Genomic DNA, 72,089 nt, shown 5'->3' with positions numbered 1-72,089 from the left:
TTGCTCCTGGAATTAAGTCGATTCGAAACTCGATTGTCGGACGGGAGGTATTCCAGGTAGATCTTTAGGAAACACGTCAGGGAAATCACATACTTGAGGTATGTCCTTGATTTCTTTTGTCTTTCTCTTCCTATCTACAATGTGGGCTAGGAATGCGCTATATTTCTTATGTAGATATTTCTGGGTCTTAGTACAAGAGATGACTTTGAGGTTCTTCCCAGATTTATCACCATAGATAATCAGGGCTTCGCCGTTTGGTAAGGGTAGTTGTATGGCTTTCTCATGACATAGAATTTCGGCACGGTGTGAAGATAACCAAGCCATGCCAATTATGACATCAAAACTACCGATAGGCATTGGCATGAGGTTGACGTGAAAAAGGTAGTTATTAAGAGTTAACAGACAGTTTTCTAGGATTTCATGTGTTTTCTCAGTTTGACCGTTAGCGATTTCTACTTCATAGATTTCTTTTAATCTGCTAGACTTATGACTTAACAATTTTCTAAATGTTGGAGTTATAAAACTTCGATCTACTGCAGAGTCGAAGAGTATAGAAGCATATAAATTATCTATAAGAAACGTACCAGATACGACCGAAGGGTCCTGGATAGCCTCTCTGCTTCCAATCACAAACGCCCTGCCACGTCCTATGCCTCCCTGACTCCTTAACTTTGGACATTCTTTCTTGATATGTCCAACCTCCCCACACTCGTAGCATTTTCTTCCTTCACCACGGCCTGTCCCATTATTGGTTTTTTGATCGACTGTTGCAGGTGTTGTGCTCCTGCAGTAACTAGCAGTATGCCCCTTTTTCTTGCACTTCTTGCAGACAAAACAGTCACCTGGATGATGACGGTTGCACTGATTGCACCATGAAGATTTTGGTTGTGTAGGTACTGCTGTTGTGGCTGCATAATTGGTTACCACTTCTTGTCTTTTCTCAGATGATTGTTTGGGATTCTTCCTATTAAACTTGCGCTTGTTTGTTCTAGATTTGGGAGACTCGGCCTTTGAGACCACTTTTGTTCCTTGGATCTCTGTGAGGGTTAGCTGATGAGTTATCCTCTTGGTGCTGTCATAAGTCGTAGGCTTTGATGCGATCACAATGCCTTTAATTTGTGATGCTAAACCCCAGATATATCGCTCAATCTTTTTATATTCAGGGGTTACAAGTGCTGGACACATTACAGCAAGATCATTAAATCTAGCGGTATAAGCTTTTATCTCTGAACCCTTCATGGTTAGGGTCCACAGTTCTTGTTCCAGTTTATGTATCTCCTCCCTAGGACAATACTCCTCTACTAGCATCATTTTTAGCTCCTCCCATTTCATGGAATTTGCAGTATCAATTCCCATGGTATTCACATGGTTGTTCCACTAGGTGAGTTCTGCATCAGCGAAAGTACATGCTGCAAATCGTACTTTACAATCATCTGGACAGAAGCTTATTTGAAAGACGGACTCTGTCTTTTCTATCCACCTCGTCAAATTAACTACCCCTTCATTTCCATGAAAGCTTTTTGGCCTGCAATTCATAAAATCTTTGTAGGTACATGTTCTAGTGGTCCCTACATGGCTTTCATTTCTAACTCCATCTCTTGTGACATTAGATAGAGCCGCAGCAATTCTTTGAGCTATGATTTCTTCAAGTTGTACTGTACTTATTGAGGGGTTTATTTCTGGTGGTGGTTGCGGTTGTTGTTGTTGTGGTGCTGATGGTCGGTTAGGGTTTAGCCGATTACTCCTTCTAGGCATTTTGTTTTAGTTCCTATTATAAATAATAAGAATTTTATGAGTTTTGTTAATCATTTAATACACGAGTACTAAATACTCCATTTATTATTCACAGTGTAAAATGTAATAGACAACACAATGATTATTGTAACATATGCTTCATATTATTACCAGTGGTTACATCAGTTTATTTAGGTTATAAGAGAAACGTTTCTATAAACATTGCAAAATTTGCAAGGTTTTCTACATCCTTGCTATAAACTTTCCTCTTTTCGCCTTAACTAGTCTGATTTTCTCTATTTACATAACCACTAGTTGGAGCTTATCTACCAGAAACCTAAGTGATGACCCAGCACGTCAATGACATTAACCACTTGCTCTTCAAGTGCTTGAGTTCTCTGCTCAAGACTTCCCGTGCGTTCTTCATTTCTTGAGCTTTGATTGTAGAGCTCTAACTCTGCAATCCTGGCATCGTGAGTAATCATGTCATTATAAGCAAAATTTATACGATGATGGACATCCATCACCGATTCCTGATCTCGTGTCCTTTGTCCTTCTAGCCTTCGCACTCTTCCAGAGAGATGAGTAGCCCTCCCTTCGACAATTTCCATTTTTTCTTCAATTTTGACACTTTTCTCAAACAATTGAGATAAAGTGTTATCTTCAGAAGAATGTGGGAGATGTGGTCGAGATGATTAACCAGTCTCATACATCTTGGCAGCTCTTTCTTCCGCCACCCACATATCAACGGTTTGTGCGATCCGTGCAGGTTCATCTTGAACTCTATGACTTCCTGAAGATGTCGCCTTCTGACTCTTCTTAATCTTTTGCCATATCGGTATGGATTTACGTGTCGTGCGTTTCATTTTTACTCCTCCTGGAACTTTACGGTAAAGAGTGTTCAGTGGTGGTAAAGATGATGTCACCGACTCTGTCTCCTCCATGGATTCACTTCCTTCCATTGGTTCACTCTCTTCCCATTCGTTGGAGGGTAAAGGTGCTCCATCGTCAGAAGGTATTGGATGAAAGGTGGTTGGATTTATAGGGTAGTAAGGATCGCCTACCATCATGGGGAATGAAACTTCCTCTTCTTCATCCGTGTCCTCGATGATTATCCATTCTCTTGAATGTGCCATGCCGAATTCCTATACGTTTTGGATCACCAAAAAGTTTTAGTCTATCAAATATTACTCCCAAATTAAATAGTTCATATGATCTGATCATAATAAAATGTAGTTGCGCACATACACCTAGTTGTGATAGGATATATGCACATATAAACTTTAGTTGGAATATTTGATCTAAATCCTTGAGATCAAAAACATTTCGGGTATTAAGGTGTATTCTCATCGCGGGTCTGAGTCTTTACATATGACTCTATATTCTTATTTATTGTATTCATGCTTTAACTATTGTTTGTTACTTCAGGTCTATCTGATAAGGCTCCGGCCAGTCAGGACAGTCGAAAGGGCAGGATCATTTTAGCATATAGCCGTTCTGAAATCCAGCAACCCAAATCGACATGTCTATCCTTGTCACCGCTCCCGTAAGTAGTCCTTTAGTAGAATAATTAATAATACTTTTTACTTATAGGCTAAGGGATATACCTAAACCTAATAGAGTAAGTCCTAAACTATAGACGTGCTTTCCTAAGAAAGTACTAGTTCACTATAGTTAATAACACTGATACCAATTTCTGTCACACCCCCAGCCATCGGCGGAAACACCGGGTAGTGTAACGTTATTCTTCGTATCACAGTTATATAACATACATTGAACAGTACTAAAGAAAATACATACCTTTATTGATAACTGAAATTTACATAATTGTTTTTCTAGAACCTATTACATAATATCCGACTATGGCATACTTCTTAATGAACATAAAGGTAATAGTAAAACTTCTTCTGTTCAAATACATACCAGCTTTTCAAGTTCCTGAAAACACATGCATTTTAAAATACGTCAACATAAAGTTGGTGAGTCCACAGGTTTTGACTCCATAAAATAATACATTTTCCACATTCAAAAGTATAGTTTTTGAAAGTATCATTTTGACTCTGCAACATTTAGTATGTATATTAGGTATAATAGTTTACTTATCAATTAAGTGTTATACCTAAACATTCCTTAATCCTAAGGTATAAGTAGGGGAAACTTATACTTAACATTAATACTTGTATATGACAAAGTATAATGTTTCTAACAATTTGCTACCATGAGCCTATAACCGCTGCTATGACATAATACCTCTGATAGAACATACTCATGATTTACCATGAGAAACAAACACACTCATGATTTACCATGAGAAACAAACACACTCATGATTTACCATGAGAAACAACACCATACGCTTCATCGACGCCGGAACAATAACAAATAAAAGGATAGTTCATCACTTGCTTTTGGTTGACTGTAGCTAACAGTCACAAGTGGGGTGGTCAACCCGTATACTAATTATACACGACTTCCTCGCTCACACGGGATTAACGGTTACAGTTCAGAGGATTTCCACTAAGATCCCCAATCTTAGTTGATGAATACAATTACTCATGTAGACTTTGACGGCTTCCTATAGCTCTAACAACAAAAGCATCTTTATGTCTAAAACCCTAAGTTACTAGACTATGCTTTTAAACATTACTCCTAACTTCATAATATTTAGGCAGTATAACAGCTATATCTTGAAGTAAAACCAGGTTTTATCTTGACCTAAAACCAATAATAACAACATATAACGTTCCTAGTTTTATCTTGACATAAAACTATCAATAACAATACCAAGTTTTATCTTAACATAAAACTAACAATAACAACGTATAACATATCCAGTTTTATCTTGACATAAAACTATTAATAGCAACATACTTTATAACTTAACATATAAATCTTCCGAATATAACTTCGGAACTATATCGCACACAACATATATATAGAATCTTAAGTATAACTCAAGATCTACATTAGTAAATTAACATACTGACAAGTTGATAATAGTTGTATATATTCAAAATATTCTATTTAGAACAACTATACCCCGGCTATTATAACTATATACTATCATATAGACATAATAATAACATATATATAATATCTAGCATGTGTTTTCCCCCGAAATATTAGAAAGTGGGGCCGTGAAACTCACCCTAGTAGCGTGATTTTATGTTATCTAAGCAAAAACGGTCAGCGTACGAGGTCGTCGGGGCTCGGGATGCAAGAGGGCCTCAGCAAAGGAGAGAAAGGGAAGAAGTTTAGGTGTAAGAATGGCTGAAGTCGGACCTGCTATTTATAGTAATGATTTTAGAACCTCACGTCGTGAGTTTTATAAGGCTCACGTCGTGAGTCCTGCATGTTCATCCCGTAGACTTGCCATTTGCGTCCCTAGCTTCGGAAGGTGGCCATGTGACTCCTCACGTCGTGAAAAACTCCTTGTTCACGTCGTGAGTTTGGATCTTATCCCCTTGCAGCCTCGTCACACCTTCTAGATCCGAAATGTGGCGGTTTGAGTCCTCACGTCATGAGTTTTTATGCTCACGTCGTGAGTTCAGTCAAATTAGGGTTTCTGACAGCGATATCTTCGGAAGGCCATAACTTTTGCATACGAACTCCGTTTTTTACGTTCTTTATATCCACGCGTAGGTATTTACGAGTGCTACAACTCTCTTTTTGACTTAAATAGCTAATTCTAAGTCTATTTTAAATTCCTCTTATTATAGAGATTTATAGTGTTCGGTTTATCATAACTTCTTCATGCGAAGTCAAATTCAAACATTCTCTATATTTTTGGAATCGTATTTACGTATACTTTGAGTTGTATCATAAAGAATGTTCATATTTGTATTAGAATTTATCATGAACTACATAACACTCTTACCACATTACTAGTTTAACATAATCACATTACATGATTGGCATAATCACATGTGATTGTCTATTGACCTATTTTGACTAGTGTTACAGTGCTGGAAACCTTAAGGACGGAGAAGCTGTACGCAAAATTCTCCAAGTGCGAATTCTGGATTCGAAAATTAACCTTCTTAGGTCACGTGGTAAGCGAGGAAGGCATACACGTGGACCCCTCCAAAATTAAAGCGATAGAGAACTGGTCAACACCGAAGACGCCCACAAAAATCCGTCAATTCTTGGGTCTCGCTGGCTGCTATCGCAGATTTATCCAGAATTTCTCCAGAATTGCCAAACTCTTAACCACTCTGACTCAGAAAGGCGTACCCTTTTGTTGGAGTGAGAAGCAAGAAACTGCGTTCCAAACGTTGAAGCGGGCCCTATGCAGCGCACCTATCTTGTCTCTGCCCAAAGGGACGGAGGACTTCGTTGTCTACTGTGATGCATCCAATCAGGGCCTAGGTTGTGGGCTCATGCAACGGGGCAAAGTCATTGCTTATGCCTCAAGACAGCTGAAAGCACACGAAGTCAACTACACAACGCACGACTTGGAATTGGGAGCAGTGGTCTTCGCATTGAAGATATGGAGACATTATCTCTACGGAACCAAGTGCACTATCTTCACTGACCATAAAAGTCTGCATCATATCTTCGACCAGATGGAGTTGAACATGAGACAACGGCGATGGGTTGAGCTACTCAACGATTACGAGTGCGAAATCTGCTACCATCCCGGCAAGGCCAATGTGGTGGCAGATGCCCTCAGCCGGAAAGAGTACTCAGGTCGTAGAGTGAAGGCACTGACCATGACTATCCATTCCTATTTATCCGCGCAAATCAAGGAGGCTCAGCTGGAAGCCTTGAAACCAGAGAACATGCCGGGTGAAATCCTGAGAGGAATGGAAAAGAACCTAGAGATCAAGGGAGACGGAGTCTATTATTTCATGGACCGGAGCTGGACCCCAAAGTTCGGTGGGTACAGAGAGGTTGTAATGAACGAAGCTCACAAGACTAGATACTCCGTTCATCCAGGTTCGGACAAGATGTATCTCGATCTCAAGAAACTATATTGGTGGCCAAACATGAAAGCAGAGATCGCTACCTTCGTGGGCAAGTGCCTGACTTGTGCCAAGGTGAAGGTCGAATATCAGAAGCCCTCAGGTCTACTCCACCATCCGGAGATACCTGAGTGGAAGTGGGAGAGAATTACTATGGATTTTATCACCAAATTACCCAAGTCTCCGAGTGGGCACGACGCCATTTGGGTAATTGTCGACCGGCTGACTAAATCCGCCCACTTCCTGCCAATCAAGGAAAACTTCAAAATGGAGAGACTCACGAGAATCTACATCCAAGAGATAGTTCGACTGCATGGTGTGCCTGTGTCCATTATCTCCGACCGAGATAGCAGGTTCACTTCGAGGTTCTGGCAGTCACTACAAAAGGCTCTTGGAACTAAGCTGGATATGAGCACAGCTTACCATCCTCAGACAGATGGGCAGAGTGAGAGAACCATCCAGACCTTGGAAGACATGTTGAGAGCATGTTTCATCGACTTCGGCATGTCGTGGGACACCCATTTGCCCTTGGTCGAGTTTTCCTACAACAACAGTTACCACACCAGCATCAAGGTTGCGCCTTTCGAAGCCCTCTATGGCCGCAAGTGCAGATCCCCTCTGTGCTGGGCTGAGGTGGGCGACACGCAGCTAGTCAAGGGGCAAGTCCCTGACAGCACTCTCACTGGTCCAGAAATCATTCGCGAAACCACAGAAAAGATTGTACAAATCCGAGAACGACTTAAGGCCTCACGAGATAGACAAAAGAGCTACGCTGATAAACGACGAAAACCCTTGGAGTTCCAGGTTGGAGACCGTGTTCTGCTAAAAGTCTCACCCTGGAAAGGCATGATACGCTTTGGTAAGCGTGGAAAGCTAAATCCAAGATACATAGGACCATTCGAGATCCTCGCTAGGATCGGTCCCGTAGCCTACAAACTTCGTTTACCGCAAGAACTTAGCAACATTCATCCTGTCTTCCATGTCTCGAACCTTAAAAAGTGTTTATCTGACGAAACCCTTACGATTCCTCTCGACGAGATTGAGATCAACAAGAACCTGAACTTTGTGGAAGAACCAGTCGAAATCATGGACAGAGAGATCAAACGAACAAAACAAAGTCGCATCCCGATAGTGAAGGTTCGCTGGAATGCCAAGCGGGGACCTGAATTCACTTGGGAGCGCGAAGATCAGATGAAACAGAAACATCCACATCTCTTTTCTATTCCATGATTTGTATTCTATGTTCGAATTTCGGGACGAAATTCCCTCTAACGGGGGGATGATGTGACAACCCGAAACTTTTATTCGGTACACTTGGTCAACTTTATCAACAATTAACTTGATTTCCGTCACCTTTTAACGCCGTTTAAGAGTTAGTTTAAGTGTTTTAAGCTTTAGTACAGCCAGGAATGAGTTTACAAATGAGTCAACGAGTCGTATAGAGACAAAACCGGGCCATACACCCTCTTGAGAGGTGTGTACGGCCGCACACATGGGTGTGCGGCCGCATACCCACCCTCCAGCCGCACACTCACCCTTATATATATAAGGTGACCCCCTTCACTCATTCCCTTCATTTGGTTGCACTTTACTTTCTCTCTCTAAAAACTTCATCCAAGAACACTCTAAAGGCCTCAAGAACGTGAACTACTTCATCATTCAGCTTGTTATATTGGTAAGACACCTGAATCTAAGCCTAAAACTCATAGTGTTCTTCGTGTTCTTCATCCTTTGAAGGTGTACGGCCGCACACCTTCATAAGGTAGCCGTACACACCTTAAAGCTCTCCAAAGTGAAGAGTTTGGCCTTCATTCACTAGTAGGACTTGGTATTAGCACTAGAACACCTAAAAATCGACATTTCGAGCACAAATGAGGAGTGTACGGTCGCACACTCCTGTGTACGGCCGCACACACCCACTGTACGGCCGCACACTCCCGTGTGCAACCGCACACACAGCCTGGCCGCACACCCTGGCCGCACATACACTCGAATGACCATACACCTCCCTTATTCGATCGTTTATGGCTCCGACACTTAGTTCCAAACATTTCCAAGTCCTTAGGGTGGTTTCCCGTCATGTTTTGTCATGGAATACCTAAATCTAATACATATATGTGTTATTATATGTTAATAGGATCCACTTGCGTACGAAACATCAGTTGACACTCGGTACTTGTAACCGATCGTACATCTGAATCCTACGTTAAACTGTGAGTTCATACCCCTACACTTTTTCCGGGTTTTTCATGATTTCAGGGGGGGAATACAAGCAAAAGTACAAGGAAACTTGTGATCAAGTATATTATTTTGTTTAAAATAATTATATGTTCAGTATGCTTTTAACACAGAAAACAGTTTTACCAAACGATTAAGAAATCAAATCGTAGAAATAGTTTTCAAAACTAAAGCAAGGAACTTGTGAATCTTATCATAAAATGTGATATTTTCCAAATGATTCATACAAAACATAAACAGGACTTTCAGTATTATTACTTGTAAATTTGTTAGGCTAGGTTTTGAGACACGTCCTTGGTAACACTCCACCGGATACGCGAGTGTAGGACTACCCCTTGTAACCAGAATCTCTTGGAGGGAGAGCGTGACTATTGTGTATTGATCTATATGGGACTGACTATCCCGCACCTTCGCTGCTAGCTACAGCGGGACCGTTAGGTTCAGGGGTGACAAAGTCATAAAAAGATACTGGCCCCGTTACGTGCCTTATCCAGTCTAAGTATGGTTATGACACTCACACACTTAGGTAGCGAAAATTTACTTTTGTAATAATGAAACAAGTGAACTAACCTCAAAGTGATAACCGATTTGATTACTAGAGGGTATTGATAATACCCTTAGGATCTAGTTCACTACTTATTTTATTAGTTTTATTTATGTAATAAGGCTAATACATCTCATTGGGAGTAAACAGGGTTCTTCAAGGAAACTACATCTAACGATACAAGTATGGTAGATACTTGTACACTTCATTCCAGAACCGATAACCAACTATCAACTTTTAAGGAAAATATAGGATTTTCCTGGGACAACTCAACTTTTCATAAATAGGCTGTTAAACAAATAACGATTGGATAATCAAACATCTTTTCATAAGAAAATATAGGATTTTCTTGGGAAATACTTTTCAAAGGATCAAAGAAACATTTCTTTCACCAGAACTAAACGCTTATGAACTCACCAGCTTTATGCTGATATTTTAAAACTGCTTGTATTCTCAGGGCAACATTAGACAGGTACTCTTGTCAACTTTTGGAGAAGACGGAGCATTTTGGAGTCACGTCTTTTACTTTTGTTATATACGGTTATGTATAAACCATGTTTTGAACAATGTAAATACTCATATTATAATGTAATGGTTGTGTTTACTTCGCTTACTATGATACAACTGTTGTGATACTACACATGATGTCCTCCGCCCCGGAACGTTTCCGCCATCGGTTTCGGGGTGTGATACAACCCAAATGGACCATGCCGGGTCGGGTCAAGTACATACCAAATATAGTTACGGACATAGACACCTTATCCAACATAGTGAACCACCCATAACTCTTATCCAACAAATCACCAACAAATACAAAGCCAAAATCATACGGGTTAGCCTTGTCTGTCGGCTTTTGTCAAGATATCTCTCTGATGTGTCAGTATGTGTAGGTGGCAACTATCATGTGGGATGAAGTTCTTATTCCGGATCATGTCAAGCGATGCAAGGCGGGAAGACCTTGGTCGGGTTAGGTTGGAAGTCTTGTGTAGCATGAGTGTCAGCGAGGAAGTTCAGTTGCTTGAGGGTCGTTCGTGATTTCAGGACAAGGAGGTCCTGCTCTAAAAAGTGAGTTCTTCTCTTGTGAATTAACGATGATTGTGGGGAATTGTCATCGTCAGGTTGCTTCTTCCTTGTAAGATTTGTTGATGTATAGGAAGGTGATCGATTGTGTTGAGGTGTTGTAGTAGTTTTGCCTCTGGCCATTGGAGTCTGCTAAATTTAGCTTATGAGCCTGGCTTTGGATTTTAAATGTTATGGGTGCGAGTCTTGGCTTTCAGGCAATACCAGACTGCGTTAGAGAAGTCGGGTGGGAAGGACCCCACAGGGTAATTTCTAGACTGGGAGCAAGAAGAGATTTCGAGGACGAAATCGAATTTAAGTGGGGGGTAATTGTAACACCCCGTTTCTAGATCGGATCGAATTATGGCTTCAAGAAGTCAAAGGCATGGTTTTTGGGAAAAATCAAGGCTCACGACGTGACCATAGGAGGGTCACGACGTGAGGAATGATCAAATGAAGACTTTGATTTAAACTGAGCTCACGACATGAGCAATAAGAGCTCACGACGTGAGATGCGTTGCAACCCAAGCCCACGATCTTTTAGGGTTTCCATCATATTTAAACCCCATAAACTTCATTTTAGGGTTCCAAAATAGCCTCCTTTGTCTCTAAACTCAGTAAAACCCTAACCCTAGCCTCTCTTGGTGTTTCTTGAGCTTTTGGTGGAGTTTTGGTGGTTTGATCTTAGCCAAAAGGCCGAGAAAGGTATGAGTTTTGGTGGTTTGAAGAGGAAGAGATCACCATGGAAGCATAGTTTCAGCTTGGAAGTTTCATTTGCAACCCTTAGCTACCCTTCTGGACCAATGTGAGTAATCAAGATCCAATCTTTATTTTTCCTTATTGCTAGATCTAAGTTTTTATGAATATTTATCCAAGATCTTAAGAGTTGGGATGTTGGGACTCCATAAAATTGGAAACTTTATGGGTCCTTAGGGTCCCTTGGTGCTTATATGTTATAGATCTGGAGTTTTAATGATGTTGGAGTTCATGCATGAAAATTTATATTCTTTTTCTCCATGAGTGACCTAGTTTGGTCCAAGTCTTGTATTAGACATACAAGACCTTAAAGCATTTATTTTTATGATCCTTGGAGTGTTAGGAAGCCTCCTAGAAATGATGGATTAGTGGCTTAATGGATTAAGAAGTTTTTTGATCAAAATGGCTTCCAGACTGATCTCACAACGTAAGGATATGCATGTCACGTCATGAGGGTCGTGAGACTCGATTATTTCGTCATGTAGTGGCTCACGACGTCAGCCATAGATGGTCACGTCATGAGGGTCTGTTGACTGTTGACTTTCGTTGACCGTGATCGTTGACTTTTCGACCAAGTTTGACTTTGGGTCAAACTTGAGGGTTTTGGGATATTGATTGAGATTCTATCTGGTTTTGGTGTTAGTGGATTCATGGGATCGAGCAACGCTGGAAAAAGGGATTGTATCGCAGTGTCCAGAGTTCTTTGATTCAAGTGAGTTTCGCCTCATTGTACCGTGGGTCGAAGGCACTAATGACATCCCATTAGTTTTGGTTATATGTTAGTAGAGGGATGCCTTAGGGATTGTATATAATCATGTAGGATAGACTGAGGAGTCTTGATTGTTAGTAATTAGTATGTTGCTATGTTGTAGTGACATGTTAGGTATGTATCCTGATAGTTGGTATATTGCTATGTTGTAGTGATCTGTTAGATCTGTATCATGGTAGTTAGTATGTTGCTATGTTGTAGTGTTCTGTTATATCTGTATCCTTGTATTTAGGATGTTGCTATATGTTATTGATCTGTAGATCTGTATGTCGATCTATACTTGCTGTTTATCATGTAGTGGAGTACCCTAGGGACTGTCTGTGGTCATGTAGGATAGCATGAGAACTCTTGATCTAGTCTTTCTTGCATGTTCCTTATTTGGTTGTGGCTCTAGAGTAGGATCATCTGTCCGGGTGGCTATCTCACCTCTGGCTACTTATGGTTACACATTTCATGGAGGTTAGCTGGTAGTGGGACTGTATGCTATGAGAGGACTAGTAGGCGGTAATGAGTTGTATGATTGATGTTTGCATGTGTTATGTGCCTACTTGATCCTGGATTGTTTATATGTCGACATATGGTAGTGGTGGGTTGAGGCGGTCATGCATTGTAATGTAGGCCAAGATACCCGGTGCAGGCCGGCTATAAGCCGAAGGCACGAAGGCTCAGGAAGAGCGATGGGTTGAGTTGGTAGACCAACAAACCCTGGGTATTCCAGCCCGATGGCTGAATGGACCCAATGCATGCTTGTATGATTATCTTATGGGATATTTTTGGGGAAACTCACTAAGCTTTGTGCTTACCCAGTTGTTTTATTGTTTCAGGTATCATCTGTCATCATGGGAAGGCGAAGGCGCGAATGTACACATTCATCAGCAACAATGAAGATTCCCGCACTCTACTACTACTCTGATTTTTAATAAATGTATCTGAAATAAACGTTTTTCTTCATAATGGATTTATAATTGGGAAGTTTTACTTAAATAAAAATGAAATTTTGTTGTTGTGAAAATGAGACGTTACATGGCGACCGTTTTCTTACCCACCATCGTCAGCTACCATGACTTCATTTACAGGAGGAAAGAGATCTGAAAATAGAATGCAGGTGTGTCTTGAACTCCTGATTTCCAATGAAGCACTTCATCTTCTCTAGCAAGGCTGCAAAAAGAGATCTGAAAAATGATTTCTCGTCTTCAAATCAATCGGTGGGTGTTGGTCGGTACCGGAGGAAAGATGAACTATATAACAGGTGGAAGGGAAGGGAGTCGATGACGATTCCAGCCATCTCTTTTTTCTGACGAGGCATAGATGAAAAGATGAGAGGGGAAAATTATGTCTGGTGGGTTTTAACTTTTAACTTTACCGAAGATGAAGGTAAAAGGGTAAAGGGGAAGAGATAAAGGGTGTGGGTCTCTCATATTTAGTAATCAATTTTTTTTAATAATATTTACATGTATTATAACAAAAATATAAAAAATTAAAAAGGGAAAAATAGTCTTTTAAAGAGTGGTAGGGACCAAACGTGTAATAAAAATATAAAATAGGGACGGTCCGACTTAAAAAAAAGTTGTTAGAGACCAAACACATAAATTACCTTAAACCACATGGATCATCCGTATAATTTACCCTTTAGAAAACGAAACATAGAAATTTAAATAACAAAACTAGATATCATATTTTTTAGCAATCTCCTCTTTGGCCTTCAACGTCAATTTTTTTTCGCGTCCGGTAAGATTGCTAGTGTTTTTTGTTAAGATCGCCATGGCATTGTTTTTATCTTCTCTTGATCACCTAAGTATTTCTCCAACGTCGACTTCAAGTTGTCCATTTTGGTTGTTAGATGCTGGATGTCACCTGAACCACTTGTCATCGTTTTTCCCTTTCTCTTAGCTTGGTCTCTTCCTATGGGACGAGTGACTCTTAGAACCTCAATAGGCTAATCTTCATTGAGGTCAATCCTGACATGCGTATCAGACGATTCACTATGAGTTGTTTTGGAAGTTTTGGTTCTTTTAGAAGAACCACTCATGAACATTTCCGAACTTTCAATATCTTTCCACATTTTAGACAAATTCATAATATTCCACACATGAAAAAAATTTGAAAATTGTCCCTTTCTGAATCCGGTAAAGTGCAAGAGATTTTTGCAATATTGACTCATCATTTGCACCACTTTTCCATTGTCGTTTCACAGTCGAAAACTGTTGGGTTTTCTACGTATCAAATACACTCTAAACTAGGTAGTGGAAAAATCGAAACTACGATATACCTAAGTGTACATGCAACCTATGGATCTATGGTTTCATGCTAATTACATCTACCCTAGAAAACAATAATACAAAGAAGAAAAACATACCTCTTATGTAGCCCTTGATCTCCATGCTTGAGATCTTGATCCTCCATGAAGTTGTTTGGATGAGAGGATCCAAACCAGAATCCCTCTAATGGTATCACACCCAATGACACCAAAGAGTAGAATAAAAATAACTAGAAGAAGGTTCAATTTCGCAAACCTTGAGAGGGTTAGAAATCGTCCCTAAGAGGGGGGGAAGAAGAGTTGGCGAAACTTCAAGCCAATGTGCAAGGAAGAATGAAATCCCTAAGGCCCTATTTATAGCATTGGATCCCTTCCTAGGTTTTGTACTCCTTCCCATGTGGGATAGGAGGCCAATAACGAAATTCACTCATTTTCCCATGTGGGATGGAGTGGTTTTCATCCAACCCTAATTCCATAAGGGTTCTGGAACATTGCTGATTAACCAACTATCGATTAATGAATATTCAACCATTTAAATTAATTAAACTGTTAATTAATTCCCAAAATATATTTCCAATTAGTTTCTAATTAATTATTAACCATAATAATTAATAAAGCAATTTCTCTTTTATTTATTCTACTCAATTTGGGTCTTGAGGGCCACCCAAAAGGACCTTGTTTTTATTAGAAATATTACCAATAGTTAATGACCTTGGACACACTTTCCAACAGTCTCCCATTTCGACAAGTCATCAACTATATGAGGACCAATACTTCCCCAATAATCAACAGAGAGTTAGCCATCCAATGCAACTACCGAACTATTGATCTAATCAAGATTCATCCCTTAGATAAGTGATCAACTATCCATTCGTTCTATGATATCTGTATGAACTCGAGACATGGATAATGGTCAATCTCAGAATTCAAGATTATGTTTTCAGATATAGATTTGTGACGACTGTATCTGACAACTAAATTGAGCAGGTCAATTTTAGTCAGTGCTCGACCAATCACTTTAGATGTCAGCACCAAATCATCGATGGGCCCATAGATATCGTTTCTCGTCTTAAGGCAGAAGGAACAAATAAACTTTGACTACATAGTTTTTTTCTACTTCATGTCACACGTGGACATAACCTTTATAACTACCAGTTACGGATAACATTAGAGTAAACCAATGCATAACAGAATCATAGAGCGAAACTCCACATGTATCTAGGTTTGAAGAATAGAAGATATTATCGTCTTAGAATTACTCGTGATTGTATCCATGAAGTAATCTCTAAGCGTGGGTTGGTCCAATAATCAAATCTCTATTAAGTACTCATGAATGTTAGCGCAATCTCTATGCTATGTCCAATCATTATGGACAATCTACTAATACTCATGACAGTCTTGAATCACTACTTACTTCTAAGAGTATGTCCAACTATGGACGTTTGAGTAAATTAATACTCGGGAAATGGGTTCCAAACATGCAAAAGGAGAACACAATGATAAGTTAATTGAAATGACTGATCTCCATAATATATTAATATCTCCACTAAATAATGTTGGATTAGGTGTCTAAACCCATAACTATAATTGGTATATACTTGAACTGATAGTAGCACAGTCATATTGGGTTACCCTCAAAACTAACAACTGGACAAATGATTTTGGAGAAAGAGGTTGATTTATTATTTGATTAATAAATTGAAATAAGTAATTTGTTAATATATTATGAAAATAATATATTAATTAGAAATAGTAATATTTAATCAGAAATTAATTGGAATTAATTTTGGGATTAAAAGAATTAATTAAAAGTGCAGGGACTGAAGTGCAATTGTTCAATAGTTGAGCAAGAGGCAATCTAGAAACCTCCATAGGCTATGGACAGTTTTCATATGCCTTAGGGTTTCTAGAATAGTCTTTGGTAGATAAACGGGAAAGTGTATAACTGCCCGATTTACGATTATCTTGGATTAGGGTTTATTTAACATTTCCTGACTGCACTATAAATAGGGCATAACCCTATGATTTTCGGCCAACCTTTTCTTTGGAAGACTTAGCCGAAAAATCTAGCTTCTCTCCTTCTTCTCAATCATCTTCCTTTGCTAGTGTTGGGTGTAAACTAGAGGCGTGGCATTTGTGACGCTTGCTCTCAAGGCTTCAACAACACAAGGATTTGCATTGTTATTACTATATAAGAATCAAGGTATGATTCTCCTAACCCTTATTGTGAATTTTGATTATACACTAGTATTCTAGGGTTTTCTATTTTTTTGTTCAAGTTGTATGTTCAATTAGAGAAAACATAAATCAAAATTATTTAGGGTTGCATGCACACATAGGTTTATATGTTTTGCATAATACTCATCAGTGGTATCAGAGCGTACATTTAGTTTTTTATTGAATTGATACAATCGTTGAACTTGAACAAGGAGAAGAAAACAGAATCGTCATTCTTTTCCAACACCACGATGTGGTGACCTTCACCACGATGTGGCGACCTTCGATTTTGCTCTACCACGACGTGGTAATTGTTTACCACGACGTGGTGGGCTGTCAGATCCATAAAATTTGGCTTTATTGGTTATATCATGAATTAATTAGGATAATTACCTTTAATAATGTTTTAATAGTATAAAACTGAAAAATTATCTAAGTAATTGGATATCCTTATCTTGAATTCATGATTGGTTTATTTTTAAATTTAATTTAATTTCTTAATTTTCAAAATTTAAATATAAACCTTAGTATTTTGAAAAGTTTAAAATACATCTTTATGGATCGTATTATTAATTTAATTGATTAATTAAAAGACAATTAATAAATCCATAAATGGTTTAATTTTAATTAAATTAAAATTTTAATTTATTAAAAGATTAAACCCTTGGAATTTTAACATGTTTTAAAATACACCTTATACTATGTATAATTAAAGGTTTAATATATATTATATGTATAAGAATAGTCAGTCAAATCTCTAGTACGCCTCATTCACGAAGCCATACTATAAGGGGAGTTTAAGAAAGTGGCCTATAAAATGATCGACATTGGGTATCCATTCTTACCCACCGCTCTCTTGTATGGTGGAGGGTCGTTAGCCGAACGGTTTGGATTGGACAAATTAATTCTCATTAATAAGTATAATGCGATTAAAAAGTAACTAAACTATTTTCTTAAATCTCACTCTTAGTTACTTTAGAAAAAATGTGAATTTGTATGCTAATCCATGAAATTACGCATTACACTTTATACGTCGTTAGTGGAGCGTGTGTGGTTAACCGGAACACTAATGGGGGACTAATAAAGAGTGGTAATGGGTGTCTCGAAAATTATCGTTGATTAATGGAGCACCTGTGGTTAACCGGCACATTAAACCGAGATGATAAATGACATCGAGAGTACCAAGCTAATTTGCATGTTTATTCACATTTCATTTGTGATCTTCGGCATCCTAGTCACAAAAGTGAGAGCATAATCGAGATTAAACATGCCATTGATTAGATTCAATGAATCTCAAAAGATCTAGAAGTTTCATAGGATTGAAATTGATAAAAGTCTTACCCACCTAAAATAGATTCGAATTTGATTACGGCAACCCTCTTCAAAGTTCAAATCGAAAATATGGATCTTAGCCTTAATTCAGATTTATGTGTTAATAATTAAGGATTAAAATCAACTAACTTGAATTCTCTTTTCTCCTATTATAGATGTCAAGTCAAGGCAACAATGGTTTTCTTCATTCTTTGGGAAGTGGTTTTCCTCTTCCTTATGAAGATGATCTTCTACATTCTGATCAAGGTGAAGGTATGTTCCCTTCTTCGAGCAATGGTGGAAATCATACTTCTCCAACTCTTCCTCCTCCTCCTCCTCCAGTAACTCTCCCCATGTCTCAAGTTGAAAGATACATAACTACTCAAGCGATATTGGCATGTAGACATCAAGATGGAAAATTTGTGTGTGCGCATGTTCTGGAAATGAAATTGCACATTGAAAATTTGGATAGAATAGGTGTCGTTTTCCTAAGGGATCAGACCATTGATTTGGTTCTACTTTTGCTTCCTAAGTTGTATGAACAGTTCATTGAAAACTTTTATATGTGGAACCTCGATGTGACCCTAATTGATCTGAAACATATTTTGATTGTTATTGAAGCAGAAATGCTTAAGAGCACAAGTGAAGTAAAAGTATTTAAAGGATCTAAGTCCAAAATTTCCATGGACATTGACAATGGTGGTCCAGAACAGATTTCTCTTCCCAATGGAAAGGGATCGACCAAGGTCAAATCGTTTGATCGTATGGTAAAGAGAAAGGTTAGTTCTGAGATAGTTCCATGTGCTAATCCTAAAAGGTCCATATGTTTCTATTGCCAAGTGAAGATACATTGGTTGTGAAGCTGCCCAGACTACCTGAAAGATCTTAGAGATGGTAAAGTCAAGTCGTCTGACTCTACTTCAGGATTTGAGAGAAATAAGGAAGCTTAAAGAAGAGTTAGCTAATTTTGATCGTGAAAGATGGATTTTGGTCGCATGGTTCGATGATCAGATTTTGGAAGCTACTACTTAGGAGTTATGATAATTTAATAGATTGCTTAAGAAATGTATAGAAACATTGTTTTCATTTATGCATTGTAAGGACAAGTTCCAAATCTTCGTTTATTATCAATAAAAGTGAAATTTTGGTTTATATAGTTGGTTTACTTTATAATTCCTTGCAATGGCATGTATGAAAGTTTTGGTTACATTTCTATTATTATCAATATTAATTGTGGATTTGATTCTTATTATTTCACTTGTGGTAAATGTCATAACTGACTAATTGATAAAGAATTCTCATCACCCAAGTTCCAATTGGATAGAAACTTGGAGTCATACAATTCGAATTGTGTGATGTATGAGAATCTTGATCTTTGGAAGATTATGACTAATTCATTGATCGCATGTTTTATGTGAGTCAAAGTGAACGACTAATGAATCTAGTCCATTGATATGGATGATTCAAATCTACCACAAAGGATGAAAATTCTATTCATGATGCTTTACTGATGATTCAGTAAGTGTGGTTGTGTTTATATGATTAAACATAATTCTGATACTTTGAAAAATTTCAAAGAGTAGCAGAACGAATATGAAGAATCTATTTGGCAGAAAGATAAAAGTATCTCCAATCTGAAAGGGAATAAGAGTACTTTAGTATCCTGTTTTATGATCATCTTAATGATTATGGAACTATATCACAATTGATCCTCAAAGAACATCTTAGTAGAGGAATCGGATATTGTTGAAATGGTTTATTCAAGAGATGAGTCATACTCCATTTCTAATCAAGTTTTAGAGTCATGCTCTAGTTACTAAAGATCGTATCTTGAAAACTTATTTTATACTAAGTAGGTTTATAACATCTCATGAAATGTGGAGTAATAATGTTTTCTTACTCTAGCACATTTGGAATTGGTGGTTGTGATGTTTTGGTTAAAACAAAGGATGAACTAAGGCCAATTCCATTAAGTGTTTCTTGTTGAGAATCCACACTAACTTTTGAATATTTGTTTTAGCTCCTCTAGGAATGTTCCTTGATAGAGAAACTTATATGTCAAGAAGTTAGTGGGAATCTTATTCATCTTGAAGAGTTTAAGGAGTCAATCAAGAATAAACCTTTTAGTTTTCACTAGCACACGACCTGAGGTTGATAACCCATCGTGTTAAGTTGACATATTCTTGTTTCTGTGCACCTTATAGTTAGGTTGGCAATGCTTATGAGTTCTATGGTTCTCATTTGACTACAAAAGGTAGAGCACGTTGGTCAGTAAAAGTACATTGATCAATATGGGTAAACAGCTTAACTTGGAAGCACTAGTAGGCCCTTGTGCTAGCAGATGGAAAGAAATTAAGAATAAGCAAAGTTCAGCCCATGGAAGCTAAATTTGAATTTGGTTTTTTCATAAACCTTGACTTATGATTGTAGGTTGGAAATGATAGATTCACATGGATGGGAACATGTACACCATAAAGATCTAGGTGGCAAAAGGTTTCGCTCTAATTCATGAGAATGATTATGAGGAAACACTTTTGCTAGTAGATTTTACAGATCTGATAAATATCTTTATGGTTATTAGTTGTGATAATTGCATTCTCAAATTCGCAAAATGATTACAGCATCCCTTTTCATAGTTCGAATTGTGAGAAATGGCAAGGAATTGTTTGAACTTTCAGGACATATGGTTATAAGTTCTGGAAGGGTTTGGACACATACACATATGATATTTAATGAAAGGTGTATAAGCTTGAGACTTATCAAAGCATCACGTATCATAAATCTGTACTTTAGTAAGAAAGTGAAAGAGCATTGATTTCTAGAAGTCCGGTTGATTTCTGGGTACATGTCAAAGCTAGTGAGAGCATAATTTTTATGCAAGTAGGATCATAATTGTTATGCTAGTGGGAACATAATTGTTATGCTAAGTGTTGCAAGTTGGAAATACTATTTGTAGGAAACAAAGTCTACAAATTTGCAAGTTGCAAAGTTTAGAAATTGTTTCGCTATAGTAATACTTAAGGGAGAGGGTACTCATACTTCTTTTCAAATCTAAAAGTTTAGATTGAAGGGTTTAATAGAACTTGGTCTTGGACATATACAAATATCATGTTGAAATTATTCAACATAGCAAAATTCGATATATGGAAATATTATAGCAAGAGACTGAACAGATATCAGGACCTTATGTAAGACATAATGAATCGAGTCCCATATGCTTAGGATATAGGATCGTGTTCATAATATTCACTTGTTCTGATTTTTCCATATTCATTGGGCATTGAGAGGGAAAAAGGACTAGAACTTGGTGTGACTAAAGTTGTGTAACACCCATGACTTGAGGTAATGCTAATTATTTAATCTTTGTAATTAATTGTTGGACTATGAGATTAATGTTGGATTATTGAGTTGGGCCTTTATTGAGTGGGCCGTTATATTTTTGGGCTGACTGAAGACGTACGTTGGGCGTAAGCTTGGCGTACATGGGGCGTAGTGGCAGCATTGGATGCGGGGGGTTGAAGCATGTACGCACAACGTACGCGAGCTGACTCAAAACCCTAATTTTTAGGCTTTATGCCATATAAATACATCATTATGTCCCAAACCCCAGCCTCCTTACCATCCTCCTTGACTCAGAAACCCTAGAAACCTAACCTTCTTCATTTTTGTGTGATCTTGATCTTATGAAGTCCATTTTAGTGGCTTGGAGCTTGGAAGGAGAAAGAAGAAGTTAGTGAAGAAGAACTTGTGTAGCTTGAGCTTAAGGATCTGAGACATCATCATCATTTCGCACTCATTTGAGGTAAAAAGCTTAAAACTTGCCTCATGAATGCTTAGATCTCTTGTAATGGGGTTTTGGACCTTTTTGGTCCCAAGAATGGAACTTTATGATTCCAAATATGTTTTTAGGCTTAGGGTTGCCACCCTTAGTGCTATTTGAGTCCCAAAGACAGAAAAGTTACCATCTTGAAGGTCATAATGTCGCCATGCATGAGTATTAGTCATTTCTATGGAAGTAGGTTGCCATATTTCAAGTTTGGGTCCATTTGGGGGTTTGCAAGCCACCAAGTAATCGACTTTATTGGTTAAGACAATTTATTGGACTCAGATCTGTGTTTGGAGCTTAATGTCTTAAGGGATTAAGACTTTTTAGATATTATGGATTAACAAGGAAGTACGTTGGGCGTACAAGCCCGTACGCGCAACGTACAAGCCATGCAGCCTGTACACTTAGCGTACAGAGTAGTACGCCCCGCGTATTCACTGGATTTGGGTTTTCTTCATTTGGGCCTCGGGTTGGGCCATTCCATGGAGTTTTCTATTTTGGGCCATAGTGGGCCATCAGAAATCGATTATTGTGGGCTAAGAATATGTTGGGCTTAAGAGAAGGCCCATTTGAGGAGTTGGGCCCAATTTACAAAATTGGGCCATTGGTGGGCCACTAGTGGGCTTGGGAAGGCTATCTAGATTTGGACCTTTCATGTTATGGTTTTGGGCCTTAGGCATGGGCCAAATCAGATCAGGGGTAAAATGGTAATTCTACCCTAAAGAAGGATTATTAGTTTTTGACAAAGTGTTATTGTGGTAATGATAGCTCGGGGAGTCGTCAGAGCAGCCGTTAGAGATTCCATACCTTGAGATTCTGCATTTAGCTTTGCGAGGTGAGTTTCCTCCTATAGGAATGGGTTGAAGGCACCAATTTCGGCTCGTATGTATGATTACATGTTTCTGGATTTCGATCTGATGTCGGGCGGTGCCCGATGAATGTTTATATGCTTTCTGGACTACGGTCCGATGTCGGGCAATGCACGAGGAATGTTTGTATGTTTGTTGTCTTCATGATTCTTGCATGTGTCTGTATTTGTATGTTCTGGATTACGGCCCGATGTCGGGCAAAGCCCGAGGAACGTTAGCATGCTTCCGGATTTCGGTCCTATGTCGGGAGGGGCCCGAGGAATGTTTATATCTTTATGTTATGTGAATATTTTATGTGTATTTGTTGATATGTTATTATATATACTGAGCTTTGCTCGATGCCGGGCGGGGCCCAATGCCGAACTATGTCTGATGTTGGGCGGGACCCGTTGTCGGACATAGTCTGATGTCGGGCGGGGCCCGATGAAGGGGCGGGGCCCACGATATGTTTATATGTGATTATGTGCTTATGTGTATGGTATGTCGTAGTTTCAGGAGACTCACTAAGCTTCGTGCTTATAGTTTTCAGTTTTGGTTTCAGGTACTTCTGGTAGAAAAGGGAAGAGCTCGGGATGACTGTAGTGCACACACCATTATGTTTAGCCTGTGATGATTACTCTAATGTTTTGATTGGAAACTATGATAATAATGTTTTTGAGATAGTTTGACTTATGTTTTCGATGAAGAGTTTTGATAACTATGGTTTTCTTTAATGATTTAAAACGAAAATTTTGGTCACGATTTTTGGGATGTTTCAAGTTGTTAAACAGTTGTCAGGAAGATTCTGAGGTTTACCAAAGGATCAGTTACTTGTGGACAGTTGGAAGTATGGTATGGTTTGGAATAACCATGTTTTAGATTGGGATGATTCTTCGTCAAAACCGATGGTCATATGGGAATATGGAAATGTCTCCATAAAGGGAGTTGATGATTAAAATCTACATGTGAGTTAAAACTTTAATGCAAGGAAGGTGTTCAAGGAGTGTACCTTGAATTTGAGACTTGATTTCCATGGAATTGTTTTTAGTAACAAAGTTCTAATGGAACGTTTTGTAATATTGTTGGCTAAGTCTCTGTGACTTTGACGCCTCAACATTATAGAAAGGACAATGCATGTAAGGTTGGAATTCTAGCATATTTTTGGTAATGACAAGAATTTGGAATTGTGAAATGAGCATCATTGGAATGGTGTCCAGTCGATATGTTCACAAAAGGAATGACAATAGAGAGACATGGTATGCATGTTTATAACATGGCATGACTGATGTTTAATTCAAGTGTTTAGTTGATTATTTGAAACATTATACAATGAATAAAGTCTAATTAATATGGTGATTAAGTAATAAGAGTTTTATTTATATTCAATAGTTTTGAAACCATGGCTAATTAGGTTATTATTATGTTTCACTTTGCATGTTTTACTTTCAGAATAATTTGATCATTCGAAATTCCACAGTCGCTTGTACTTTTGGAAGTAAGTAGCGAATTAAGACTGTCATGAATTGAATTGTAGATTGTCTATGGAGATTAGACATAGCAATAGTTTTGTTGCAATGTTCATGAGTACTTAGAAAATAGGGATTTTGAGTATTGGATAAACCCACGCTCAGAGAATTACTTCATGGATTTTATCATGAGTAATTTTGAGAAGATAATATCTTATATTCTTGAAACGAAGATATATGAGTTGTTGTTTACGAGTCAATTGTGCATTGATAATACGTAAACGCATCAGTAACTTGATATTATAAAACGTATTGTTGTGCATGATTTGGTGAGTAAATAGTTCAAGCACAGAAGTAAAGTTTATTTGTTCCTTTTGCCCTAACGGGAAAAGTGATATCTTTGGGCCCCTCGATGATTTGATGATGACATCTAAAGTGCTTGGCCAAGCCTGGACTGAATTGATGTGTTCAATTGGTAGTCTGATTTCATTCGTCATAAATCAAAAATCGGGAAATAAAACTTAGACAATGAGATTGATTATAATCCATGTCTCATGTCCTTCCGATATCTTGTAGAACGAAGGAATATATGATCTCTTATCTTAGGACACATAACTGAATAGGTCAGAGTTCGACAACAGCTTTGAGAGCTACAACTTGTTGATCAGTTTTTGAAGAATATACTGGAAGTTATAGTTATTAGACTTATCCAAGTGAGAGACTGTTGAATTAGGTGTCTAAGCGCGTAACTATAATTGGTATATAATTGAATTGATAGTAGCACAGTCCTTTTGGTTGCCCTCAAAACTAGCACCTGGACAGATGATTTTAGAGAAAGAGGTTGATTTATTATTTGATTGATAAATTGAAATAAATAATTTGTTAATATATTATGCAAATTATATATTACTTAGAAATAGTAATATTTAATTAATATTTAATCAGAAATTAATTGGAATTAATTTTAGGATTAAAAGAATTAATTAAAAGTGCAGGGACTGAGGTGCAATTGTTCAATAGTTGAGTAAGAGGCAATCTAGAACCCTCCATAGGCTATGGGCGGTTTTCATATGCCTTAGGGTTTCTAGAATAGTCTTTGGTAGATAAATAGCAAAAGGGATAACTGTCCGGTTTAAGATTATCTTGGATTAAGGTTTATCTAGGGTTTCCTGACTGCACTATAAATAGGGCATAACCCAATGATTTTTGGCCAACCTTTTCTTTGGAAGACTTAGCCGAAAATTCTAGCTTCTATCCTTCTTCTCAATCATCTTCCTTTGCTAGTGTTGGGTGTGAAGCATCAGAGGCGTGACATTTGTGACGCTTGCTCTCAAGGCTTCAACAACACAAGGATTTGCATTGTTATTTCTATATAACACTCAAGGTATGATTCTCCTAACCCTTATTGTGAATTTAGATTATACACTAGTATTCTAGGGTTTTCTATTTTGTTGTTCAAGTTGTATGTTCAATTAGAGAAAACATATATCAAAATTATTTAGGGTTGCATGCACACATAGGTTTATATGTTTTGCATAATACCCGTCAAATAATCGCCAAATCGAATTAACACTTATATTGCTTAAGTTCTCAAGTTTAAAACAAACTAAACTAAGAGTGTTTAAGCAAATTCATTTGCAAATCTAATGCCTCTTGACTTTGTCTGACTGTCAGACTTGGTCAGTGACATTGGCTTACGGAATGGATCGACAATATTATCTTTCGATATGACTCATTGACTATGATGTCTTTACATTTGACTCACTATCAAATGTGTTGGAACTTACTGAGTATGTATCTTGTGAGCTTGTGTGACTTGGGATCCATACTCAAGGTAAGTTCACCCTTAAAGTCACAAGAACCTTCACAAGGACCATCAATGATTGAATCTCAACAAGGATGTCACTAATGAATCACTTTTAGTCACATTTTCTTCTTTGCAATTTGACCAACTACAACATACATTAATTGTATTAAATCCGATATGGCGTATTACTTGGTACTCTTACAAGCTAATATCTCACCATTCAGTAAAAGCATGAATTCTGACTGCAAACATAATCGTCTTTATCAGTATGGAACATAGCATCAATGTAACCTTTACAATGATCTATTCCATATTGTCAAGATCATTTCCTCTGTCCTCCTAGGACACTTAAGAATGTTCTTGATCATTATTCATTGATTCTCGTAAAATTGATCTAATCCAACTTGTCATGCTCAAGGCATACGAGTCATTAGATCTGGTACATGTCATGGCATATATGATCGATCCCATAGCAGAAGCATGTGGGACACGACTCCTTTTCTTTAGATCAATAGCAGAATTAGGACATTAGCATCACTCAATGTCATTCCATATTAGCATGAACTCCTTTTTAAGTTCTGTATGTCGAGTTTCCTCAAGATTCTATGTACTTTGGCTTAATCCAACGAATCACTTTGATATATCTCTGTAAGTCCCAAAACTCGGATCTTCTCAAGGTATCAATGCAATTGTTTGAGTTAATGAGGAATCTTAGTCAAACAACTATACGAAACAAACAACTAGATGAATCTATGAACACGTTTCAATGAATGCACATAATTGTATTGATCAATTATCAGGTGCATCCAATAGCTTGTCAACAGTGAATCACTTAAATACTCCAAAAACGCATTATCCTGGAAGAGCTATACATAGACCATATATATACTACACCAATAACCTAAAGCCCAAATATAACAAGCCCACTGAAAATACTAAGCCCACTAGTGACTTCGGTCCAAAACCGAGAACACATATTACATAAAAAAACAAAGCATAAACCACAAAATATACCCCAACAATATCCCCTTGGTTTATTGCTTTTAGTTCTCTTCAAGGCTTCTCCACGAGATGCACGTCCGCCTGATCAAATGCCCCTTCCCACAGCTTATTGTCAATTATTGTAGCTACCTTTCCAGTGAAGGCTTTTGCGGCAGCTTCAAAGAATTCATTCTCAACAATTATTTGAAAGTTTGACAAAGTTCGGATATCACATTCACTAAACTTCAACAAGTCTTTTGGATCAACAATGTGATACTGGTTCTTCTTCAGCTTGATCACTGCTGATGCAGTAGCCTCATCATAAACCCAGAATTGCATTGAATCCAAATTGCCTTCTGGTAAACGTTTGGGAAGCGGAATCCTTTTAGCTTGCTTTGTAGGCGGCCACATAACGTTCACCATGGTTTTATTAGTGTGAGGATCAATGACATTCTTGGCCTTTTTCGTAAACGATGAAGCAGTCTTCATGCCTTCAAAGTTATTTTTAGCTTTATCCTCAAGAAACCTCTTAAAAGACCAGGCCATGGGATCATTGGTTGGATTGTAGAAATGAGTGTGGATGAGTTCAGAAAGATCAACTTTTGTCCAGGACAAGAAGTCGACTTTCTTCTCATAATATTCAATTCATCTGCTCATTCGCTTTACGATCCACATTTTATTATTAGCATCATATCCCCACATCAAATTGCCAGAGCAGTCCCCATATTTATCTGTAAATTTCTTCCCAGTCTCCTAGAAAAACATCTCAGGGTGATCACCTTGAGCATTTTGGTCTGAATGCTTCATCACTAGCATCTTCCCTTTCAGCTGCTCAATCCTGATTTGCTTCACTCTTCTTTCTTGAGCAGAAGTAGGACCAGAAGATAAAAATGTGTCAAGATTAGCGTCCGGAGCAGGTCTTACAACTCTTTCACTTTTAGGTTGAGAAATTGGATTGGTTGGACCAGAACTAGAAGCATAAATCTTTTCTCCTTCAGCGCATAAAGGTTGAAAATCATCACCAAACTTTTGATGTAAGCGTTGTTTCAGGTCAAAGAATAAAGCAGTTAGACCACCAAGATTTGCTTGAAGTTTTGAAATCTTTGCATCTTTAATGGAGTTCTCCTTTTCAAGATCACTGATTCTAATGTCTTGCTTTCCAATAATCAAATCCTGTTCAGCTGAGCTCTATTCCAAATCAAAAACTTTGTTCTGAAGCAGAGCGACGTCCACAAATTCAGACTCATGCAGCTTGCTTTTTCCTTTTGAAATATCCAACTCAGGGGCTTCAAAGAAGCTTCCAGAAGCTTGAGTCCCTTCTGAAGGAAAGACTTCTTGTTCAACAATAGGGCTTTCAAAATCTTGATCCATGGGAGTGGATTCAGGTAACGAGCTTGAAATCTCTTGCATCACTGGAGAGGACTCAGTGAATGTGCTTTCAATGTTTTAGGCCACAGAACGAGGTTCAATCGGAGTAGATAAATTTTGAACAGAATATGTGATAAGCAATCCAGGACTTGGATCTCTTCTTTTTCTTTTCCTCGGGAGTAGTACGTGAGCTGAATCTTCTTGATCATTCTCAGATGGAGGTTCAGTTGTAACAAGAACTGTTTGGGGAGGCTTTCTCGCAGTTCGCTGAAGTTCAGTAATAAGAGCATCCATCTGTTCAGGGGTAGGTGAATAAGATTGCATAGTTAAGTCATGATCTCTTTCAGTCACAGCAGAAGGTATGACAGCCACATCCTCTTTAGGGATGGAGATACTTTGTAGAAAATCTCCAAACTCATTCTCTGTCAAATCCTTTTCTTGATCCTCTTCTTCTTCATCATTAGATACTTCAATCTCTTCAAATGCAAATTTAAATTTTTGTTTAGGTGTCACGTGTTCCTCGGCAACCTCAGCATTAATGGAACTAGCAACAGGAGTGTTTTCAACTTCAGCAAACTTTCCAAACTTAACCAACTCCTTCAATCCTTGATAGGCGACTTTGGCAGCTTTTCTTGATTGCTTCATGAGTCCAAAGGTGTTGGGACCCAAAGCTTTCATGTCCAAAGTATCAGACGACCTCTCAATTTGAGGGTATTTTTTTATTCAGGATCATTTGAAGGAACCTGGGATACATCAAGAACAGGTCCTTCTTCTTCCCCTGGAGGTTGTTTTTCATTTCTTAAAAAACAAACTTTCAAAAGTTATAATCACAGTTCATTGCTAAAGCGACAATAGCTGAGGTCGCAGTCTGACTGATTTCATCAGATCCTCCCTTCCTTCTAGAAATACAACCCACAAAATAGTGTGCCAGAAACCTCCAGTAAGGTGGCAACAGCTTCCTGATGGTGGGAGGATAATTTCTTTCATAACACATCTTCTCAAGAACTTCCTTCACTTGATCAGCGGAGTATTCAACTGGAAATGCAGATGCATCACCAAATTCAAGTATCTCTCGGATTACTTGCTCAGAAATAATTATTTGAGTTCCCTTCACCACCAATTCAACAGTACCAGCTCCTTCAGCTCCCTGCTTGTTGATTGAGGCATTTTTCCAGAACTCAGTAATCAGGTCTTTGTGGATGACTGGATTAGCACGGAGAGCATGAGAAATCTTGCAGTTGTTCAAACCCACCATCATGGATTTGAATTCTTGATGAGCAGCAGGTGGATCCATAGGATATCCAGCAACATTGTGAGAGTCTACAAATTTAATCTGCTCTGCAATTTATCTGCACCAACTAGCCAAGTGAGAATTGATTTAAAATTAATTAAATTAAGTTTAAAATTTGATATCGGTTGAAGTCAAAGATTTAATCGATTTCGGTCAAAGTCAAAACTTCAGGCGTTTTCGGTTAAAGTCAAAGTTTCCATCAATTTCGGTCAAAACTGATCGATTTCGGTCAAAACACTTTTGACCAGACGTTTTCGGTCAACGTTGGGTGATTTCGGCCGAGAACCCCGATTTTGGTCAGATTGGGTCGGATCTTCATCGATTTCGGTTGAATCCGGGTCGTTGAACCGAAAACCCAAACTCTCACCGAAACAAGATTCAACACTGTTCGTCGGAAAAACTCATCAAAACCAATCGTAACCTGCAAATCTGTGAAAGACAAGTGCACCAAAAACAATTAAAACGCTATTGATGTGATCGAAAAACGATAATCTAGCTGATTTACCAACGAATTTGCAACACAAACACCGGAAAAAGACAGATTTTTCAGGAAAACGGGAAAAAGCTTGTAGAGAAGACAACAATGGCGGATTAGGGGTTTTCCGGTGGTAAACCCTAATCAGCTGAAAAGAGGGAATATATATACCTTAAAAGATTTCGGCCCATATGGCCCACCCCAACGATTTCGGCCCAAAATAACCCAAATTTTAATAAAAATTTTCTTTGATTTTACGTTTCAAAAACCAAAATGAGAATTAAAAATTAAACACACCAAGAAAATTTTAAAATTATTATTTTTTTATTTTTATAATTTTTTTATATATATTTTTATTTTTTTATTTTTTTATTTTTTTATGTTATTATTTCTCCCCCTAAATTTGTGCATAACAAAGAAAATATGTACACATTTAAATAAAAATAAAAAATGTAATCCAGAACAAAAAATTTTGGGATCAAACATTATAGAGCAAATTAATGAGGTTTATCAGCACATACGTTCATGAAAAACTCTTGTCAATCATTGATATTGTAATCCACTTAAACACAAAGAACTTTTTTAGGACATATCATGAGTGACAATATTTAGCTACCATATTCCTAGATAAGACCATTTTGTTTGACGACGACCAGAGATACTGTTGTCCACTTAAATTTAGCCAGTAATATCTACCAGCCAGCCTTTTAGTTATGGGTGTAGTTAATGTTAGTACACTAGAACATGTTTCCCACTTCATGACATACCCCCGTAATCAAGGAAATTTCTTCAGAATCCTTTACTTCAGGTGAGTGTATAATCATTATGGAATGTATACGTTGTGTCCCAGGTCGGATCTACCGATCACGCAGAGGGGACAACATATGACTAAGACAGAGAGTAGAATATTTGATATTTATAGGGGTCAATATGCTGACTTAGGAGCAGCGAACATCATCTGAGTGCATATGTTGTGTCCCAGGTCGGATCTTCCGATCACGCAAAGGGGACAACATATGGCTGACTAAGAAAGAAAGAAAAAAAATGATTTTAAACAGACCCAACTTATCAGAACCCCTCATTCACCCCCTATCAATACCAAAATTAAGGACACTAGTCCATACGCTAATGAAGTGTTGAGCCACATATCTAGATGATAGTTAGCTTCAATTTATGCCAGAGGCTTCCTTGTCTATTTTACTGTTAAACCTATCCAAGCATCGTATTGTCAGTCCAAATGAAGTTTTCTAAGTTCAAATGAGTCCATATTGTCTAGTCCATTAATTTTAGTCCTTTATGCCTACTAACACATTGAACACAGAGTTTATACAATTCAGCTTCAGTGTTTTACACGTATTTCTTTTACCCTTTATCACTAACTCATATCACTTCCCAAAAGATTGTCACAAATTTTTTTTTAAATAAAACAAAATGGAAGAAAATAAGAAACACTAAATAAAATTGAAAAGAAATTTCAGTCTTCGAAACGTATCATCTTAAGAAATCTCACAAGCACGAGCTTGGTTTTTAAGAAAAACTAGGCTTTTGGACAGTTGAAGATCAGCTTATTATCATAGAGAAGAGAAGAGTCAGAAAATTCAAACCGTAATTCAGCAATTGAAGAAATCCCCATTTGTGATATTTCCTTTTCCTTTCCCGCAAAGGACACATGCTCTCCATAAAATTTCTAAATGTCATACATAAGAGAGATGTCCCATATCATGTGCCTGGAACAACCACTATCAACATACTAAGTCTGATGATACTCCTCCATAGCCGCTCCGGCACAAAATGCGGAATCAATTGGCCTTGGGAACCCAGTCCATTTTGAAATTGGGTTGACCTTTACCATCAACACATGATACTCTTTCCCAAGTCATATCCTGTTTATCAAACACAGAAAATGGAGAGACGTTAGAATTTTTAGGTGATTTGGGAATTGAAACCTTTGGTACCCATCTGTAGTCGGGTTTAACCATTTTCCTGTTTAATTTGATGGATGTTTCAGCACTTGCTTTGGAGCTTGAGACCGATTGTTGAGATGAATTTGACCTTACCGATCTTGATTTGACGGAACTATTTCTCAGACAAGGCTTCTTTTCCGATATGCCCTTTTTGGCCTTGGAAGTTTGATTCTTAGCCTTTTTAGCATTCCAATCACCACTGCTTGAACATGACCTCGCAGAATTTCTTGTGGAAGATCTCCCTCTTGGCACGTTCTTCCAACCTTGTTTATAGTAGGGAACATATGAACGATGTGGGAAATTTCTAGCAATGTGACCGGGAGTCCCACGGTTGAAACAAGTTTGTATTTTCAAATAACTAGGATTGTGACTTGGTCCTTGTCCAAATAAAGTTTGTCTCAAAGACCTTCCATAATCACAAGCACATTTATTAAACTTTTTAACAAATTTTTGTGGCTTGAAATTTTCAACAGTGGGATTATTATTATCACAAGTTTTTAAAGCAGTTTCAGCAGAACTAGAATTATTTTTGTTCTGCTCGAACCCATCTTGCACGGTTACTTTATCTGCACATGAAGTAGAAGCATTAGAATCATTCACATCAATACTCTCAGTTGAGCCAGATTGTTCAGTCTTGATTGGGGCAGTTACAGGGGGCTGACCATACTGTGCAGGTGTCTCTATCTCTTTGGTTTCAAGGGGTGGAGTATAGTTATCATTAAAAGGAGGTGGAACATTATGATACCCTAGACTCGTACCATGTTTGTCTTTCCACCTTAATTGTTTTTCTATCATAGACTCAACTTTTTCACTTGACACATCAAATTTCTTAAAATTAAAGTCAACATCTTTAAATTTAGCCTTCAATGCATCAAGTTCAGCAGTTAAGTTTGCAATTTTCTCCTTGGCAAACCGATAGTGAACACATTTGGTGTTGTACTCTTCTTTAATCCTGCTTAAATCTTTTGTTTGTGCTTCTAGTTTTTCTTTAAGCGGTTTATTTATTTTCTTGATTTCATATATTTCGTTTTTAAGGTCAAAAACCTCTCTAACCAACAATTCATTATGTTCACGATATTTATCTATTTTTTCTTCACAAGATTGAGAACATGAGGTTTCACTTACCTTTTTGGTGATTGAAGAATTCATTATTCACCAAAAAAAAATCAGACCAATAGTCAACACCCTGTTGACTGAGAACCTTAAAGGTCAATTTTTTTATTTTTTACCAAAATCCCTGAAAGTCCAATGCTTGACCGAAAACAGTTAGCCGAGAACTAAATGTTTTGGCCGAAAACTCTTCCAAACCGAAAGCCCAAGTCTTTTCACCGAAAATGTTACTCAGTCGCCGAAAACACTGAGATCAAGCCGAAATCGTGGTTTTTGATTGAGTTTCCTTATCCAATGATTCCCGATATTTGGTAAATTACCAAAAACAATTTCTAATGCAATATCCTCCAAAATCAGTGACGAATCACCAAGAAAATGATGAACATGAAGAACAGCAACACGATGAACAACTATTTTTTTAATACAACCCAAAAACACCACAAACTAATTAAAGTTTCGAATGGAAATTGATACCAAAACAACCTTAATTCGTTTTTTAAGGCTCTGATACCACTTGTAAGTCCCAAAACTCGGATCTTCTCAAAGTATCAATGCAATTGTTTGAGTTAATGTGGAATCTTAATCAAACAACTATATGAAACAAACAAATAGATGAATCTATGAACACGTTTCAATGAATGCACACAATTTTATTGATCAATTGTCAGGTACATCCAATAGCTTGTCAACAGTGAATCACTTGAATACTCCAAAAAACGCATTAGCCTGGAATAGCTATACATAGACCATATATATACTACACCAATAACCTAAAGCCCAAATATAACATGCCCACCGAAAACACTAAGCCCACTAGTGACTTCGGTCCAAAACCGAGAACACATATTACATACAAAAACAAAGCATAAACCATAAAATATAGCCCAACAATCTCCATACATACTTATTATGTACATGTTTTGTATCTCCCATGTATATCATAGAGAAACAATTCTCATACCAAGCCAAGTTTTTACACTTGCTAAGTTAGAACACAGTTTCCTATGAATCGTACATTATCTATGTACAATACGAGGATGACTATAATGCTCCCACTAGCATTGACATATATATGGTTTATCTATGTTTATCGAAATTCAAACTCCTTGAAATTTATCATTAAAACAAAGATTCCAATTACTCCCACTAGCTTTGACATGTATATGGTTCATCTTTATTTCTCGAAATTCAAACCCCTTGAACTTTTCTCATTGAAACAAAGATTCCAATTACGAGATGCTTGTTTCATTCATAAATTAACTTCTTAATCTTACACATCCTTTACAACCTAACTTGGTTTGAATATGTTTGTTGATATCCATGCTTGTCTCTTCTTGAAGATCCACTTATACCTAATGTTTAAGGCCAGGTGCTTGATCTACCAAGTTTTCACATACACGGATTGAATCTCGCTCTCCATGTCCTCTTCCATGTCGTAGCCTATAGGGCCTACCATAACTTCCGATAGCTGGTACACTCTGATTTCTCCATACCAGTGACTCATTTACCTCAGTAATATAAACTCTTATATAACTAGGCATATGACGTCCTCTATCATGTCTATAAGGAATAGGTGGAAATATATCAGTTTCCTCAATAGCTCTTTCAATCTCGAATTGAATGCTAGGTCCAACTTTAGGCTCTCTGTTGGTTGACTCTCGAATCTTATCAAGATCAATGTGGCTACCAGTTCCCGTTCTTGGAAGACTGCCCTTCGAGCAATATACGCTTTGTTCTTAAAAGGATTGTTGAATAATTATCCAAAATGATTAGTGGGTTCTTCAACGAGATAACACATCTCTATTCTAAGTTCTAGATTATCGAGGGCTTCACGATGATCCGAAGCCTCATAATCGTAGACTTTCATATGTGTAAGTGAGGACTGAATCCCACTTCACATATCATAGAGTGTTTCATGAACCTACTAAGTTGGTACAAGACCAAAGGACTTCTCGTAACACTATTCATGGTACAATCCACGAATTATTAGAAAGCATAGTGTGACTCATCTAGTATGACACCAATCAATGATTTGTATCTCTACCTAACTAACACTTCCTAGTGGTAGTGTTCTGGGTGGAGATAGATCGTGAAACTCTTTCATAATGGTATAATGAGTGTTTCATAATGATTTGGACTGAGATGCTCACTATGCGTGTCTCATCCTATTGCCCAATTGATTCTTAACTTCGCTTTATGAGAGCTCTGAACACCTGAAAGGTTCCAGACTCACGTTCATATAAAGTTGGTATTACCATGTTTAGTGGTTAGTCTGAACGGTCCATTAGTGAAAACTAATTCCAACAGATATTCTCATCACCCAGTGATGTATTCATCATCTATCTTGATAAACAAGATTGCATTTATCATGAGACTTGAGGTGAAATGATATCCAAAATCCGATCCAACTGGATACTTGGTAATGTGTTTCTCATTTATCTATCCAAGACTATGATTCCACAAATACATTTCACCCAAAAGTTTTGGATGTATTTTAATCAGTATGTATTGTGGTCAATCTGGACGATCTATTAGGTAAACTAATTTCAATAGATATTTCCACAATAATACACCTTATCCAAATATTCGAATCAATTTTGAACTATTGCTATTAAACTAGCTTCATAGATTTCATGATTTTTTTTAACATGTTAGAATGCTCTACATTTAAATAAGTCATAACTATCTCATGAAACAAAATACAAGCAATTTCAATTATAAGACCATAGACTAAACATTTGGGAAAAGAGTTGTCTTTTGATCCTATGAATAGTAGCAAGGGCTCGACATTCACGATCAAATTTACATTCTCCATGTTTCAGTCTTCTTACTTCATTTTATTCATTGCACATTCTTGTAAATGTCAGAACATAATCCTTAGTAAAACACTCAAGTATTGGATGTAATGTTCCAATGACATTATAAATCCATATATTTGATTGAACACCAAACATAGGAGAACTAGTTATCTTTTGATCCTATGGAAATTAGCAAGGGCTCGTAATCCATTATCAAGTTCAACTTCTTCATGTTTTAGTATTTTCACTTTAGATATATATTGGGCATGTATACTTTCTTAGTCCTTTCTTGTTATGGAAACGAATTGCTATCAAAACATGTCTCAGAATAAGCCTTCCTTTGTCCTTGGTATTTGGGCCTAGATTAGGTATACCAACACTAATCATCTTTTAACCCATAGACAATTGGCTTTTTTCTTCTTGACACTTCTATTCATGATAGTAAAAATATGGGAGTGTTTTGAAGTTTGAGTTTCTATGATTGGCCATGTTAGTTTCAAAAGGAAACCTCAACATGATACACAACTCTTTCATGGGCATTCCAAGTTGTTCATATCAAAATTAGAATGAACTGGTTATATGTACATGTCAACTAGTTAACTAACCCTAGTGAACTCCTAACTCAAGTAAATTCCACTTTACTTCAATATGTCAGTTTACAATGTACATTTGATAACTGCTCTTTCTGATTGATTAGAATGCGGTGAATGGATGAACCTCCGGAAGAGCTTTGTCAAAGGCATGATCTTTCCTTTCATTTATGAGAACTATTCCCAAACTACGAATTTAGACAATATTGATTATCCTCATAGCTAGTCCTTTTAAAGGTTTTGAAGCAGTAGATTTTAGTGGATAAGGTTATAGACATCATTCAATATCAATTTCCATTATAGTTTGCTTCATTAATCCTTAGAAAATAATCACCCTAAATAAAATTATTTTAGAAGGATAGGATCCATATTTGGCTCCATGATGTGTAAAGGGATGTCGTAAACACACTATAAAGTTATGTAGGTAGGCAAAGCCCTTTGCCAATTTCGATCACCACGAAATTCCTAGATCTTTGAGATTCATTGGCTATCAATGGCACGTTAATCTTGGATTATGTTCATCTCAGATTCAATGACGGGGTCGTCGCGGATCACTGAACAGATGGTGAATCGACCATACAAAATCGCTTGGTCCCCGGCTCAAGTTACGCTTGAGATTCGTGAGTTCCACATCATTCTCTACATATACTCTCAAATTGACGTGTTGGTGAACCACACGAGCTCCATCAACAAATTATAAAGAGAATGTGCAACTTTTCTGGATAACATAAGATTCACATTAAATAGATTGTGAATTAAACATGCAAAATTGCATGGTCCCCGGCTCAAGTTACGCATGAGATTCGCGGGTTCCATATCATTCTCAATTATACTCTAGATTGTTGTGTCGGCCAACCACACGAGCTCCACCAATAGAATATAAAGAGAATGTGCAATTTTCATGGATAATATGAGACTCATATTCTATTAATAAAACATGATTTTGTTTTGTACTTGTATTTAGAATACTTTTAGATTGAACATTATCACTATCAAACCCTTTTGGGAACTCCATTCTCAAAATGCAATAGGGCGCTAAGGGTGGTAAGCGCGAAGCATATTAAAAACTGACCTCATCAAGAATCATAAAGACCTCCTTAAACCCATATATCATAATGGGTGAGGCTAGTCATGGTAAGACTGACAATGTCAATATTTAAACACGCGAGGGCACATGTTGTAACTTTCTTATACATATAGTAGATACAATTCTAACATGTATAAATACAAGGGGTAAATTTAAAACTCTTTAAATTTGGTTGTCAATTATTAATTCTAATTAACTGCGATGACACAATGTAACAATTAATAAATCATGAGGGATTAATATTCAAATTTATAAATCTCTATTATTAATAATATTAAATATTTAAATTCACTATTTAAATAATAAATAAATATTCAAATTCAAATAATCATATTTAAATAATATTTACCAATTTTCCAGATTTAAAACATTTTAAATTTGGTATTTATCCATATTTAACAAACCTTCAAATTTGAAAAATGAAAAAAAATATATGGAAACCCTAATCTGCCAAGCTCACGTCATGAGCATCAAGCTCTCACGTCGTGAGCTGCGATTGAAGGTTTTATCAATTACGAAATTTTCAATCTTCTTTCTTTCATTCAATTTCAAACAAGTATTTTCAAAAATATGGATCTAGGGTGAATGTAATCATGAACCAATGTCTCTGATACCACTGTTGGGTTTTCTACGCATCAAATACAAGAAAATTGAAACTACGATATACCTAAGTGTACATGTAACCGATGGATCTATGGTTTCATGCTAATTACATCTACCCTAGAAAAATAAAATACAAGGAAGAAAAACATACCTCTTATGTAGCCCTTGATCTCCATGCTTGAGATATTGATCCTCCGTGAGTTGTTTGGATGAGAGGACCCAAACAAGAATCCCTCTAATGGTGTCACACCCAATGAAACCAAAGAGTGGAATAAGAATAACTAGGAGAATGGTCAATTTCACAAACCCTAGGAGGGTTAGAAATCGTCCCTAGGAGGGGGAGGAAGAAGAGTTGGCAAAACTTCAAGCCAAGGTGCAAGGAAGAATGAAATCCTTAAGGCCCTATTTATAGCCTTGGATCCCTTCCTAGGTTTTGTACTCCTTCCCATATGGGATAGGAGGCCAACAATGAAATTCACTCATTTTCCCATGTGGGATTGAGTTATTTTCATCCAACCCTAATTCCATAAGGGTTTTGGAACATTCTGATTAACCAACTATCGATTAATGAATATTCAACCCTTTGAATTAATTAAACTGTTAATTAATTCTCAAAATATATTTCCAATTAGTTTCTAATTAATTATTAACCATAATAATTAATAAACCAATTTCTCCTTTATTTATTCTACTCAATTTGGGTCTTGAGGGCAACCCAAAAGGACCATGTTATTATTAGAAATATTACAAATAGTTAATGACTTTGGACACTCTTTCCAACAAAAACATCGCAATAAACTCCATCACAACTTTGTTGATGTTCTCCGGTTCGAGTAAATTTGGTATTTTTCTATAGTCCCCACGATTCATTTCCGCGAGAAAACGTCGAGTAATTTTCTGGAGAAAAGTTGGCGCGTCTTGGTTTTTCCCAACCTTCAAATCTTCCAAAACATCTACCCGCGCACGAGCCAACTGATGGGTATTAGGTAAAACAAATAAACTAGAAAACAATTCCTAAGTTCACATGCAACCTACTTTGGATCTATGTTTTAACTATTGAACATATAACTTTGAATTGCAAAACAAGAACCCTAGAGGAGAGAGGCTAATTTCAAAATTAACAAACTAGGGTTTAGGAGTTACATACCTTTCAGTTGTTATAGCAAACAATTGATAATCCTCTTGATCTTGATCTTGATCGTCTTGGAAGCTTAGCACCACAAATGTAATGCCTCTAATGGAATCACACCCAAGAACTAGCAAGAAGGAAACTTGGAGGAGAGAGGATGGAGAGAGTATGCAATTTCGGCCTTAGGGTTTCTTCCAAAGAAATCAGTGACCTCAAATGTGAGCCAGGAGGCTCCTTAAATAGCTGAGGGATCTAGGGTTTAGGGAAAAACCCTAGTTATCCTTTGCTTAGGGCCTAAGCAAGATCCAAAGGCCTTATTTGGACCCCTTGGACGAAATCTCTAGGGTTTCCCCTAAGAATTTCGTCCACCTCCTTCCAAGGGGATTCTGGAACCTTCCACTCAACTATTAGTTAATTGCAAACTAGTCCCTGCACTTTATAATTAATTCTTTTAACCCCAAAATTAATTCTGATTAATTTCTGGCTAACTATTAATTAAACATAATGATTTCTAATTAATATATTAATCTTTTAACATATTAATAAATCATTTATATTAATTCATTAATCTTATAAATTAATATCTCTCCTTTCATAATTTCCTTGTCCAGTTGCTAGGTTGAGGGCAACCCAAAAGGACTGTGCTGCTATCAATTCAAGTACATACCAATTATAGTTATGGGCTTAGACACCTAATCCAACAGTCTCCCACTTGGATAAGTCTGTAACTATAATTGCTAGTATGCCTTCTAAATTTGACCAGCAAATTGTAGCTTCCAAAAGTTGCTGCCGAACTCTGACCCAGTCAGTTACGTGTCTTAAGATAAGTGATCATATAATCCTTCGTTCTGCTAGATATCCCTAGACATAAGACATGGAATGTAATCAATCTCTTTGTCCAGAATCTATGTTTCCCGATTCCTGATTTGTGATGATGTAGGACTTCTAATTGAACACATCAATTTAGTCCTGGCTGGGCCCAGCACATAAGTCAACACCAAATCATCGAGGGGCCCACAGATATCGCTTTTCCTGTTAGGGCAAAAGGAACGAATAAACGTTGACTCATATGCTTGTATCTTTTACTCATCAAATTATGCATGACAATACGTTTTATAACATCAAGTTACTGATGCGTTTTCGTATCACCAATGCATGACCGACTTGTAAATCACAACTCATATATCTTCGTTTCAAAATTATAAGATATTATCGTCTCAGTATTACTCGTGATGAATTCCATGAAGTGATACTCTGAGCGAGGGTTTATCCAATACTCAAATCTCAATTTCTGAGTACTCATGAATGTTACAGCAATTCTATTGCCATGTTTATCCTTTAGACAATCTACAATCCAGTTCATGACAGTCTTGATTCACTACTTACTTCCAAAAGTACGAGCGACTGTGGAGTTTGAATAATCTTATTATTCGGGAAGTAAAACATGCAAAAATGAAACACAATAATAAACAATTGACAAAAGGCAGAAACCAAACTTATAAATAATACTTTATTATTTAATCACCAAAAGTCAATTACATTTACTTTGTTACAAGTTTCAGAACAAAACTAATCTAACTACTAAAACTAATATCATCTTTCAGTCCTATGCTCCGAGCATGCTGAATATGCTTAGCCCTACTCAGACCCTTTGTGAGGGGATCTGCTGGGTTATCTTCAGATGACACCCTCTTTACTATAAGATGGCCTTCTTCTACTCTATGTCTGATGAAATGGTACTTTCTGTCGATATGTCTGGTTTTACCATGATCTCTCGGTTCCTTTGTCAAGGCAACCGCTCCTTCATTATCGCAGAACAGTTCCATAGGCTCCTGGATGGTTGGAACAACTCCGAGATCTCCGATGAAGTTCCTCAACCAAGCTGCTTCTTTCGACGCTTCACTCGCTGCTATGTACTCTGATTCACAAGTAGAATCAGCCACCGTATCTTGCTTGGAACTTTTCCAAGTAACTGCTCCTCCATTCAGTAAAAATACCCAGCCCGATTGAGAACGGAAGTTATCTCTATCCGTGTAAAAGTTGGCATCACTGTAACCATCTACTCTCAAAGTATCATTGCCACCAAGTACAAGGACCCAGTCCTTTGTCCTTCGCAAATACTTGAGTATATTCTTAACTGCTATCCAATGAGCTCTACCTGGGTTTCCCTGATAGCGACTGACCATGCTCAAAGCAAATGCCACATCAGGGCGAGTACATGTCATAGCGTACATGATCGATCCGACAGCGGAAGCATAAGGTACACGACTCATGTCATCTATTTCAACATCTGTACTCGGGCATTGAGTCTTACTCAATTTGGTATTGCTCTGGATAGGTAGCTCTCCCTTCTTGGAATTTTCCATACTAAACCTCTTTAGTACCTTATCCAAGTATGTGCTCTAACTAAGTCCAATTAGTCTCTTCTTTCTATCTCTCAATATTCTAATCCCAAGAATATAGGCAGCTTCTCCAAGGTCTTTCATGGCAAAACACTTTCCAAGCCAAGACTTAACTTCTTTCAAGGTTGGAACGTCATTACCAATGAGTAATATGTCATCGACATACAACACCAGAAAAGTTACTATACTCCCACTAGCCTTGATATACACACAGAACTCATCTTCACTTCTAGAGAAACCAAACTCTTTGACTTTCTCATGGAAGCAAAGATTCCAACTGCGAGATGCTTGTTTCAATCCATAAATGGATTTCTCAAGCTTGCACACTCTATTGGGGAACTTTGCATCAACAAAACCCTCTGGCTGACTCATGTAAACATCTTCAGCCAACTTCCCATTAAGGAAAGCAGTTTTCACATCCATCTGCCAGATTTCATAATCATGAAAGGCAGCTATCGCGAGCAATATCCTAATAGATTTAATCTTAGCCACTGGCGAGAAGGTCTCATCATAGTCAACCCCTGGGGTTTGAGTGAAACCTTTTGCAACCAGTCGAGCCTTGAATGTGTGCACATTTCCATCCATGTCTGTCTTCTTCTTGAAGATCCATTTGCACCCAACTGTCTTACGACCTGGTGCACTATCAACCAAATTCCAAACTTGGTTGTCATACATGGACCTAATCTCGCTGTCCATTGCCTCTTTCCACTTGGAAGCCTCTGGGCCTGCCATTGCTTCCTTATAAGTGACTGGTTCATCTAAGTTTACCAGTGTTCTGTTACTTATGAATGTGTCACCATCTGAAGTAATATGAAAACCATACAACTCAGGTGGCACACTCACCCCAGTGGATCTTCTAAGAGGTAATGAGTTATCGATTGGTTCAACAGGAACTGTTTCCTCTGGTTGAGTGCTAGTGTCATCTAAGGTTCCTTCATTGGCTGACTCTTGAATTTCTTCAAGGTCAATAGTGCTCCCACTGTCCTCTTTGAATATGAGCTCTCTTTCAAGAAAGACTCCTCTTCGTGCTACAAAGACCACGTTCTCACTAGGCCTGTAGAACAAATATCCAAAAGACTGCTTTGGGTAACCAATGAAAACACATTTCTCACTTCTAGCTGCTAGCTTGTCGTGAGTCTCTCGTCTTACGAAAGCTTCACAACCCCAGACTTTAATATGTGCTAACGAGGGAACTTTCCATGTCCACATTTCGTGAGGTGTTTTGGCAACCTTCTTTGTAGGGACAAGATTGAGGATGTGGGCGGCTGTCTCTAAGGCATACCCCCAGAAGTGAATGGGAAGCGAAGCCCGACTCATCATAGAACGAACCATGTCTAACAAGGTTCGATTACGCCTCTCAGCTACACCATTTAATTGTGGTGTCCTAGGAGGAGTCAATTGTGACTATCCATTTAACTCATCATAGACTATCCCACATTCTTTTCAGATGTCTACTCTTAGAAACACTTCTGCTTCATCCTCCTCCAACCAGAACTTCTATTTGCTCAATATCTGCTCCAAAGTCGTTATGGATGGCTCAAACTATAACGATTGAATGCGCAACATCAAGATGGCTCTTCGTTTTGAGAACAAAGAATATGTTCTTGAAAAGGAGCTCAAAGAGCTTGATGAGTCTGAAGCTACTCCTGAAGATCTTGCTGCCTACAAGAAACATTACGATGATGCTACCAAAGTGGCGTGCATCATGGTGGCAACCATGTCCCCAGAACTGCAGAGGTACTATGAGGACTACTGGCCTTTTGAGATGAACAAGGACCTTATGGAAAAGTACCATAAGCGAGCTCGTCAAGAAAAGTTTGAAGTAGTCAAGTCACTCATGGCTTGCAAGATGAAAGAAAGGGAATCGGTTGTGTCACATGTGCAAAGAATGCAACGCTACATAGAGCGTTTGGTTAAGCTCAACATTCACTTTGATGAGGAATTGGCCATTGATATGGTCTTGAACTCACTACCTGATTGTTATGGTCAGTTTATTCTAACTTACAATTTGAACAATACTGAGCAGACCTTGGCCCAATTGCACAACTTGTTGCAGACAGCTGAGGCAGGAATGAAGGGTAAAAGTATACCCTCCACGCCTACAAGTGCCCCTGTGTTGGCTATTGGACAGGGAAAGGGGAAAAAGAGGAAAGGTCCTCCCAAGCAAAACTGGAAGAGCAAGGCTCAAGCTGGGTCGTCTAGTAATGGCCGAAAGGCTAAGCCCAATGGTTCCACTCCCCATGTTTCTGATCCAAAAGAGGCCGTTTGCTTTTACTGCAATCAAAAGGGGCATTGGAAGAGATCTTGCCCACAATATCTGCAAGATATCAAGGATGGCAAAGTGAAGCCATCTTCGGCAGGTATTTACACTATTTCTGCTAATAACTCATTATCTTCTCGTTCATGGGTCCTTGATACAAGATGTGGTTTTCATATCTGTTCTGATTTGCAGGGACTAAAGGAAAGTGAGGAGATAGAGCGAGGAAGGATAAACTTGATCATGGGAAACAGAAAGTCTTCACCAGTGACCAAGATCGGAGTTTATCAGCTTCTGCTTAGCAATGATGTTAGATTAGATTTAATAAATTGTTGCTATTCGTCTGAGATGACGAGAAACATTATTTCATTTCATGCATTGTTCAGACAAGGTTTCAAATATTCTTTTAATGATTTGAATGGTTCAATTTCTGTTTATAAGAATGGTGTTTTTATGTTTGAAGCTTTACCTTGTGATGGTGTGTATGAAACAGTGACTTGTGTTGATAGCTTAGGAAATAGTGTACTTAATATTGACTTGTTTAATAGTGTAGACAAGGCATGCTTTTGGCATTGTCGTCTTGGACACATTAACAAGAAACGCATAGCCCAAATCCAAAAGGATAGAGTGTTGGAATCATTTGACCTAAAATCAGATGATATGTGTAAATCTTGTCTTCTGGGAAAGATGACAAAATCACCATTCACAGGGTCTTGTGAAAGAGGTGAAGGTCTGTTGGATCTCATGCACACAGATGTGTGTGGGCCCTTCAGATCAACTACAAGAGATGCTAATCGATTATATGTGACTTTCACTGACGATTATAGCAGATATGGAGGAGGATGAAGCAGAAGTGTTTCCAGGAGTAGACATCTGAAAAGAAAGAAAGTTTTAGTTAGATTTCAAGATACCTCAATATAATAACCCAAAGATAAAATATCAAGGTTAGGATCCAACTATGAAGATTCACAACTTAGAAATGGGATGCCGAGATCCAAGTGTAAATTTCATAAAGGTAGGTGAATGACGATTCACCAATTCCACCATTAGATGAAACAAACGAAGTGAAATTCCTAATTCTTTTGAGATACATTGAAACTATTCAATGGCATGTTTTAATCTCAGATTATGCTCTTCTATTTGTGACTGGGATGCCGAGGATCACAAACAAGATGTGAATAACCATGCAAATGTGTTTGGTAACCTCATTGTCTTTATCATTAACTATTGATGTGCTGGTAAACCACACACGCTCCATCAAAATGACAATTATGAGATACCCATTACTACTCTTTATTAGTGCCCTTTAGTGTGCTGGTTAACCACACACGCTCCACTAACGACCAATAAAGCATAATGTGCAATTTCATGGATTAGCATACTTTTCACATTTTTCCTAAAGTAACTAGAGTTGGGATTTTAAAAATAATGTTCTAGTACTTTCTTTAATGTCATTATACTTTTAATGAGAAGTAGTTGTCCTATCAAATCCGTTCTGCTAACGACCCTCCACTAATCAAGGAAGCGGTGGGTGAGAGTGGACACCCATTCAACTACCATTTTATAGGCAGTTTCCTTATACCCCCCTTATAGATTAGCTTCGTGAATGAGGCATACTAGCGATTTGACTGACCATATTCTTATACATATATAATATTAAACTTTTAATCATAATACATATATAGGGTGTGTTTTAAAACATTTTAAAACTTCAAGGGTTTATATAAATTTCGAAATTCAAACTATTAAATTTAAATTTAAATAAACCAATTAACTAGATTTAATATTTATCTTTTAATTAACTATTAATCAAATTATTAAATCTTGTAAGGATTATCTAATTAAATTAATCAATTAATTTAATCCTAATCCTTATCCCTCTAAATTTCGAAAAATAGGGTAAGGATAATTATCCAATTAATCTAATTAAGTAACAATTATCCAAAACAAGAAACCCTAAAACTTCTAGCAATTTCGAAATTTACAAGGGAGGAGGCTAGGGTTTTCAAAACCCTAACCCTAATTTCGATTAGGGTTCTTTGGAGGCTAGGGTTTTCGAAAAAACCCTTTTATCCAAAACCCTAGAAATCGAAAATTTGGCCTTTAGGGTTTAATAGCTATAAACCCTAATTTGCAATTCAACAATTATAGCAATTCAATTTAAAACAAACAATGGCTCTGATACCACTGATGGGTATTAGGTAAAACAAATAAACTAGAAAACAATTCCTAAGTTCACATGCAACCTACTTTGGATCTATGTTTTAACTATTGAACATATAACTTTGAATTGCAAAACAAGAACCCTAGAGGAGAGAGGCTAATTTCGAAATTAACAAACTAGGGTTTAGGAGTTACATACCTTTCAATTGTTATAGCAAACAATTGATAATCCTCTTGATCTTGATCTTGATCGTCTTGGAAGCTTAGCACCACAAATGTAATGCCTCTAATGGAATCACACCCAACTAGCAAGAAGGAAACTTGGAGGAGAGAGGATGGAGAGAGTATGCAATTTCGGCCTTAGGGTTTCTTCCAAAGAAATCAGTGACCTCAAATGTGAGCCAGGAGGCTCCTTAAATAGCTGAGGGATCTAGGGTTTAGGGAAAAACCCTAGTAATCCTTTGCTTAGGGCCTAAGCAAGATCCAAAGGCCTTATTTGGACCCCTTGGACGAAATCTCTAGGGTTTCCCCTAAGAATTTCGTCCACCTCCTTCCAAGGGGGTTCTGGAACCTTCCACTCAACTATTAGTTAATTGAAAACTAGTCCCTGCACTTTATAATTAATTCTTTTAACCCCAAAATTAATTCTGATTAATTTCTGGCTAACTATTAATTAAACATAATGATTTCTAATTAATATATTAATCTTTTAACATATTAATAAATCATTTATATTAATTCATTAATCTTATAAATTAATATCTCTCCTTTCATAATTTCCTTGTCCAGTTGCTAGGTTGAGGGCAACCCAAAAGGACTGTGCTGCTATCAATTCAAGTACATACCAATTATAGTTATGGGCTTAGACACCTAATCCAACACCAACGCCTTTTCTTCCTCTGTTGTCCATTTCTTGGGCGATTCCTTTCCTATTTTCTTGGGTTCCAAACGAATCCCTTCCGGCTCGAAATCCATTTCGGGTACGACTCTGGGTTGTGATTGAGCTTGGAATTTGGTTTGCGTTTGGGTTTGTGATTGGACTTGAGATTGGAAGTTCATTTGAGGTTGGGATTGACATTAAGGTTGGAATTGTGGTTGGTTTTGGAATTGCGATTGGTTTTGGATATGATATGGTTAGTATGCACCGACATAATGGAAATTAGGAGGTGAATAAATAGGTCAATCACTTTGACTTTGGATGAAAGTAGGTGATGAAGGTGAGATTGGGTTTATGTTTTGGATGTTTTTTTTTGTACTTTTTGGAGTTCTTGGGTTGGAAAAGGAAACCATTTTTTCACAAAAATGAAGACTTTTTGAATAAAAGATGGAAAAAGGTAATGCGGTATGAAATGTGTTAGTGAGTGATATTTATGTAGGGTTAAAATAGGGGTAAACTTTGAATTAAAAAAACGGTCAAAAATTTAAGTAAAAAGCGAATACATTTTTTGAAATTTGAAAACTCCCCACACTCTCTCTCATCGACTTAATCTCACCGAGGCCCAGTGTTCACCGAACCCACGTCGGCTTTTGTCGAGTCTCACTGAGTCCACTCCGCTTGGCCTAATGTAACGGAATTTTAAATGTGTGACGAAAACATTAAATAGGGGCTGTCATTGTTAAAATTGGAAAAGATAAAGATGGAATGATTCAATAAAACCATTAAACCACAAGGACCAAAATAGTAAATCTTTGGGGAAAATTAAAATAAAATCACATAAATAAAAATAAGAGTAAATTACACGAATGGTCCCTATGGTTTTGGGTAACTTGCATGTTTGGTTCCTAACTTTTCTTTTAATTCACACCGTCCCTAAAATTTATCTTTGTTGCGCACTCGGTCCCTACTAGACGTAAAAAGACTATATTGGCCTCCTTTATTTTTTTAATTTATTAATTCTTTATTTGTTATTAAGATTTTGAAAATATGTTTAACAAATGAAATGGGTCCCCACCCTATCTCTCACCCCTAATTTCTATTCATTTTCATCTTCAGCTTCAAGACATCTCAAGACATCGACGTCTTCACCATCACCTTCTTCTTCCAGTCCTTCAACCTTGGTGAACCAACACCACACCTCACCGTCTCTTCATCGACTTTTCCACTACTACAACCCAACCTGTCATAACCCTTGCTCGAAAAGAAAACTGATACCAAAAGAAAAATTATAGAACCAGATCAATTGAAAACCAAAATCTAAAATACAAAATCAAATCAAAACTTGAAACCCAAAATGACCAAAATCGATCATCACTCTCTCATTCCAGTTCTTCAACTCTGTTGAACCAAAACCCCACCCCACCGTCTTTTCACCAAATTTTCCACCATCACCACCAAACCTGTCATAAGCCTTGCTGGAAAAGAAAATTGATACTAGAAAGAAAAATTGTAGAACCAGATCAATTGAAAACCAAAATATAAAATACAAATGCAAATCAAAACCTAAACTCCAAATGAATACCAAAATCAATCGGTTTCCAAAAATGCAAAAGAAAATCGATCGATTTCTCAAACCTACAATAACTGAAAAGGGATAACATAAGAACTGCTTGTAGGTAAATCTGGTCCATCGCTATTCCAGAACACTCATCAACTAACCATTGTGATGTTCCGTCGAACCCATGTACCAACACCGGTCATCGACGAGATTCTTGTTGGCAAGCAGATCATTCAAATGTTTGTGGAGTTCTCGAAGAGGGAGAGAGGGATATAAGGGCCACCGACGAGGTAAGATCGCCGCTGAAGGTATGATTACACATGCCGGAGGATTTTGACGACTCTTGTGCTTGGTAATTTACCGGTTAAAGAAAAGAGAGGTTGAGAGATTAAGATAGGAAGGGTTAGGGTGGGTGTGATGGAGTGGGGTGAGTTATTTTATTTTTTAATTTAAAATAATATATAAATGATAAAGAAATTTAAAAAGGAAATTAATAAGGGTAAAGTAGTCTTTTTAGGTCGGTTAGGGACTAAGAAGACAACAAAAATAAGTTATAGGGATTGTCCGAGTTAAAAGAAAAAAAAAAGTTAATGACTTATGGACCAAACGCACAAGTGACTACAAACCACAGGGACCATTCGTGTATTTTACTCTAAAAATAAATTCATCCGTTTCTTTTGATTAACCCGCTGCATAATCCATAAAACCTCCAAAGAAACCACGATAAACTGCTGTGTGTGTCTTGGTAGTAGCAGAAATCGAAGAACTCTCCGAGTAAATGTAATGAAGCAATTATTTTTGGTATTTCGTCTTTAACGAACGAGAAATCTGCTAATTGTAACGATTTGTTCGAATCCCTTCACTTAAAGATTCAAACATATGCAAACGTTACGAGTTGGCGATAAGAAGAATTCATTGTTGCAGAAACTCTGTAGCAGATTTAGGGGAAACCACAACAACTAGCAATGAACTCCTTAATTGCAAGGACGAATGGTCGTATCATCGGGATTTCATCGTATGGAGTCACAACCTTAACATCGAGAAGAATATTAATTGATCGTTCTCCAGCGAAAATCGCAATAAATTATGAGCATGTTTTGACGAGGCTTTGTGCTCGGTGTTACTGTTCTCTTAAAACAACCGGTGTTAGTAAATCCAAGTCGAAGAAATCAGATTCTAAAACGGCGGCGATAATGGAGGAAGAGAAGAATGCTTTCTTTGTTGTCCGGAAAGGGGATCTTATCGGTGTGTACAAGAACTTAATTGATTGTCAAGCTCAAGTTGGAACTTCTGTATGCTCCTTTGTCATCTCATTTTCCTGGAATTATCAATTCATGGATTTGGGATTCTAATTAGGCGATAATGTATCGTTTACTTCTCTGTTTTTTTCAATAGATATGTGATCCTCCTGTCAGTGTGTATAAAGGCTACACCATGCCCAAGGAATCTGAACAGTATTTACTCTCTTGTGGGCTTAAGAATGCTCTTTATTCCATCAGAGCCATGGATTTGACAGAAGGGCTATTTGGAAGCCTTGTGCCATGCCCTTTTCAGGTAACATAAACCATGACTTCAACTATAACCAATTTGATCAGAAATAGTACTTCAACATCTTCTTCTTCTCCGCAGCATCCGCATGTTTCCATAGCCGAATCCAAAAGAATTTTTCATGAAGCTTTAGGGTCCCAAACTGCAGTAAGCTTCTATCCCTTTCTTTATATCAAACTGTATATCAAACTGAAAAGAAATCAAAGTGTTTATGCTACTTAGATGATGGTCTCATTGTTATCAATTGACAGGGTGCTTGTATTCTTGAGTTTGATGGCGCATGTAAAGGAAATCCAGGACAATCAGGGGCAGGAGCTGTGTTAAGAACTGTTGATGGAAGTTTGGTAAGTTTTTAGGGCTTGTTTTCTTGTCTCTTTTCTTATGATGTCATCAACTGATATACCTCTGATTGTAGTTTTGTAGATTGCGTGAAGGTTTGGGTATAACAACTAATAATGTTGCTGAATATCGAGCTATGATTTTAGGGTTAAGATATGCTCTTAGCAAAGGATTCACAAGTATATATGTTGTAGGCGACTCTAAACTCGTTTGCATGCAGGTATTCACCATATCTTATTTGATCTCTCTTTTGTGCAAAAGACATGAATACCCTCAAAAGAAAAACTTGTTTTGGTGTAGATTCAAGGTCTATGGAGGGTGAGAAATGAAAATATTATGAAATGGTATGAAGAAGCAAAAAGACTAAAAGACGAATTTCACTTTTTTGAGATCAATCATGTATTAAGGGTAATGAATAATGATCATTTGAGTTCATTAATTATATAAATAAGCATCTTACTCTTCTTTTTATGGTTGTTAATCTTTGAAAATTTTCATCTTTTGTGCATTTTTAAAGAACTTCAACTCAGATGCTGATGCTCAAGCAAACTTAGCTGTTGTTCTTGAAGGTTAGATTTCCTTTCTCTTTATAGGTATAATTTGTAAAAAAAAAAAAGGTAAATATGTTGCTATTATGAGTAAAAGAAGTAAAGTATGTTGATATAGTTGGTCAGGTTCAGGAGGAGGAGGGTTGATGAATAGTAATGGAAAGTCAAAGTCAAAGTCAACAATCAATCGAGTCTTCCAAGATTGGCTTCAACAAGGTGTTTATGAGCACAATATCTGCCATTTTTGTCCATATTTATGGAGGTTGTAAATGATTTTTGGTCATGCTTGTGGTTTTAGAGCGATACGAAGAACTATAAAATGATATTCTTTTGTATTTTTAATGATTGATAATTGTGTGATGCGGTTTTTGATGATATATATAGTCTAACAATGTGTATAATATGTGTTTGATTGTATGATTTGGATCATGTTATTCTTTTATATGTTAAGATCTTAGGGGTTGCTTCTTTTTTCTTTCCATTAAATCTTGTATGGAAAAATGGCTAATAGGGGATAAATTGTTGTATACATAATGTTTATTTTTTTTCTAAACCAAATAGATTGTAAATTGACCATTTTACTCTTCCATTCCAAAAAACTAGTTTCATAATATTCACGTGAGATGAGTTGGAAGGGAAAAAAGAATTTTACTCTTCCATTCCAAAAAACTAGTTTCATAATATTCACGTGAGATGAGTTGGAAGGGAAAAAAGAAAGGCAAGTAAAAAGGTTAGTGACTTAATACATTAAACCAAGTTATATATATATATATATATATATATATATATATATATATATATATATATATATATATATATATTTGTTCAGATTAGATGCTTAGCCCATTAAATGAAAAAAAAAAGCTACAATCTTGTTTAAAAGAAAGAGTAAATTATACGAATGGTCCCTATGGTTTGAAGTAATTTGCGCGTTTGGTCTCTAACTTATTTTTTTAGCTCAGAAGGTCCTTACTATTTGTTTTCGTTACACATTTGGTTCCTACTTATTACACGTTTGGTCCATGTCTTACCTAAAAAAATTATTATTTAAATATGAAAAAATGGTAGGGTAGGTAAGGTGAGGGGAGTGGGGTTAGGGGTGTGTTTATTTAAATAAATTAAAAGTCAAGGGCAAAATAGTCTTTTTAGGTAAGACAGGGACCAATCCCGTAACAAAAACAAACAGTAGGGACCTTTTCAGTTAAAAAAATAAGTTAGGGATCAAACACACAAATTACTCTAAACCATAGAGACCATTCGTGTAATTTACTCTTAAAGAAATAAGAAAATTATTATTGATCACAAAAATAACCTTATTTGTTTATTTTATCAACTAAATGATTAATTTCATGTTTTATAAAGTACTAATCTTGGAATTAAAAAGTCTTCAATTTTAAGATGTACAATTAAGAACAATTACCATCTTTTTGATATTTTCAAAGAACTTCTCCCTATGTATAATTGTTCTTCCATCCTTTTTTTTTTTTTTTTAAGAACTTTGCTTGTAACGGTTTATTGCTTCATATGGATTGTCAGTATGATTATAAAAACAAACCCTAATTTGAGCATCTTGATCAGTCTGAGTTGAATTTGAAGGTGAAGTTAGGATGAAGAAAGTAATAATATATTTTTTTTGTGATGATATGTGTTATGTAATGTAATAATGAGGTTTATTTTTACGCTTTTTAATATGCAAGAAATAACAATATACTTTTGTTTATCTGTTTATTATAACATCTCACTCTCATTTCTTTATGCCATAATATTGTTTTTTCATTTTTTTTCTCATTAAGGCATTAGACTTTGAAATAATTATCCGTTTTTTTTTTCATTTTTTTCTTATTAAGATTGCAGTCTAAAAAATCTACCCATTGTAGCCATGGTTCTAGAAAGCTCGTCATGGCTCCAAGGTTTGTATCTGACACCACGCTTTAAGTAACATCGTCGTAAGTCATATATATATATATATATATATATATATATATATATATATATATATATATATATATATATATATATATATATAGAGAGAGAGAGAGAGAGAGAGAGACTTAGGTTCAATTGAGAACAATTATATAATTGATAATGCAAGAAAAAACATGTATATATATATATATATATATATATATATATATATTGCCGCAAATCCTCCTACGTACTGGCGCGACAGAGGAACATAATATTCATGTGAATATTAACCACGACCACTGGGTCACATATTTCTTTTTGCCACAAAACCCTCCAGCGTACCGACACACCGAATGACTGCAATATTCAAATGTGAATAAGTATATTTATATATGAATATATAATGTATATTCGTACATGAATAAGTATATGCATATTCTCAAGTGATTATTCATATATGAATATATACTTATTCATATATGAATATTATCTGTTTCGTCGTCCCGGTACGCTGGAGCTCTTAAGCTGTAGATTTACAATATGCGAGAATATACTTACCTTTATATTCACATATGAATATTACGTTCCTCCGTCGCGCCGGTACGTTGGAGGGGTTTGCGGCAAAAAGAAATATGTGGCCTAGTGGTGATTGCGTTAGTTGCGGTGGTTGTGGTTTATATTCATATATGAATATTAGTCCCTCCATAATTGTAGATGAGTTCCCATATTTGTTCTCGCGTTTTTGATTTCATAATTATTCTCATTTGAACCTTTCCAATATATATATATATATATATATATATATATATATATATATATATATATATATATATATATATAATAGTTTAAATTATATATATAATTATTAGTTATATACAAAATTGTCGACTTATGTCATGGTTCTACGAACGTCATGACTCATAAAGTTTATGTTTGATATTGCCGCCATAACATGCCTAACATTATTTAAAACCTTGATTGTAGCTATAAAGTTGTTTTGTATTTTGATGATATTGTTGTAAATGTAATTTATTTATTTATCTTTATTATAACATACAATACTACTTTTATTTTTTCTATTACAACATTGTATTTTAAAAAATCTATCAAGTTGGCATTATATTTCTATCTTTTTATCTTCAAATATCTCTTAACCTAACACTTAATTTTATTATGAAAGTTATTTGCTGCAAAATGGTTTATGAAGAAGATATCCATAACAACTAAGAAAAAAAATTCATTTTCTGACAAAAAAAAAATATGATTTACGTGTTGGTATGAATAGTTACTTTATAAAAGGGCAAATGACACATTTTCCCAACAAAATATTTTGAATTTGCCCATCAATCCCAAAACTTTTTTCATTGCTTTATTGGGGAACGAGGTCGGTTTTCACCTGCCTATTTGGTTTCTCTAACCTACCATTACCAGTTTCATGTATATGTGTGCTTTTACTTAATTAAAAATTTAAAATTAAATCCACCTCACATCTTCCCCTCTTGTCCACAACTCCCTCCTATATATATATATATATATATATATATATATATATATATATATATATATATATATATATATATATATATATATATATATATATATATATATACACACACACACACACTCATTTAGGGGTGAGCATTTGGACTCGTGGACCGGACCTGGACCTTTTTTGGACCCCCTGGCCTCGGGTCGGTTCCCAGTTCTAGGATTTGATCAAAACGATCCGGTTTTTTACCGGTTTGGTCCAGCCGGTTTTGGGTAAAAATCAGTTTTGGACCTGATTTAAAAAAATAGAGTTTGTAATTTAGAGTTGTAGATAATTTTAGACTATAATTTTGGTTTTTGGTGTTATATTCAATGAATTACAATCCTTTAAATTTGAGATATCAAAGCTGAAATATTTCAACTTTTCCACAAGAAATTTAAACTTTTGTATTATGTAAAAAATTTTAAAAAAACATATCTCATTCTTTTTAAGTTGGATTGACATGCGATTTTTTTCAATGTGTAATTTAGAGTTTGTAGATGATTTTAGACTATAGTTTTGTTGTTTTTGGTGTTATATTCAATGACTTATAATCCTTCAAAGTTAGGATATCAAAGCTGAAATATTTTAGTTTTTCAGCTATTATTTTGTGTTAATGTAGAGATCGCACAAGCTTAAACATGTTAGATTTAAATAACAATGATATAGGACAATGGAAGATTGGATTATGAAGTTTGTTATTTGGATTGATTTTAAAGTTTAAACTATGATTTTTGGTGTTACGGTAATTACTTTTGTATGTTTGTGTTAAGATTGTTAACTTTTGTTGGTGAACTTGATTTATATGTTAGTTGCTTTTATTTGGAAAATTAATTTTACAAGTTATAATATTATAGATAAAGTTAGATTAGTGTTACGCATGAAATATGATAAAGTCATTAACTTATTTAATTCAAAGTTTCAATAAATGGTATAAATAATCAAAGTTTGACCGGTTCAATAGGTATAAGAAACGGAAACATATTCATTTTTACGAGTTGTACCGCATCAAACCCAAAAACGTATTCATTTTAATGAGTTGTAACGTATCAAACCCAACAACATATTTGTTTTAACGAGCTGTACTATATCGAAAAAAAATACGTTTTAACGAGTTGTACCATGTGCATGTAAAGTTGTATAGTCCAACGGGTCCAAGAACCGAAAAAAAACCCGGACATGGACCTGAACCCGATAAGTCTTATTCGGTCCGGTCCACGGTCCACAATATTCTCCAAAACCGATTCGGTCCGGTCCAAATGTTCATCCATGCATTAATTGGTCAAGCTTTTCTTTAAAATATTGCATTAGTACAATATAATAAATTTCGCCTAGAGAAAATTTCAGCTCACTGACCGACAATGATTGAAAAAAAAAATGTCCAAAGTTTCCAAAAAAAAAAAGAGAAATGCTAATGCAAAATTTTGATATTCCAACTATGAGTTTTTAAGACGAAACAAAAATTATAATTTTCAGCTTGTACTTACCTTAAGTTCAGGTTGTTGTTCATGATGTTCCCGTTCTTGTTGTTTATGAGAAGTCCCATGACGACGAAATATGGACGTGATGATAAATTTGTGTAACTACAGATGGAAAATTAAATCGATTTAGATAGTCGGATAATTTGTTGTAAAATTGCATACATAGACCCAAAGTAATTCCATAACCAATTGGAACTGATAACATGAGATGCATATTTGATTGAACGATCGGTTATTCAATTTGTGAAAGAGGGGCATGACAGTGAAATTGTTAATAAATTTATTGAAATTAAACCTAATTTCAGAAATTCAAAACCAAGAATTACAGCAGGATACTTGAATCTACTTCCAAAAAGTAAGCTTAATTTAATTGTACTATAAGATTAAACAATTAAACAGTAATCTTGATCTCTTCGTTCATTTTTTCCTTAATCATAGCACTCAAAGATCAGTGAAGAACCTTATACTATATATAACTACATATATGGATCATGAGATCTATTATAACACATCAAAAAAAAAAATTAAGACTAAATAAACAAATTCTAAATACTTTGATGGGCAAAATTTTCTTTTTATAAAATTCCACCTGTAAAGTCTAATAAGGGCTATTCGGTGCTTTTGTAGTTTTTATTAAAAATGGATAACTTTCTTAAAGCCCAAAATGTACTTTTCAGTTAGCCCAACAATTATTTCAATAGGCCCAAATAGCTTACAGCCATGACAAGTTGAGCCTTGCCTCAATTCTTGTAGCCGTCATATATTTGTCGTATAAAAGCGGTGCCCTAAAATCTTACTACTTTTGTAGGGTTTTTGCGCCCTCCTCCTCTTCCTCCTCCTTGACAATCGCCTGCTTCGTTAAGTCCTCTGTTTCTGGCTGTTGGATTCGTCGTGTTTAACGGATATTTTTGGTATAGTACTCTTACAAACTTCTTTCATTTTGTTGGAATATCTGTTTGTTCGTTTGATTTATGGTTGTTAATCTCGATATATGTTCATTTGTTTCTGGATATAGCTACATGTATTTATGCAAATTCATGCCTGTTTCTGAAGTCGAATTGATTTTTGTATCTTAGCTCAGCTGGTGGTATTGTGCTCGTCTCCTGTGTTATAGCTTATTGTAGTTAGCAATAAAAAGACTAACATTTTGTCATGATATGAAATTTTGTTAAGAATCGTTTTATTGCTGCTAAAATTATCGCCATCAACAGTTCAACACAACTAGTTACGCCTCTTAATCAGCAGCATAAGAGTTAATTGTCACTCGCCAGTTAAATTGACTAAAAGTTTTTCTTTTGTCCAGAAATTAGGAGTCGGATACCTTTCTTGTATTTATCAATAACACATTCTTAACTTTGTGGAGATTTTTTCAACTATTAATTTATGATGAAATGAATTTGAAAAACGCTGTAATATAGCTTTAGTTTACAAGTCCACTAATTTTGATCTTCTGTTGAATTCTCAAACACCAAAGCTTCTTGTATCGATTGAAACCACTCAAAACTCAAAACAGTTCATAACAAGAGATAAACATTCATCAGATTTCTGATATAACGACTTGTGTTTGTGCAGTTTTTGCTTAAATATTCAAACATGGTGCAATACAATTTCAAGAAAATCACAAGGGTACCCACTGGAAAAGACTTTGTAGACATAGTCCTCAGTAGAACCCAAAGACAAACCCCAACAGTTGTCCACAAAGGCTATGCAATCAACCGAATCAGAGGTTTTTACATGAGAAAAGTGAAGTTCACACAAACGAATTTTCACGAAAAGCTTTCCACAATTGTCGATGAGTTCCCAAGACTCGATGACATCCATCCTTTTTATGGCGACCTTCTTCATGTCCTTTACAACAAAGATCATTACAAACTTGCCCTTGGTCAAATCAACACAGCAAGAAACCTCATTGGGAAAATAGCCAAAGATTATGTCAAGTTATTGAAATATGGTGACTCACTTTACAGATGCAAAGCTTTAAAAGTTGCAGCCCTTGGTAGAATGTGCACAGTGACAAAAAGAATTGGGCCAAGTTTGGCTTATCTTGAACAGATCAGACAACACATGGCTAGGCTTCCTTCTATTGACCCAAACACTCGAACTATTTTGATTTGTGGGTATCCGAATGTTGGAAAAAGTTCTTTCATCAACAAGATTACAAGAGCAGATGTTGATGTACAACCTTATGCTTTCACTACAAAGTCTTTGTTTGTTGGACATACTGATTATAAGTATTTAAGGTATCAAGTGATTGATACACCAGGTATTCTAGATAGACCTTTTGAGGATAGAAATATAATAGAAATGGTTAGTATAACAGCTTTAGCACATCTCAGAGCTGCTGTTTTATTCTTTCTTGATATCTCTGGTTCTTGTGGTTACACTATTGCTCAACAAGCTGCTCTTTTTCATTCGATTAAGTCGCTCTTCATGAATAAGCCTTTGATCATTGTCTGTAACAAGACGGATTTGCAATCTTTGGAAGGGATTTCGGAAGATGATAAGAAGTTAGTTGAAGAGATGAAGTCAGAAGCAATGAAGACTTTGGTTGTAGATGGTCAACAAGTGTTGTTGACCATGAGTACTTTGACTGAAGAAGGGGTAATCGCGGTAAAAAACGCAGCTTGTGAGAGGTTGTTAGATCAAAGAGTTGAAGTCAAAATGAAGTCAAAGAAAATCAACGAGTGTTTGAATCGGTTTCATGTTGCAATGCCAAAGCCACGTGATCAGAAGGAAAGACCTGTTTGTATACCTGAAGGTGTTCTTGAAGCTAAAGCCATGGAAGCTGAAAAGGTGAAGAAGAAACTGGAAAGAGATAATGAGAATGAAAATGGTGGAGCTGGTGTTTATTCTGCAAGTTTGAAGAAACATTATCTTTTAGCTGATGATGAATGGAAAGAAGATAACATGCCTGAAATACTCGATGGGCATAACGTGTATGATTTTATCGATCAAGATATTCTACAGAGGCTTGAGGAATTGGAGAAAGAAGAAGGGCTTCTTCAAGAACAGGGAGATGGAGAAGATGAAGAAATGGAAGGTGAGGATTTAACTCCAGAACAACAGAAAGAGCTGAATGAAATAAGAAAAAAGAAAAGTATATTAATTCGTGAACACAGAATCAAGAAAAGCACAGCTGAAAGCAGACCAATTGTTCCAAGAAAATTCGATAAAGATAAGAGATTTACATCAGAAAGAATGGGGAGACAGCTGTCATCATTAGGGCTTGATCCATCAAAAGCAATGAAAAGGGTGAGAAGTGAGTCAAGGGGTAGAAAGAGGGAAAGGTCATCTGATCATGGTGATGGAATGGATGTGGATGATGATGAAGGGTCGAATAAGAAGATGAAGATAAGGTCAAAGTCAAGGTCAATGTCAAGGTCAAGGTCAATGTCAAGGCCACCTGTGCATGAATTGGTTCCAGGTGAAGGGTATAAGGATTCAGCTCAAAAGGTGAAGGCATTTAAAATGGGAAAGAGTTCAGTTCACAAGAGGAATAAGGCTGCTAAAAAGGGTGAGGGCGATAGAGTCATTCCGACATTGAAGCCTAAACATTTGTACTCTGGGAAAAGGTCAAATGGGAAGACTACTAGACGTTAAGGTAAAATTTGATTTTATATATATTTTTTTTCTGAATTATTATTTGTATCATTTTGTTTAAATTGTGTTTTGTGTTTTTGTAGGATCTCTGGTTTTTTTGATCGGCTTTGGTGGAGAATGTTATGGATCTTGTTAGCTTTTTCGTTTTGAAGTTAAATGATTTTGGTTGTGGGTTCTGAATATTTTTATTTTTTTGTTAAGACTTTTGTTAGACAGCTATAATATTTGGATCTGAGTTTTTACTGGTTTAAGGTGCCATTTTTGGTGATTTTGCTGTGTATTTAGTTTTTTCATATACAGGACATGGACTCGATTCCAATGTTAGTTTTTTCAAATGTGGTCGTTTTAATTAATATATTATTTAAAATCCGTTATCTAAACTAAAATAACCTCTTATGTTGGTTAAATTAGTTTATATGTGTTTGTGTGTGTATAAATGATAGCGTATAAAACAAAAACAATATATAGAATGAAATTATTTTTCGCAGTTTATACATTATAAATATACAAATATACACATACTTGAGTTTTAAAGCTTTACCATGCTTTTGCCTAGGCATTCCTAACATGGAACAATCAATAATGAATCACGAATTGGGGCATTCGAGGAAGTCTACTCAACTTGATAAGACTTCCAAAGAAATTTACAAACTTAAACCTGGACAAATGAAACGTAAACAGAGACAAGTCAGCCGGAGCTGCAATGTTTCAGGAGTTTATGGCCCAACAAAATGCTAATAAAAAACGTACTGTTGAATTATTAGAGTCGGATACAAGTATTGTCAATCAAATGCATGTCAATCAAAGTCAAGATTTTAGTATAGGTGCAGTTGTAAGTTTGATTAATCGAATGGTTGATGATGGGATAATAACAAAAGGGGGCGAGTTGTCGTGCTTTTCAATGTGTTTGTTTGAAGATCCGGTAAAAAGAGAATTGTTTTTAACTCTCCCCGATGACGCAGGTAGGCTAGCATGACTGAATTATAAAAATAATGTCGGCAACTAAATTTCTTGATTAAATGTCATCTATGATTTGTTATTGATAGGATTATTTATTTATTTAATTTAAGTATGTCGTTTCATTTGGCTGTTTTTCTTAACTATTAATGCTACATATTGGCACAGTTTTATTTTAAATTTTATTGCTACGTATTGTTCTATTTTCAAAATTTAATGCTATATATTTTATGTTTATAATAATCATCTTGAATAGATACATGTGCTTAAATGGAAATTGAAAAGAAGAAGAGAAAGAAATTTTACTGTTTCAGACTGTTATTAGATTCATACTCTGCAAGTGTTCTAGCTTCTACATACTTTTGTAAATATATATACAAGGAACCTTGTATGACATCTCCCCAAACTAGAGTCTTGGATGAATGAAATTTTAAATGGTCATCATATTCTTTGTGTCGATACATTTTAGAATGCACACAAATGTGTTCCTACAACTAGGTAAAGAACTTGAATTAAAGTATGAATTGGAGTCAAGTGATTTGGTAATAGTACATAGTTATTGAACCTTTCCTAGTTTTGAAAAAGAACAATTTAGACAATCAATTTTTTATTATTATGTTTATATTTTATATTATTACAAGATGTTCTTTTATGTAATTTTACGTGTTTTAAAAGCTTTCGGCTACTTTTTCCGAACACTAATATAACAAATAAAAGCAACAACTATCAGCTACCAACTACCGGTTACCAGTTACCAGCTACCCGCTACCAACTACCAGCTACCAACTACCAGCTACCAGCTAGTTTTGCCGAATACGCCCTACATATAAAGTTGTTTGCATTCCAATGCATGTTAACATGCAAGAGAACAGTAGACGCTTTGTGTCATTTTTTTTAAACTTTTGACCCATAGATGTTTAAAATCTTTTCGAGTAAGTATAAAATTTTGTCAAATGGTCAATCAAATGCGCATTTGCTCTTGTTATGCATACTCAAACGCCTATAAAAGGACTTTTTTTGTTGTCCAGTTTCACATACCAAATACTTTCTTAAGGGGATGAATACTACTACAAAGTTATCCAAGACACCAAAAATATCAAGAATATTTTAAAAAGACAGAAATCAATAATTTTTCCATTTCCTTGCGAAGAAAATGTTTAATCTACCATAATAAATAAAAAGTCTAATTTATTCTATAAGTTTTGGGATGTTTACAAAAATGATTTTGAAATTTGGAAATATGTAGAAAAAACCAGATTTTTTTTTGGTTTGACTTAAGTGACCATTATGTCCGGAACTAGACATTCGAACTAGCTTTATGTCACATTACAATTACATTTTCTGAAAGTAAAATGTATTTCATATTAAAATTTTGGATATACGTAATCCGAAATTTCAAGAACAGTTCGGAGACTAGGAGGGTGTTTGTGAATTCATTTTGAACTTCAAAAAAGACTTTTAGACAACATGACTTATTGACTTATGGTTGTAGGGATGGAAATTTCACCCGACACGATGGGGAACCCGATTGACCCGCCCCAATCGGGGACGGGTATTCCCCGCCAAAACGGGTACCGGTTACGGGGCCGTGGATCCCCATTATGCTAAAACTGGGGATGGGGCCGGGGCCGGGTATAACAATCTCCAACCCGCCCCGCCCCCGCTTTGATGACTATATATATATATATATATATATATAGAGAGAGAGAGAGAGAGAGAGATCATTTATTGAATTTGAATTAAGTCCACTAAAATGAAATGATCTATATTAGACCATCAGAGATAGAGTCCCTATATCAAATTATGTTTCCAATTTCAAGAGTTCATCAATCGTCACTTCGTTCGATGATCTGTATACCAAATCGTCACTTTTTGTTTTGATGCTTGTTAAACTTTATGATTGTTGTAAACAGAATCAGATTATGGCATCTGGTTTTGATAGGTTATTAACCTTGGTTTTTTTTTTGTAAGTTGAGTTTATTATGTTGATAGATTGGGGATGGGCCGGGGATGGGCTGAGGAAAAGCCCAAAATACAAAGGGGAGAGGATTTGATTCTCCGCATCCGTCGGGGATGGGGATGGGGACGAGGTTAGACACTCGGGGATGGGGACATGAAAAAGCCCAAAACCTACCCCATTTTCATCCCTATATGGTTGTAGAAAATGAAGTTTTTTAAATAGTGTTTGGATTAGCTTTTGTGGTGGGAAAAGTCAATAAGTTATTTTTTAAAAAGTGTTTATATTAACTTATACATATTTTAAAGGGTATTTTAGCTTTTACAACACAAAAAGTTATAAGGAATTTTAAGAAGTTAGAAATTATAACTTATTGAAATTTCCTTTTTAAAGGCTTGATGTCAAGTTATTTTCATATTGTCAAACATTTTTTTTAATTTACTGACATTTCAAAAAGTCAATAAGTTAATAAGTTGTTTCTAAATGAAATCTCAAACTACTCTCTGGATCAACAAATATGAAATTTTGATAAAATGCATGGTTTTTTACCGGGATTTTAACAAATATGAACGATCATTTGGAAATGGTGGTCTTTTATGCTAACGGCATAAAAGCGCATTTTCTAACGAAATATATTTTGTTTTTTACATGTTGTAAAATATTAACATAAGTCATTTATTTTTTATGATTTGCATGACATTGCTATAACTAGATTGATTTTTTAGATTACAATAATGTAATAAAAGGAAATAAAAGTATGATCCTATAATAAAGAAATTAACAAAAGTACATTGCCATTTGTTGCATTTAACTTTTGATTTATTGCAGCAAGATTGCCAATAATGTAATAAAAGGAAATAAAAGTATGATGCTATAATAAATCTCTTTTAGGGCTTCATGCAAATTATTATCTGTTGCCCATTCGCATTTATACTACTAACTTCCACCATTTGTGCGAGTTTTGATATTTTGTCTTCTCTCATTGCAAGCTTTGAGATCTTGAACTTCTGTAAATAAATGCACAATGTAAAACAGTTAGAACATTCTGGAATCAAATAGCAATCAATGAATTGTTGTTACAGATGATATAAGGAGCATTACCTTTCTGGCAAACCTTCCAATTCCTATTAGAATTAACAAGACAATCCTGAAAAGAATTGTAAACACCAAATTTCAGATTCCAGAGTTTGTTTTGGGGTTAATGAAGAATTTCAGAGCTATTTTTTTTTTTTTTTTTTTTTTTTTTTTTACCTGTAATAATATATATAGAGAAGAGCATTGCTGGAGCTGCTTCACGTTCTCATCATCCTCATCTGCATCGTCCTTGTGAATCATCGGTGGTGGATCCATTTTTTATTCGATCAACTTTAGAAATTCCAGGTCTATGGAAGGAAGGAGATCGAAATTAGGAGAAATACTGAATTCAAATTCTGAAAATTTTGTAAATTAGGTTAGGTTTTGAGACCAGGATAACGCATCTGAATTATTTCTGATGAGAATGCGAAAATGGTGAAAGAAGAAAAAAATGGTGGAGATATAATCGGAAATAGTGTGAAAGAGAAGTGAAAAAGCATACAAACTTCTTCTCCGTCAATCCGTCGGTGTCGCCGCCGGCTGAATGGAAGAGGGAATATCTTGGCGTCTGCACCTTCGAGCGGAGGGGAGATGAGGGGTTTTACAAACAGAGAAGGGTACAGATAATCTTATTAGGTTTAACCAATAACCTTTATTTATTTATTTATTTTTATTATTTTAAGTAATTTTTAAGGTTTTTTATCGTAACAACATTTAATAGGGATGAGGAAAGGCAGGTACCCGGCCAAATTTAATGGAACCGGTTACATCAGTTGCTAAAATTTTAGAACCGGTTCCGTCCGGATATCCGCTTGCTAAAAACTTTCACACTAATTTAATTCAAAATTCATAGAATTATTAAAAATTGTCAATTTAAAGACCTCATAATCATTATTTTGAAAACTTCCAGGTATAAAGAGCATGCCCAGTTCCCAAATACTCCAACCCATATAAAGTTTTCAATTCAAACATTAAGCTGGAGTGGAAATGAAATACCGCATATTCTCCATTTATAGGCTAAGCAATCATTCAAACTTTGATGTACCAAGCAATGTGGGATAGCCTGCATTCTCCTTATGAATTCTCTGTAGAGTCCATTTCCAGACGAATCTAGAGCACATCCATTGCATTGGTCTAATAATAAACTAAAGATAATTACAATATGATTTAATTGTATTTCTTATTAATTCTTGATAAACCTCGATACCTTATTAAAAAGTTTAAACCTGACTCCAATATTCAAGGGACTTGAGCTTTATTTCAATATAAACAAGCTAGTGTTCTATATATTAGAATTCTTTTGTTCTATGTATTAGAATTCTTTACTAATACTCCCCAAGAGAATATCATTCATGTTCATTATTTTGTATGTATTATTTTATTGAATGAACAACAATGTATCCATAATTCCTATTTAATGTGCACAAATAATATATATATATATATATATATATATATATATATATATATATATATATATATATATATATGGAAAAGTTCAATAGAGAACCATAATTATTGGTTCTTCAAGGAACCAAATCTTTTTTTCAATTTCTAGAGCTTATTGTTTATCGAAAAAAAAAATCTAAAAATATCTAAATTCATATATTAACATTGTGAATGTGAAAAATATTTTTCGGATTCATCGTATGAATCCGGATTCACATTGTGAATTTTCAAAGATTCACATTGTGAATTTGACGTAAAAAAAAATTCGAATTTGATATCATTGGAAAAAGGATAAAAAGTTATGAATTTCTGTATTTTTAGTTTTTTTTTTTTGATAAAAAATAAGTTTTAAAAGTTGAAAAAAGATTGGTTCCTTGGTTAATTATGGTTCTCTATTGAACCTCACCCTATATATATATATATATATATATATATATATATATATATATATATATATATATATATATATATATATATATATATATATATATATATATATATAAACCGGTTCCGGCGGGTAGCGGTTCCAAAAAAATGAGAACCGGAACCGGAACCGCTTAAGGCGGTCCAAAACTTAAGCAACCGGAACCGACGGTTTCAAGGCAGTTCCGGTTCCGAAAACGGGTACACTGTTCCGATGCTCACCCCTAACATTTAATATTTAGTTTTAAATGCCATTTTTTCTTTTTTTTCTTAGAAAATACTTGTCATCCTTTCCATTATTTTTTCATTATTCACATTTGAAACAAGTTAGCCGGTAAAAAATATGATCTGACATTTGGGTCTAATTAGTCAATTTTAGAAAGTTCATATGTGATATTCCACAATGTAAAGGGTGTTGTTATTCCCGATTTTCAAAAGTCAAAACGAATTTACTTATTTTTATCAAAGTCACAAATAAATCGGGTTATAAATAGTTTAAGTTACACATTACTTTCAATTTTAATCCTTTATATTTTTAGATATAAATAAATCCACCGTATTTAATAGATTTCACATATACAGTCCTTTATTTTATATATCACGTTATATTAAAAAAAAATATACTATTTAACATAAATAACTTTTATATACAACCCTTATTATAATTAATATATATATTATATTATATATTACAGAGACGGTCCACATCTTTAGAAAATTAAAGAATTAATCCGTACAACCGTACCTAATAGAAAATCTAAATATTACTCCCCCTTATATATTATATATTATAGAGACGATCACATTAGTTTTGTATATTTGCATATTTGCTCCGTAAACTTTCATAGTTAAACATACAAAACCTCACAGGAATGAGCATGAGACGGTTTGGGTCGGTTTTTGGCTAAAACCAAACCAAATCATAGAAAGTCGGTTTTTCGGTTTTTAAACCCATATAGGTTCGGTTTTTGCATGGTTCGGTTTTTCAGTTTTCCGAGTTGGGTTTATGGGTTTTCGGTTTTAAACCGTGGGCTTATGAGCTCCTGTTTTTTTTTTTTTTCTAGTTTTAGGTTCAAACCCAGTGAAAGTACATTGCGATAAATAGTATTATATCTACTTTAAATATACTAAAATAAATAGTACGGATTCTAGTATTCTAAAAGCATAAAAGTGTTCAAAAGATCAAAGTTTAACACCATTAAGATTTTGTTGAAAATAAACATAAAGTACTAAATGGATAAAGTCCAAAGTCTAAAACTAAAAGTTTAAACATAATAAATAATTAGATTATAACCCGCGTTAAACGCGGGGAACATAAATTAAATAATATCACATTAATAGGTGATATTGTCTTAGGTGGAATTTTAATAAAAAAATGTTAGTTAGATTTATTTTTAGAGCTTTGAATCAAATTTGTTAAATAAAAATATTAAATATTTATATTAGAGCAATTTGATTTTTTAATACAGTAATTTTTAACATAAATGATCCACATGATCTTTGTTTTATCACGACATGATGTGACTCCTTGATTAAAACATGTTGTGTAGTAACTTTATGAATTGACTCTGTTCGGTGTACCAACCCTCATGGAGGCTCATATGACTCTTTTCATATTGGCCCTGTAAAACCAAAAGCAACAATAAGTTGTTATATATACCAGCAACCTTAAATTCTGCAAAAAAAAATCGATAAACATTACAATTAAAGTGCATTGTCATAACCGTAAACATCAAATTCAGACAAGTAATTTGGTCAATTTCTAAAGTATTTTTTTCCTTATAAGAATTAAAATATGATTTTTCAGGCTACGCCCAATCACATATACATATCTTTCGATCAAAGAAATTATTACAAAAAAAACATGTTATGAACAAAAATATAATATTAGTTTCATAATTTGCCAAAGGTTAACACTAATAAATAATAATGAACTTTCACAAATCTTGCATTTTGGTCACCACATCCAACTAACAAATGAAATTCAGTTTAGTGGATTGATTTAAAAAGTGCATCCATGACTTCTTGTAGCTGAATTTGGGGAAATGCTAAGACCTACTAAGATATAAGGGAGCGGTCTGTGAGGCTACGGTTGGTTTATGGAGGGCATTACAAATTCAAAATCGTTAGCACATATCTTTCATACATGCTTCAATTATCAAATTTAGATCAAAACTTGTCAAAATCAAATTATAAAAAAAAAAAAAAAACCAGATGTGTAACCTAGCAATCAAACAACATATTTTTCATAGAAATAAATATCACAAATCTACAATTTACACATTATATAATATTCTTAAATTATATCTTACATTTTCATCTTTAATGGTCACTAACACCTCTTTCTGCCCTATTGTTGTGACATGAAGGAACTATAGAGTACACATATGCTTAATCGTACCGACAACAATCAATATTTTTTATGATAAATATTGATATAAGTTTAAATTATATAATAAAAAAAAGTAAAATAAAATGAGGGTAAAAATAATCCAAAAACTATTTAACATAATGTATATTTCATAAATGAAAGTTAAGTATATAAACCTCATCTACTTGTTGGAGATCAACAATAGCATGAAAATCAAACTTATGAAGGAAATCGTCATTTGTAGAGTAGAGGATGGAGGAAAAAGCATTGCTACAATTAGCATATGTGCTTTCTGTACTGGCTTTGGCAAGAAATCTTAACAATAAAGAATATGTTATTTTTGTTGTTTTAAAATAGGATCATTGATGAAGATCCTAGTCGTGGTGAAGCAATTTGTGACGAAGAACCGTTATGAAACGATGCATAATGAAGTTAGTATAAATGTATCTTCATTTATAGTAAAAGGAAGAATAATATTTTGAAATTTTTTTAAGGTGTAAGTTGTGAATCAGAGTAATGAACAAACCTCTATAATAAGATATTTTTCCACATTGAATAACAACTACCATAGGAGTTTGTTTGTTATTTTCCAAATAGTTAGCAAACTGTTGTGCATACCCATCCCAGAGTGTTACATTTATTTGTTTGCTTCTATAAAAATAAAAATAAATAAATAAATACACAATATAAAATGACATTATAAAGTAAAATTTGACACAAACGTTTGAAAAATAAACATACTCTAGATCTTCCAAGCTCAAATTGACTCTCTTTGATAATTTATTTTTCTTGTTCACAAGGGTTCCATTGGGAAGCATCTCCAATAACATCTATTATATAAGATAAAAAGTGGAAGAGTAGTATAAAAGTTTCGGTATGGTGAGTGATGCTAAATAACATAAGATCGTTGTATACATCGTTAGATTGTAACATATAAAGTAAGCAACATGTGTGTTCTCAACAAAGGCATCATCCAAAATGGGGTTGAAGTTTTTAAAAGAGAATCCATAAAGTGATCTAGTCCACTCATTGAATGGTGTTACTTTGGTTGTGATATAAATATTGATTTTGTTTTCATTATCAATAAAACTATTTTTGTTTTGATTAAGACCAAGTCGTGGATTTTAGATGTAGTAACAACCATTCTCATGAAGCAAATTTTTAAATCTTTCAACCCTTCTATTAGTAACCTCTACCTCTACCTTCCTTCCCTAAATTCACAAAAAACCAGTTTATATATTGTTATATGTGGTTAGAATGAACTTGTAAGAAAATCATAAATAAAAAAAATTGTTATTACCTGTTCATCAATGAGAATCATATCAATTTTTTAAGTCTTTGTTGAAGATCCATAAGCAAGATGTTTCATGAGACGTATTATTCTTACTCTCATGGTAAATTGAATTTTTGACGCATCAAGTTGGTCTATGAATGTAATGTTGCTTTGAGCCATGTTTCTGTTTGTGAAAAAACTAATCATTGTTAAACACATGTGACTCAACCAAGTAATATGGACCGGGTAAAATAGGCAAAACAGGAACAATTCAAAATCATAGGGTCAGAGTGAAAATATAGTTTTAGGGATTCAATTTTTAACTTCTGACATAATTCAAGGACGCCGAATGTAATTTAGTCTAAAACATATAATGTAGAAAGTCTTTTGTATGTAATCAAAATCAAATTATAAAAATAAAATAAAATTCTTATCATCAAAATATGAATGATGTTATATACTTTTAAAAAACCTCATAATGTAAACCTAACAATAAAGTAAGTATAAATAGTTTTTTCTGATGCTCATCAGAAAACATATCAAACAGTAGAAGGGGGGCAGTAGTGGCAGAGGTAGGGATATTTCAGGTAAAGAGAACGTATACATAGGTGTTGTTCTACCCTCATTCACCATGCAAATAGTATTCAATGTAGAGGAGTATTTATTTATGTGGTGTATAGAAATATACCAGTTCCATTCATTGATATATATACCGTTGTAGTTGATTCATGATTACATTTGATTATACAAGTTTCAGGAATGTTTCAAATAGAGGATATAACGTTGATTATACATAGACTCACAAACAAACATAGGTTAACACATTAAAAAAATCGATATAAAGGATATAATTTTGTTTTTGTAAATAAATGAAACTAATATGCTTAAAGTAGATTGATTAATTCTTTTCATGGCCTCTCAACAGGAATACAGTAATAACAGGTAATAAGAACAGAGTAAATGCAAGAAATTGGAGAAGAATAAGGAGAACAAAGTAAATAAAGAACCTGGAATAAGAATTGGAGAAGAAGATCGCTGAAGAAGAACACTGTAAATCGTAGGATTCAATCCAAAATCCTAAGAATAACCACTTCAATGTAATCGTATATATACGGTGTTTTTGAATAAAAAAATCATTATCTTCCAAAAAAATTGGGATCCTAAGATATTATCTTGGAGATTTTTGGCTATTCGTTTGGAAAAAAATTAAGATATCAGTTATATTGATTCAAAATTTCAAATTAATTGACTTGCTTATTTAATGAGTTTTAAAAGTCAAACCAATATCTCAAACTGGTTCATTTTATGTGAGATATACTGTGAGATAAATTATGAATAATATTGATTTTAATTTTGACTCTCAAATATTTTGCTGATTTAATGGGATTAGATTAGATTTTATAGGTTAATAACCGAATTATTGATATGCTTATTTAATGAGTTTTTTCAAAAAAAGCTAAACGGATTTGAATTTTGAAGCAAAAAACTATAAATAATGAAGTTAAATTATAAACAATATTAATTAGAGAAACTCATATTTGGTACATAAATAGAATGATATGCTTTAATTGATAACATAATTGCTGAATTTAAATATTCTATAATTAAATGTAATTGTGTTTGAATTCTATTTGGGGAAGATGATGTCAGCAATTTGATCTAAGGGTGAAAAACAAACGATTGAAATAATCAAAGGCCCTGATTGCTCTATTGGTGAATTAAAGGTTCTCTTTTAATAATATTTAGAGATATATATGTGAGTCGGTTTGGTTTTTATGGGCGGTTTTGTACGTCAAAACTGAACCAAATCGTTATTTTTCGGTTTTTGTAAAATTCAAACCTAAACCGTCGGTTATTGCTTTGGTTTCGGTTTCGGTTATTTCAGTTTTTCGATTTTTGGTTCGGTTTTTGCTCATCCGTAAAACCTCACTTGCGTTCCCCTAGAACAGAGAGAATGCAATTTCTAGTTATTTATAATATAAATTACATATTGATATTTATATAAAATAATATAATTATATTTTAATATTAAGAGTAAATTATATAATTCGTCCCTCGTGTATGTATCAAAAGACATGTTCAATCCGTATTTTTAAAAATTAATTTAGACATTCCCTTATATTGTAAAAAGATACACATTTTATCACTTGTAGAATAAAATGACTATATTGACCTTCTTTATTTCTTTTTTCATTTATTTTAATGTTTCTGAATATTTTTAATTATTAAAAAACATTATTAATTGTTGGGCACACCTTCACTCCGCCCACCCGCCTATTTTATCTTAACATTTTCCCTTCCGAATCTTTAATTATTAAAAAACATTATTAATTATTAAAAACATTATTTCTTTTTTTATTTTATTTTAATGTTTCTGAATATTTTTAATTATTAAAAAACATTATTAATTGTTGGCCCCACCTTCACCCCGCCCCACCCACCTACTTTATCTTAACATTTTCCCTTTTGAATCTTTAATTAATTGTTTGACAATCGGTTTGGCGTCAACAACCAAAAAACACGATTTAACTGATGTTGACACAGTAAATCCTCTTCATTGGAAACCGTTTACTTCTCCATCAATCGGAAGCCTGTAAAATGTATTACTTCTCAAGATATGAGTCACTGTTTTTTACATTCATCCTAGAAATTGAATTTGTTGATAAAATGAAATGATATGTTCAAATATTACATTTATAACCATTCTATTTAAATTATTATTGTGTTTCATCGATTGGGCCTTTTATTTCTGCGTTTTTTTAACCTCGGTGAAACGCCGATTCAAACATTTTGATTTTTGATTTATGGGTTTCAAGCAGTCTAAAGATTATTAAAAATAGAGGACTTTGTTGTTTATCGGTGATTGAATATGATTATGAAGTGGTGACTATTGGTGGTTGACGGTGGTGAACGAATGTTTCGTTCCAAAGTAGGCTGCTGGTGTTGATCGTAGGTTGTGGTTGTTACATCTTTGAACAAGGAGGATATGAGTAGGAACATGTGGTGAAATCAATGGGTCTCAATAAATAAATCAATAAAATAAAATATAGAAATAAATTATATAAAGTAAAAATAATTTAAAAGAAAACAAATAAAGACAAAATGTTCGAAAATTGCTTTATTTGTGCTAGGCCAAGCCTTTCATTTTTATAATTATTATAATAAAAGGAAAATGAAAAATGAA

The 72,089-nt window shown here is 35.3% G+C and overlaps 3 protein-coding genes across 6 annotated transcripts; 2 read left to right on the top strand and 1 right to left on the bottom strand.

Annotated features, from left to right (window-relative positions):
• The first annotated feature begins 49,132 nt into the window (after nt 1-49,132).
• LOC145128532 (uncharacterized) lies at nt 49,133-51,353 on the top strand. 2 transcript variants are annotated; one of them, XM_079063324.1, is made up of 8 exons: nt 49,133-49,741; nt 49,845-50,003; nt 50,079-50,144; nt 50,249-50,341; nt 50,413-50,556; nt 50,637-50,744; nt 50,854-50,905; nt 51,011-51,353. In XM_079063324.1, the coding sequence occupies exons 1-8, from the start codon at nt 49,415-49,417 to the stop codon at nt 51,151-51,153; spliced, it is 1,092 nt and encodes a 363-aa protein (XP_078919450.1). In that variant the 5' UTR covers nt 49,133-49,414; the 3' UTR covers nt 51,154-51,353. The 2 variants fall into 2 exon arrangements, with proteins under 2 accessions (XP_078919450.1, XP_078919451.1); XM_079063325.1 differs by having other exon boundaries at nt 51,003-51,353.
• A 5,215-nt stretch (nt 51,354-56,568) lies between these two features.
• On the top strand, nt 56,569-59,669 carry LOC145129420 (nucleolar GTP-binding protein 1-like). The gene is made up of 3 exons (XM_079064119.1): nt 56,569-56,712; nt 57,374-59,402; nt 59,485-59,669. Exon 2 carries the CDS (start codon nt 57,395-57,397, stop codon nt 59,399-59,401), a length of 2,007 nt encoding a protein of 668 aa, XP_078920245.1. The 5' UTR covers nt 56,569-56,712; nt 57,374-57,394; the 3' UTR covers nt 59,402; nt 59,485-59,669.
• Nucleotides 59,670-63,055: 3,386 nt separating this feature from the next.
• LOC145133600 (Cox19-like CHCH family protein) lies at nt 63,056-64,027 on the bottom strand. 3 transcript variants are annotated; one of them, XM_079068525.1, is made up of 4 exons: nt 63,896-64,027; nt 63,567-63,697; nt 63,417-63,462; nt 63,056-63,322 (listed from the first exon to the last, which is right to left on the bottom strand). In XM_079068525.1, the coding sequence occupies exons 2-4, from the start codon at nt 63,663-63,665 to the stop codon at nt 63,252-63,254; spliced, it is 216 nt and encodes a 71-aa protein (XP_078924651.1). In that variant the 5' UTR covers nt 63,666-63,697; nt 63,896-64,027; the 3' UTR covers nt 63,056-63,251. The 3 variants fall into 3 exon arrangements, with proteins under 3 accessions (XP_078924651.1, XP_078924650.1, XP_078924652.1); XM_079068524.1 differs by having other exon boundaries at nt 63,892-64,025; XM_079068526.1 differs by having other exon boundaries at nt 63,567-63,745; nt 63,892-64,016.
• Nucleotides 64,028-72,089: the final 8,062 nt, after the last annotated feature.

This window comes from Lactuca virosa, chromosome 8 (genome assembly GCF_052849685.1).
Source record: "Lactuca virosa cultivar CGN04683 chromosome 8, Lactuca_virosa_CGN04683_v6, whole genome shotgun sequence".
Lineage (NCBI taxonomy): Eukaryota > Viridiplantae > Streptophyta > Magnoliopsida > Asterales > Asteraceae > Lactuca > Lactuca virosa.
This window is presented reverse-complemented; position numbering and strand designations above follow the sequence as displayed.

Bases quoted from the DNA above. Each gene is read 5' to 3' on its own strand.
- LOC145133600 (XM_079068525.1), bottom strand. From the start codon at position 63,665: ATGGATCCACCACCGATGATTCACAAGGACGATGCAGATGAGGATGAT. The intron at 63,463-63,566 runs GTAAAAAAAAAA...AATTCTTTTCAG, and splicing joins CTCTATATATATTATTACAG to GATTGTCTTGTTAATTCTAA. The intron at 63,323-63,416 runs GTAATGCTCCTT...ATTTATTTACAG, and splicing joins TTGGAAGGTTTGCCAGAAAG to AAGTTCAAGATCTCAAAGCT.
- LOC145129420 (XM_079064119.1), top strand. From the start codon at position 57,395: ATGGTGCAATACAATTTCAAGAAAATCACAAGGGTACCCACTGGAAAA.
- LOC145128532 (XM_079063324.1), top strand. From the start codon at position 49,415: ATGAACTCCTTAATTGCAAGGACGAATGGTCGTATCATCGGGATTTCA. The intron at 50,004-50,078 runs GTAACATAAACC...TCTTCTCCGCAG, and splicing joins TTGTGCCATGCCCTTTTCAG to CATCCGCATGTTTCCATAGC. The intron at 50,906-51,010 runs GTTAGATTTCCT...ATAGTTGGTCAG, and splicing joins CTTAGCTGTTGTTCTTGAAG to GTTCAGGAGGAGGAGGGTTG.